Below are 67,538 nucleotides of genomic sequence, written 5' to 3' on the forward strand. Positions count from 1 at the left end.
TTTATTTTTTCTTACTTTGGCCCTTTATTTTTTATGTTTTTTCCAGTTTACTCCTATAACTAATTTTTATTCAAAATTAGACAGAAAATGCCGTAATAACTGTCACATAACACAAAAAATATATTACTATATGGGAGTTTAAATTTATGTTAGAGATGTGAGCTATATATAATAAAATATTTTTATACTACGTGATTGTTAATGTATTATTTTTTGTCTAATTTAGAACATAAATTAACTTTAGGAATAAATTAGAAAAAACTTGAAATGTGAAGGACCAAAGTGGAAAAGTGACCAAACATAAAACGGGAAAGTGTAATTTACTCAAAGTATTTTTTTATGGGTAAATTACAAATACACCCCCTGAGGTTTGCTTAAAATATAAATTGTTTCCTGTGGTTTGAAAAATTACAAATACTTCCCTGTCAGAATTTTTTATTTAACAGAATTAATTGAAAAAGTAAAATTTCCAATCGTTCACCTACACAATAATAAAATTATCTAAATTATTAATTAAAATAAAATTTTAATATTTTTAAAAACTGTTAATTAACTTGATTTATTAATAAAATGATCTATTTGTTATAAAATTAGAAACCTTAGGGGTATAATGTAATTTCTACAACTAAAGGAATAATTTATAATTTAAATAAATCTTGGGGTGTTTGTAATTTGGGATTTTTATTGATAAATCCCATTTAGAAGTGTTTTAACCCAAAAAGTCCATGAATGAATTTTTTAACCCATTTAGTCCCATGTATGTATAGTTTTATTCCATAAAGTCATTTTTCTTGATTTACACTATTTTCTTGGACACTTATGCCCTTATATTTAATTTTGATACCCTTATAAATATTTTTTAAAGGGTTAGCAATATTATGATGTGAACATTCATATTTTAAAATTCACATTGGTAGGAATGTAAAATTGACCCGTGGGTGGCCCGAAACCCGCCCGCGAGCCGGGGCAGGCCCGGCCTGTTGACAATGTGAATATTCACATTGACATGTTAACATTCACATTAATAGGAGTGTAAAATTGGCCCGCGTCCCGTGGTAACGCGAAACCCGCCGGCGGCCCAGGGCGGGCCCGGTCTGGCCCGTTGACAATGTGAATATTCACATTGACATGTTAACATTCACATTGATAAAAATATAAAATTGGCCCGCGGCCCGGAGCGGGCTCGACCCGGCCTATTGACAATGTGAATGTTCACATTGACATGCTAACATTCACATTGATAGGAGTGTAAAATTAGCCCGCGCCCCGTGACTGCTCGAAACCCACCCACGGCCCGTGGGCGGCCCGGGGCGGGCCCGGCCCAGCCTGTTAACAATGTGAATATTCACATTGACATGTTAACATTCACATTGATAAAAGTATAAAATTGGCAAGCAGCCCAGGGCGAGCCCAATCCGGCCCATTGACAATGTGAATATTCACATTGACATGTTAATATTCACATTAATAAGAGTGTAAATTTGGCCCGCAACCCGTGGTCGACCCGAAGCTCGACCACAGCCCGAGGCAGGCTTGGCCCGACCTGTGACATTGTGAACATTCACATTGACATCTTAACATTAACATTGATAGGAGTGTAAAATTTACCAGCAGCCCGAAGCTTACCCACGGCCCGGGGTAGGCCTAGCCCGACCCATTGACAATGTGAATATTCACATTAACATGTTAACATGTACATTGATAGAAATGTAGAATTGGCCCGCGGCCCGTGGGCTGCCCGAAGCCTGCCCGCGACCCGGGGTAGGCTCGTTTGGGTCTGGGCCCAAGCCAGTGGGTCGAGCCTCGGGTCGGGCCGATGGGCCTGGGCCTAGCCTTAGGCTTGGGTCGGGCTTGGACGGGCCTGGCCATTTTTTTAAATTCTTTTTAATTTTTTTTACCAAAATTTTATTATTATCTACAAAAAAAGACACTAGGCCTCGGCGCGGGCCAGGCCTCGGACCGAGCCTTGAATGGGCTTTAACCGGGCCGATGGGCCGAGTCGGGCTTCAAAGTGATGGCTAGGCCCTAGCTTAGGGTCTCGAACTAGGCTCGAGCCCGGGCCCAAACGAGCATTTCCCGGGCCGCGGTCGGGCTTCGGGCAGCCTACGTTCTTTTTGACTATTCCATTAAGTCCTATTTGAGGTAAAAAGACCAAAATATCATTTTCATCTACTTATATTCTATTTAGTCCACATTATTTTCTTATGTTTCAATAAATCCTATGGGAGACATAATTACCAAAATACCCATAATGTGAATGTTCACATCGTCAATGTGAATGTTCATATCATCAATGCATAGAGGCCCAAGCCGGCCCATAATGAGCCTCGTGGGTGCACGAAAAAATCCGAGCCAGGCCGACCCGGTCCACGAGCCAAAAAATTAGGCCCAGGCCCTAGCCCTAGCACAAGGGTATTCGAGCTTTGGACGGACCGATGGATCGAGCCTCGGGTCGGTCCGATGGGCCTAGCCTCAAGCTTAGGTCAGGCTTGGGCAGGCCTAGCTATTTTTTTTAATTCTTGTTAATTTTTTCTACCAAAATTTTATTATTTTCTATAAAAAAATACATTGTGCCTCGGGCGGGCTAGGCTTCGGACTGAGCCTTGAATGGGCCTTAAGCGGGTTGATGGGCCGAGCCAGACTTCAAAGTGATGGCTTAGGCCCTAGCCTAAGGTCTCGGACATGCTCGGGCCCGGACCCAAACGAGCCTGCCCCGGGCTGTAGGCGGGCTTCGAGCAGCCCACGGGCCGCGAGCCAATTCTACATTCCTATCAATGTGCATGTTAACATGTCAATGTGAATATTCATATTGTCAACGGGCCGGACCGGGCCTATCTTGGGCTGCGGGCAAGCTTCGAGCAGCGGGCAAATTTTACACTCCTATCAATGTTAATGTTAACATGCCAATGTGAATATTCACATTGTCACGGGTCGGGCCAAGCCCGCCTCGGGCTGCAGGTCGAGCTTCGGGCCGCCCACGGGCTGCGGGCTAATTTTACACTCTTATCAATGTGAATGTTAACATGTCAATGTGAATATTCACATTGTCAACGGGCCAGGTCGGGCCTGCCCTGGGCCGCTAGCCAATTTTATACTCTTATCAATGTGAATGTTAACATGTCAATGTGAATATTCACATTGTCAATAGGTCAGGCCGGGCCCGCCCCGGGCCGTCCACGGGCCGTGGGCGGGTTTCGGACAGCCACGAGACGCGGGTTAATTTTACACTCCTATCAATGTGAATATTTACATTGTCAACGGGCCAGGCCGGGTCTGCCCCGGGCCGCGGGCCAATTTTATACTCTTATCAATGTGAATGTTAACATGTCAATATGAATATTCACATTGTCAACGGGCCGGACCTGTAATAACCCTCACCACTGTTTACTGATAAGCCATTGATTACTATTAAACTGAGGCTAAATATGTTAATTGACTGACTGACTGAAAACTGAAGCCGAATTGATTGAGTATATTAGTTAAATTACAACTCTATCTGTTTGACTGTTTAATTATCTGTTCATGTTTTATGCTTTAAACTGCAAATTGAAGGCCTTATCGGCGGCCGAATCCGAAATTGATTAATGATTTATGATCATTAGAATTTATGTGATTTTATGGTGTATTTATCCGAAATGTGATTTGGTATGCTTAAATTAGATTAAACATTGATAAATTGCACCAGTTGACTTTATTCACCAAAATGCCACACTAGTGGCCCACTATCTAAACACATTTGAGCCTTTTTCAAACAAACTTCTTCAGCCATTTTGAGTCCCATAGCCGACTAGAGTGAGGGAGTGTGAGGAATTGAGTTCAACTTGGAGAATTGGCTAGAGAACTTGAAGAAATTGTTAAAGATTTGTGCAATTGAGTTTCTATACTTGAATACAAGACTTAAGGTAGAAATTCATCTTCTCATTCTTGTGTTTAAATTGATTCTTGCATGGTTCAGAGCAAAGTTGAAGACTAGAGCCAATTTATGGCTCAAATTGTTGTGTTAAAGCTTAATTGTTGCATGCATGTATATATATATATTGAAGTTATGAGGTTGTAGTTCATAATTCCTCACATGCATGTCCATGTTTTAAGAGTAGACCATGATTTCATCTTGATTTTGTAAGAATTGGCTCATTAGGGCAAGTGTTGGAAGCTTTGAATTGGTTAAATTCATGCATGTTTGCATGTTCTTCATATTCATGAAATTTAGTTTCAATTTGGGCTCAATTGATCTTCCTTTGGGGCTTTGATTTTACATTTGAGCTTTGAATCATGTTAAACTTTGAGTTTTGGAATGTTTTCTAGAAAATTGGCCCAAATAGTATGGTTTTGATGCATCTAAAGTTGAATTTGAGCTTGAGGTTCAAATCTGGGAATTCCAGATTTTGAACACACGCTCGAGCGGGGTGACTAGCACTCGAGCGTGGAAATCGTGCTCCCAGCATTTTGTTCTGCTTTTAAGTCAGCTCGAGCGGGGTAATTTATGCTCGAGCGGGACCTTGTGTATTACGCTCGAGCGGGTGTCGAGTGCCCAATCCAGCGTGAATTTCACCTATCCAACACTTTTGACTGTTTTACAGAACGCTCGAGCGGGTAAGTCTACGCTCGAGCGGGTAAGTCTACGCTCGAGCAGAAACCTTTGTCTGCATGTCCGCTCGAGCGGAGTAACCTACGCTCGAGCGTGACCCCTGTTTTCTGAAAATGCTTTTAAAGTGCATCTTTGTATTCTCATTTCATCCTAGGCATTCTTAGGCCTAGTTTAAGGCATCTTAATGAGGATATAGATGTAGAACCACATCGAGGCAAAGTAGGGACTAAGTCTTTGTTTCCCGAATGTGAACTTAGTGTGTGTTCATCCTGTAAACTGTGTAGGGTTGGCATCTGAGGGCGTGTTCTAGCTCAACTGTAGCCCAGAACTCTGTGAGTAACAACTGTGTAAAGATATGTTCAAATATGATTACCTTCTGAACAATTGAACTGTACTGTTTCTGAAATGATACTGTTGCTGAATGAATGATGTCCTAATTGTGAACTGTATTGTGGCATCATTAGCAACTACTGTTACTGTTACTGCTACTGTTACAGAGATCTCTGCCGGTTCCCATGTTTGGAACCATTACTGATGGCCATCATTGACTGTTCGGTCTCTTAAGACCTACTGTTTACTGTACTGCTATGCTAATGGTTGTACCACATATGACTGTAATGACTGAATAAATGATATACTGATTGAAATGATTGTTTTCAATACTGTAAGGACATTCATTCTTAACCTCTTTACGCATTATGTTATTCACTAGGCTTTAGCTCATTGTTTATATATATGTAGGTGTACAGGCACTAGACCGGAGCTAGGAGCATAGGTTAGACTCCCTTTTTGTCAAGCCAACCACTGTGCCTCACTACGAGGTTCCGAGCCTGCCAAGCTATGGCTTAGGGGTGTTTTAATTTTTTCCCCGTCTGTCTCTGTATCTGTTTTGTAATAACTGTATAGACTGATAGCACTGTACTGTACTGTCTAACAGAGATTAGGTCCCTGTTCGTATCGACTGTAAATGTTGTACATACTGTTCTGTATTGCTCATGTATATACGTATGAAAAATCTTTTTGCATACAGGCTGTCACAGCTCATTGGACACTGTTTATTTACTGTTTTGGCTTCCGCCATGCCCCTATACTCTGTATTACTGTTTTACTGTTAAGCAGGCCTTCGGTAATCTCGGATTACTGGCCGGTTACGGTGCTAAACCCATAAGGGCGGGTTTGGGTCGTGACAGGACCGAGCCCGTCCCCGGCCGCCCATGGGCCGCGGGCGGGTTTCGGCGTGCCACGGGATGCGGGCCAATTTTACACTCCTATTAATGTGAATGTTAACATGTCAATGTGAATATTCACATTGTCAATGGGTCGGGCCCGCCTTGGCGCGACTCGAATTTTTCCGGGCACCCACAAGGATCGACATAGGCCGGACCCCTACACATTGACGATATGAACATTCATATTGAGATGGTGTGAACATTCACATTAGGGGTATTTTGGTAATTATGTCACCCATAGGACTTATTGAAACATAAGAAAATAATGTGAACTAAATGGAACATAAGTAGATGAAAATGGTATTTTGGTCTTCTTATCTCAAATAAGACTTAATGGAACAGTCAACAAGAATATGGGTTGGATGGAATAAAACTCTTAAAAAATGGATTTATCAAAAAAGCTCCCTTGTAATTTACCCTTTTTTATATCTACTCATTTACAAAAAATTATGTGATTATGGAAATGAAAAACGCATTCCAATTTAATTCTAGTGAAGTTGGTGATCAAGTTGAGCTTTTTTTTTCCATATCAATTAATGAGTTATTAATATTCTTAATTACTATTTTTTTCTTCTAAAATTTAAAAAATGTAATTTTTTATAAAATTTATTTTACCATTGAAGATGATTGCCACATTGACACAGCTTTATTTGTTTTAAAAAAATATTTCAATGTGACAATCTGAATGAAAACTTAAAATAAAATTTTGAGAATTAGCCTTTTTAATAATTTTTTTATTTGTTACAAAAAAAATGTGTAAAAAATTAAAGTGAAAAGTTAGTTTTTTTGAAGTAAATTTTTTGCTAAAATATCAACTTCCTAAAATAGGCCTTAGTCTTTGTTTGGCATCCAACTAAAAAAATCAATTTTTTTTTTTGAACTATTTTTTGTCTTTGGTAATTGTTTTTAAATTTTATTTTTCTCCTCTAATCCAAAAGGTAAAAAATATATATATAAAAAAACGTTTACTAAAAAAAAAGTTTAAAAAGCCAATTGTTTTTTACTTTTTTTTTTTATTTTATTTTTTGTCTACAATAGATTTTTGTGAGAAAATTATTGAAATTTTTAACATCAAACACCCAACAAAATTTTACTTTCTGAAATTGTCTTTGTCATTTCCATAATTATTATTTCTATTATGATAGTAAGTGATTGTGATTGTGATTGTAATTGCATTAATATAGTTATATTAATGGAATTCATTAGACGAATTTAAATATTATTTTAATTTAACTAAATTAGATTTTAGATCAATTATAAGATGACAAGTATATTTTCAAAATTATAAAATTCAAAAAAATTAAGAGAAATTGATTGGCACTTCAAGCTCAAACAGGCCACAACGTTTTTGCTTATTTTATATAATTTTGATTTTATTTTCCATTTTATTAGTTTATTGTTCTACAAGGGTTAAGTTTATTATAAATAAAAATATAAGTCATAAGGTAAAATAGTTTTTGATGATTAATGAAATTGTGAGTTGATATACTCTTTTGTTCCAATCTTAGGTATTCTTTGAGAATCAATCATTGTTAAAACTTTATTCTTGGTATTCTTAGTGAATCAACGAATTTAGAAAATGATCTTATTTATGGTATTTATTCTTGAATCAACGGATTTTAAGATTATTACTATTTTGTGTTTCGCGCTACATCTCTAACCTACGAGAGGTGGTTATTGATGATTGAAGATGGTAGCTGATGATGGTTGTTGGTCACGAGAAATGGTGACCAAAAGGAAATTGCTACTAATAGGAGGTAGTTGGCAGTGGCTTGAGGTAGTTGTTAGATACAAGAGGTAGTGGTCGAAAGTTGTTGCCAACAGTTGGCGATGGTGGTTGATTAGCTTCATAATGTGGTGGTCAAAGGTGATTTTTAGCAAGAGGTAATTACTGTTGATAGGAGGTGGTTGGTGGCAATTGGAGGTGGTTGTTGGAGGAAGTCATCGGCAAGGGTGGCTAGTGGTGCTTAGGGATGTGCATCGTACAGTTTAGGCGGTTTGAGAGTAAAATTATAAATCGAATGACGGATTAGCGGATTGGCGGATTGGCAAATTGCGGTTTGAGCGATTTTAGGCTGATTGATGGATTGAAGAATATTGTAACCAATTAAGTTTTTGCATAATATATAACACTAACTTGCATAATATTTTTCATATATATAATACAAACTAATTTTACATAAATTTTTTTCATATATATAACTACTAATTTGTAATAAATTTCACATATAAAATTTGTCTCACACTCATTTTTATTTTGATATTTCATTATAAATTAAAAAATATATATGTATTAACTATAGCAGAGCGGAGTGGTTTGGTTTCGAAGGCGGATTATAAATTTTAAAGTTTAAATCGCGATTAGCGTATAGAGCGATACGGATTGATACGGATCGGTGCGATTTTAACGGATTGAGCGGCATTTTGTATTGCTCTAGTGGTGGTGATGGTGGAAGAATATAGCGATCCCGGTTTTTCCTTCCTTTGTATATTGTATTCCGGACTTGGTTACGTGGTTGTGTTGTTGTCTCATTCTCATTTCTTTCCCTTACTCTTTGCATTTGAGTCTTGGGTTGTGTTGGACAGGTTTGAAATAGGTTGGTTGTACTTTGAACCAAAAGTTGATTCCCAGAATTTGGCCTTCACGCTCGAGCGGGGCTTTTGACGCTCGAGCGGGCCCTTCGATTTTGCTTCTCCACTCGAGCGGGCGTTTTGACACTCGAGCGTGAATTTCCATCTCCCAGTATTTTTCTCTGCAGGTTTTCGGATGCTTGAGCGGGAGTTTTGACGCTCGATCGGGAGTTTTGACGCTAGAGCGTAACCCTTTGATTTTGTTCCTCCGCTCCAACGGGGAGTTTGACGCTCGAGCGGGGACCATGTCTGCAAAACTTCTGCAGGTATGCAATCGACGCTCGAGCGGCGCTTTTGACGCTCGAGCGTGAGTCTGTGTCTGACGCTCAAGCGGGGGTTTCCACGCTCAAGCGGGGCGACTGGTATATCACTTCAGGATTTCACCTTTTTGGATCACTTTTTGATTTCCTTTCTCTCTCTTACTTTCCTAAACCCAAATTTGAGAGCCTCTCTCTCTGAAACCTCACATTCTCTCTAAGGATTGATCTAGTAGGAGTGATTTCCTCACCTTGGGCCTTTGTAAAAATTGTGGGGATCGTTGAGGGCTACATTTTGATCCGAAATTATTGAGATTTGGAGCACTTTGAATTTCTTCATCTTCTTCCTTTGAGCTCCGACTTTGAGGTAGGGATACCCTACTCCATCTTATGAGCTTTGTCTTCAATTTTGGTCATTTTGATTAGTTGGTGATGTTGGGTAATTTTTGGAAAAGTTGGGGTTATTGTGTAATTTATAAAAAGGGGGTTTTGTGACTTATAATCTCCATGTGTATGTTAGACCATGGAAAATGGCATTATTGTTGTTAGATTGGTGAAATCAAACCTTAGGGTTGATATTAAGAAAAGGGAAAAAAACCCTAATTGTTGTAACAAATTAATTTGTATAATTAATTTTGAGAAAATGTGAAATTGAGTTGAAACTCATGAAATTGGGGAATTTTGAGATTTAATGGTGTAGTTGGATACTTCAATCACTCACTTATGAAATTGTTGGGATTATATCTGTTGATGCATTTATTATCTGTTTAGAAATAACTGCCTTGGACTATCGGTGGAGGATGGTCTTGATTGTTGTAGACAATGTATGATGATTAGGCGAACTAAAACTAATCAATTGAAATGTCATCGAATATGACGGTTGTAGTAACACATCAAATTTGTGTATTAATTGAACATGTATATGATAACGTTTATATACTTTGTGTTGTGTGAGAGGAGATATGCGATGTACTCCATGGTTTAAGGGAAGATAGGGGATGGACTCTTAAACCAGATATTGCTTGGGAGGAGATAGGGGATGTACTCCATTGATACAGCAAATAAGTGTATCTATTGAAGTATTGATATAGCAAATCTGTATATCATATATGAAGTATGGAAGTGTTTTGTTTGAGATTGATACAACAATTATGTGTATCTATTGTGAAGTACGAAATGTTTAATATAAGTCGTTATCCCAATTGAAGTGGATGTACTATTGATGTGAGATTTAATCTCATTTAAATTATTTGGCCAGGTTCCGAGCCACGTTTATGAAACGAGTTTATAAGTAAGGAAAAGCAAAATGTAACATGGGCATGTTTGTCATGGGACTGTAATGTGATATAAATTTTGTTATAAGTGTTGACCATCTATCAAATGCTAATATTTTAGTCATTGCTTATAGTTGATATAGTATATTTCTACTGGGCTGTGGCTCACCCTATATGGGACATCATTTTCAGGTACAGGTATTATGCCACATCCAAGGACGTAGCTTGGGAGGCTAGAGGCGGACAAGACTTTTTTGTTGTTTTGTTATCTTTTGATGTATTACATGTAAATTCAAGCCGAGGGCTTAATATGTATTTGGGTTAGTACCCTCTTCTTATGACCAAGTGTTGGCTTGAAAAGTTGTAAGCCTATAGGGTATTTACTTTTGTTGTCAACATGTAATACTTTTGTACTTAATTACTCTGATGAATAGAAAGATGTCTAATTTTCCTAGATCAATGCATGTCTAAATTGTTGGGTTTCATGTATTATTTTGAGGGCGTTACAAAGAAAGTGGAAGAAATGATTTTTTTTTTTTTTTTTTTTGTGGATAAATTACACTGACCTACCCTAAGATTTTTTTTTAAAAAAAATACAATGCTATATAAATTTGGTATAATTACATCAGGCTCCCTTAAAATTTTGATTCATATAACACTTAGTCTTATTTTTATTAATAATTCGTTAGTTATATGAGTAAAAAAATTAAGATTATCATCTCTTTCACACTAAAAAATATTTTTTCTAATCTTTGAATATTTACACCAGCTACATTAGTTTTATTCTCTTTAACCACACTAAACAATTCTAGATTTGATGTATTTTTTCCAAACTTCTAAGGTGCTCAATGTAATTTATCCCCCTTTTTTTTTTATAAACAAATGAAACAAATTGTTTTGTGGTTACAAGAATTTTATAGATTTTGTAAATTATTTATAATTTTTTGAACATAAAAATAAGGTAACAAGTTTTTATTTACAATCTTAAATTATTTTTGTAAATATAAATAAAAAAAATTATAAATATAAATGTTACAACACAGGTCTTAGACATTAAACTCTAAACGGCAAATTTCACTCTGTTCGTTTTGTTTTACCTGCATATATATATTTTTAACGTTTGGTACAACTGACATTCTATGTAATTAATGAAAACTAAAAAAAATATTTTTCAAAAACTTTCCTCCCGACCACCCCCACATGGCCACCATCAACCCCACCACCACTAGTATATTATAAGGACAGCATTTTTTTAAATGGATTTATATTTTAAAAAACAAAACAAAAGGTAAATTACACTGACATTTTCTAAGTTTTGAAAAAGGTATAGCTTAAATTTGGATAATTATACTGACTTCTCTTTTTATAAACTTAAATAAATTGAAATTAATCTTGATGAAGCGAAAATTAAAAAATACAACATAAGGTATAATTTTTCATGTATAATAAATGATAACATTATTTTTTCATTCATATAATTAACAAATAATTGATAAAAATTGACTGAGTGTTATAAATTAAAATTTTAAAAGAACTTAATATAATTGTGTTAAAACTATACGACTTATTATATTTTTTGTGCTAAAACTGTAAGACTTATTTATCTATAAACTAGAGGCCAATGTAAATTATTTAGGGAAAATTGCAAATCATTGATAAGACCCAAAAAAAATTGTAAAACCATCGAAAAATTTATCACTTCAATTATTCAAATTGATAAATTTTATCACTAATTTGAAATTTATTTTGTAAACTTAGAGTTATAATTTTGCCATTTATTTATCTAAAAAAAGTGTAATTTATCTCTCTCTCTCTCTCTCTCTCTCTCTCGCGCGCGCACACAAAAGCTACGAAAAATGGAGGAATTCATTTATAGAGCCGAGGAATGCAATATGAACCGTCATGTCATAGAACTTTCTTCCAACTCAACTACAAAACTGGGTGATTACGTAGCTCAAATATCTATATATAGAAACTTTTTTTTATTAAAAAAAAATTGATTCGAATATAAAATCTAGGACAACATTATCGGATTGTGGTTAATATATAATTGAAATCTAATTTTATGTACATATTTTTTTTCCTCAAATTTATGAGATTTTGTCATAATTAATTACTCATACATGTAATTATGTGGTCTCACATCTATTATGAGTTTGTTTGAGAATTGATTTTCTAAATAAATTTAATTTTTTAATGAAAAGAAGTATAAAGAAATAGAGAGAATGATTTCAATTTTTATATTGATTTTTTTATTATTTTAACCTATTACCAAATATTCCCAAATAAACTCACAAATGACTCAAAAAAAAAAAAAAAAAAAAAAAGTGAAATAGAATTTTAAATCATTAGTATATGTTTGAGTGCATAACATTTTATGGGAGTCTTTATAAGAATTTAAATGTATTTATTTTGTACCAATAAATATGAGTTTGGAGTAGGGGTAAAAGAATAACCGGAAGGACCGACCGAACCGACCGAATCGAACGGTTTTCGGTCGGTGTTTTAAGTTTTCAATCGTTCAGTTCGGTTTATGTTTTTCTGTACATTCGGTTCGGTTTACGGTTTTTGATTTTTTGAACCGAACCATATAATATTAATAGGCCCAAAATGTGAGGCCCCAAACCTATGTAAGAATTACATGGCCTGAGCCCAAATTTTATGCAAAATTGATAGAAATATAGGCCCAAAATGTGAGGCCCAACTAGGGGAAAAAAAAGGCTAAAAAATCGAAAAATCGAAAAAATCGCACCGCACTGTAATAAACCGAACCGCGCCGGTTTATGTCATTTTTCTGGGCGGTTCGGTTCACAAATATGAAAAACCGAAATGATCGGTTCGATGCAAAATTAGTGAAAAAATCGACCGAACCGAACCGAACCGATTTCACCCCTAGTTTGGAGGAGTTGTTGGGCCTTGTGGAACCTAATACATGACTCATTTTATTGACATTGTTTAACTATGCAGGCAAATCATTAAAAAAATCAAATTAGTTTGATAATTATAATCATGATTTTCTTAGATTTGTTTGTAAAAAAAAAAAAAAAAAAAGAGTCTATTTTTAAAATTATCTTTATCATCTTTTTTGTAATTAAATATCATCAAAACATGTGCATATGATAATTGTTGAATTTATTTATTTTTTTCATAAATAATCTACACACATAATTGAACAAAATGAACAACTTAAATGATCAAAACTCATGTCCTCCCAAATCCTAACAACACTTCCGATTCATAAAAAAAACTCAGTTGTTATTTGGTTAGGACTTTTTTAGTTGATTTTTTTAGTTTAGAACTAAAAAGTTTGTTTGGCTTAGCTTTTTTGGTTTTTTGACATTTGTGAGAATAAAAGTAAAATAATTATGATTTAGATATAATATTTTATTTTATTAATTTATTTAACCGATTTTATGTTTTATGATTTATGTTTTTTTAGTCCCAATCATGACTACCAAACGAAGCCTCAAAAGTCTCTCTGTTATTTGTTGTTGTTGTTTTTTTTTTTAATTAAATGCTTTTCTTTAATTACAAATGTTTGGCAAAATCAAATCGCGGAGAGTTTTGCTAGACAACCCAACAAGGTAATATTTAAAAATTTAAGACGCATTGGGCTTGTTGGATTTGCCTAGTGAAAATATTACATATCCTATCATTTTTTTAAGGAAAATGCTGTGTACCTTAAATAATTTATCAATTTCTTTACTAAATGATTGTTTGGGATAAAGTTAAAAAGTCAAAAAATTTAAAGTTATTAAAAAATTATAAAATTTATACTATTTAAGAATAGCTTGTAGGGGAAGCCATTAGAGTAAAATTATTTATTATTTTGTCTTTTGAATTCAACTATCTAAAAAGTTAAAAGCCAAAAAGTTAAAAGGATAAAATAGTCATTTTGATTTTATCATAATATTTTATTACATATCTTTTTGTAAAAAGTCAAAAAGTCATTCTAAATATATATCTTTTTTTCTCTACCTTTTTAATCAAAAAGTCAAAAAGTACACTTATAGACCCCGTTTGTTTTCAGAAATAAAATGAAAATTGATAGTGAGAGGATTGTTAGTAAGGAATTAAGTAAAATTGTGTTTGTTAGTAAGGGGATTGATAGTGAGAGGATTCATAGTAAGGAGATAAATAGTAAGAGAATTGTTAGTAAGGAGATTAATAGGAGAGGATTAAGTATACTTGTGTTTATTTTGATGATAGTTATTAGTATAGGAATTATTCAATTATTTTTATATAAAATAAGGAAACAAATAAAAAAAATACAAAAAAATAAACATTAATGTTCAAAAAAAATGCTCAACGTGTAAAAAATAAAAAATAAATAAAAAATTTCTAATCCAGCGGACTATTTTTCTAATACCACCGCCACCTCCTCCATCCCAATCCTTCTTCCAACCTACATCCTAATCTTCTCCTTCATCTCAATCACTTCTCTAACTTTACAAATAAACACAACACTAAATGAGTCTTACCTCTATCCTAATCTTATTCCACTCTTTACACCCCAAAACAAACGGGACCATATAACACATTCCAAATAACTACTACTAATCTTTTACATGTGACAAATTTGATAAATTATTTAAGATTTCCCGCAACTCATTTTTCTAACCCTACTCATTTTTAACATATTTTATTTACAATTAAATCACAAGATTAGATTCTCCATCATCAATTGGCGTTTCACTTTCAAAATTGACATCCTCATCTTGCGATCGCGCTATAGAATAATTATTTTTTGACTTTAAAAATATTACATTGTGGTCAAGTTTGGTAACTTTCAAAAAAATTAAAAAGTCAAAAAATTATTCAAAAAGTTAAAAATTTATCACTATTCACCAAAAGTCAAAAATTACGGTTGTATAATTTTCAATTCTAATTTTTCTCTACACACTAATTTATATAATTTTTTAATACACATTTTTCTATAAAAAGTCAAAAGTTAACCTAAATAGCTATATTTTTTTCCTCAATTTTTTAATTTAAAAAGTAAAAAAATGCACATATTTAGGACATCTAAAACAAACCCTGTAGGAGACTAGAAGAAGATTGAAATAATAGAATAGGTAATTCTGTCTGGACCTTTTGTATGTATTATAGGGAATGTTATCCTTAAAAAAAAGATGTATATGGTATGTTTTTTATAATTTTTTCATAAAATTTTATAATTTAAATCTAAAATGTCATAATTTTTTTACTACAAAATTCATTACTTTTTTTTATTAAAAAATGTTATAACAAAATCTCAAAATGTCATAACTAAAATCACAAAATGTCATAATATTTTCATTCCTAACTTTAGGATGTAAATCATAAATTCTTTATTTATAACTTTATCACAAAAATGTCATAATACACATAACAAATAATCATAACATTTATCATAAAAATCATAATATTTTTACAATGTGCACCATTAGAAAGAGTACACATTGTAAATTTCTTCATGTATTATATGTTTTTATTTCATTATATTATTGACAAGTGACAATTACTAATAACATGCTTAAATAAATTAAAGGGAAATTTAGTCATAAACCACTCCTAGCTATCCTTTATTATTAAAAGGATTTTTTTTTTAAAAAAAAAAATAATACTTTTAAAATCTTTTCATAATTATAAAGTCCTGTATAAAGGACAAAATTTATTATTTGAATATTTTATTTGACTGTGGAGAAGTGGTTTGGAAATATTCTTCTGATCTTGGGAGACGCCAATGGTCCTCAACTAGTCACCAGCAAGGACACAAATACTCCGGTCGGGGTGCCGGAATTAGCACTCCGACGGACAAGTCAGTCCTTCTGCTCAAGATAGCTTGTCCTCTAAGTTTAAGCAAAGTGATTGTTACATACCTTTCCAAGTCCGTTATTCCTGTATTTATACCTATTTCTTCTGGGCCTCGGGGCCAGGGCCTACTTTTTAATCATTGTCCATTCTCTTATTCGACTTCAAGGGTTTATACTTATTCGGCCCTTATATTATATTCGGCCCCCTATTCTTGTAGGATACAGCCGATTAATATCAGGCTTTTAAAGTGCGCACTTTCTGTCTTTTCTATATATTCGGCTCCCACAATTGCCCCCCGAACTCCCCATTGACGGTAGTTAATCGGCGTGTTTGGTTTCGAATTTGAAAAGTTAAAATAGGTCAGGCGGCTTCGCATACCCCAATATAGATGTCAGAATGCGCACACCTTTTCGGTCATCATTACACTTTCCCGCCTCGTTCATGCATCTCTCGCATTTATTGCGATTTGAAACTTCAGTCTTTTCGAGTGCATAATTCGTCAAGTATTTGAGACTTTTGGACCGCCAGCGGATATCCCTTCTTTGACTCGCATTTTCTGCAACTCTTCTCCGTCTACTCTTGCCCCATTTACTCCTCGTAAGTTTTCTTCTCTTTTCTTTGCAATCCTATTTTCTGTTTGTTATTTTAATTTCGGCGGATCCTTGAATCTCCGCAAAAAATGGCTAAACACTTGAAAGACCTCCTTTCTGAGGGTCGTATTTCCGGATTCCGGCGACATTTTTCCATCCCCGACGATGTCCACTTGTCTCTTGTAACGGACAGTACTCTTGATATGGAGAGGGAGGATCAAAATACGATCGTCTTCCTTCTCTTATCCATAGCGGAGGGCGGAGTCCGTTTTCCCTTGCATCCATTGCTTAGGGTCGTCCTTCGCTATTAGAGTCTGATTCCTTCTCAACCCAATGTAAATTTCTTCCGAATCATCATGGGGGTGATAGAGTTGAACCGACACCGTAGGATCAGTCTTGGCATTCCGACGATTCGACACTGCTATGCTCTAGCCAAATCTTCCGGTCGGCTGGGGCGATACTTTCTCAGGGCCAAGGACACTGACCATCACTTGATAACCATGCTTGCCAGTTCTAGTAAAAGAGTTGACGACGTAATGGTCAATGTCCGAGGTAATTAGGAGTTCGGTGAAGACGAAGACCGCCTAGACCCCATTCCCAGACGGAAGGGCGATCCAGGTTGCCATGCAACGCCTTGTGCTTGTTGATCTGTCTTTTATTTGACTTTTTTCCCTTAATCACCCCTTGTCTTTTGTAGGTAATAGATTGAAGAGGATTCTTACCTCAACCGACGGCGCGGTCCGTGAGGAGATTAAGACTGCACTCAGATACTTCGGCCGCCCTAACGTACAAAAGCAAGGAAGAGCTGCTCACATACTCCTTCGATACGAGCCTACTTATACTACATTCTCGGCAGCGGACGGTATTCCAATTCCATCCGGCGATCAACACCTTTCGGCTCTTATCTTTCCCAACTTCAAGAACCTTAGGAAAATTGGTCTCGAAGGTTTCGATTCGGGGCAAGACGTGGAGCCGGTGGTAGAGGTAGTTGCCGAATCAGCCAGAGAGGTCGCTGAAGAGGCCGAAGAGGTCGACGAAGCCCTGCGCTCGGCGTTTGAGGCTACCGGGCTTAACCAGCCTCGCCGTCTACTTTAAGTCAGGCAGAGTTTTCTGGAGATATTTTTGCAAATTTGGAAGACCTACCCGGTGATTTTTTCGAAGCTATGGCTGGGGAAAACCTTACGCAGATGGCGCGAAAGAAAAATACCTAGCGAATGGCTGCTCGAAAGAAAGCCGAGGCTGCCAGTTCTGAGCCCACCTTGATTAAAACTTCCGTACCCGTTATTGAAGAGATGGTTCAGGTTGCCGAGGCCGAAACGGGGAAAGGGGTTGAGTAACAGGTTATTGAAGAACGTCTGATTCCAGAGGAGCGGGGCAAAAAACGCAGTGTCGAGGGAGAGGCTGGTTCAGAAATTAGCTTTGCTGACAAACGGCCTCGCTTAGAAAGGTCGAATATGGTTGCTCCTTTTGTTGTTCAGCCACGGATCAAAGATACGCCGATTTCTTCCAACGCTTCAGCCATTGAGGATCCAGTCGTGGTGTTGAGCCTGGCGGCCTTAATTTCCTTGCCGACTGATAACGCAGCCTTTCACACCGTGCCGGATGTTATGGCCGTAACCCTATCTGTGCAGTCGGCGCTCCTGGTAGGTGACCATCCCAAATTCTCTTGAATTTGTTTTTATCAAGGAATCTGACGATCCCAACTTGTTTTGCAGACGGTCGGCAGGATCGCTGACTTGGGTCGTTACCTGCATGATGCTCTTGAGAGGATTGACCGTTTGCAAACAGAAGTGAATGGTCAAAAGAGTAGGGCGGAGTTTGAAGTGATCAGAGCCGCGATGGAGAGTGTGCGAGCCGAAGCAGAGAAGGAGAGGGCTCGTACTGCTGAACAGCTCCGCTTGGATGTTGAGGATAGGGCGAATGCGAGTGAAGAATCGCTCAAGTTAGCCAAAGAGGCGCTTGCCAAGGTGGGGGTTCAGTTAGAGGAGCTCAAGGCGGCCAAGGAAAAAGCTGACTCTGAGGCTTCTGTGGCATTTGAGGCAAGAAAGAGCGCTGCTTTCACGGAATATGTAGATGAAGTCCCTAAATTCGAGAATCGGGGGTTCAAACATGGGTGGCTCAAAGCCCTTGCTGCCGCTGGAGTTACATAGGCCTTGCCGATTCCCTACGAGCAAGTGGACGTTGAGCCACTTGAATCTAACCCCAAGGATTGATCTGGGAGACATTTTAATGTTACAAAGTATTTTTAATTCCGATGTAAGCTTTTGTTCGGTAGACTTTTGTTGGTTCAGGGTAGTTTTCATGTATAAATTGGTTGCTATCCGCGCTTAATTTATTAATGAAAATTTCCTTATTATTTCCCTACTATTTGTACAAAGTTTGTGAAGTTATGTTAAATGAAGAATTTTTTGCCTTTCACTACTTTGGATGAAATCATCGTTGCGTTTGAGCTTTCAGAGATTAAATATCCTATGGCAATATTAGTCACTCTTATGCCGAATATTTAGTGGGCATTAAAGCCGAAAAGGTTGGGGAAATTGCCCTGGCCCCATGGGGTTCATGATCATTCGGACGCTGGATGATACGAACTTAAGAATCGTAAGAATCGATTCATGAGCCGGCTGGGGCACTTGAGCCGAATACATTGAACGTGGGATATATTGGTGAATCTGCCCTTGCCCCGACGATTCATGATCATTCGAACGCTGGATGACAAGAACTTAAGAATCGTGAAGAATCGATTCATGAGCCGGCTGGGGCACTTGAGCCAAATACATTAAACGTGGGATATATTGGTGAATCTGCCCTTGCCCCGACGGTTTATGATCATTCGAACGCCGGATGACAGGAACTTAAGAATCGTGAAGAATCGATTCATGAGCCGACTGGGGCACTTGAGCTGAATATATTTATGCCTTATTTTGGCTCGCGAATAGTATACGCTGAATGGGCACATGAATTCTGCCCTTGCCCCACGAGGGTTGACCCAATCGGCGCCGGGCGATTGAGGTTAGGAATGGCAACGGGGCGGGGCGGGGTCGGGGACCACACCCACCGTCCTCGATCCCCGAAAGTGAAAAATTCCCCGTCCCTGTCCCCGTCCCCGATCCCCGACGGAGAGCTCATCGCCCCTCCCGTCCCCGCCCCCAATTGGGGATCGGGTTTCCCCGACCCCGAAATATCCCCGATCTTTTTTTTTTAACACAAAATTAATCTGTTTTTTCACAACAAAAAAAAAAATTGAATCTATCATCAAAATTTAATCTGTTTTTTCAGTATTCATCATCATCATCAACACTCATCATCAACAACTTTAAAAAAAAAAATCTGAAATTGTATCTATTATCATCATCAACATAAAAAAAAGAAGAAGAGAGATCTGAGATTGTTCTGTTCATCACCCACACACACGTATATATATATATATATCAGCATCATCAACAATCATCATCACACACACATATATATATATATACATACATACATACATAGAGGTAGAGAGAGAGAGAGCTTCACGATCTATAATCTGTTCAGATCAGTGATCGGTGGTGGCAACGGTCACGATCTGTTCACAAGCGGCGGTGAGGGAGAAGCGACAGCGATCGGCATCGTGTGTGAGAGAGTGAGAGAGGGAGGCGAAAGCAGCACTGCCGTCGTTGTGAAAGAGAGAGAGAGTGAGGCGAAAGCAGCACTGCCGTCGTTGTAAAAGAGAGAGAGAGGGAGTCCAAACCCTAAGCCGTGAGTGTGAGAGAGAGAGAGAGAGTCCAAACCCTAAGCCATGATTGTTAGAGAGAGAGAGAGAAGGAGTCCAACCCTAAGTCGTGACTGAGAGAGAGAGAGAGGCCCAACACTTCTGTGTGAGTGTGAATGAAATGTATGAGAACTAAACCTAAGCGCGCACACACACACACACATATATATATATATATATACTGGGCATAATTGTAATTTTACATCAGGGATATTCGGAGCAGGGGTCGGGGGCGGGGATCGGGGGCGGGGCCGGGCCAGGTTCGGGGATGGGATATGTATCCTCGAACCCGGCCCGAACATCATTGGGGATTTTTTTTTTTGAATACCATCCTCGGCCCGTGGGGGATATTTTTCGAGGAATAACCGCTCGATTCGGGGTCGGGGGGTCGGGTCACCGTCGGGGCGGGTTTAAATTGCCATCCCTAATTGAGGTTTTCACAGTTAATGAGATTTCCTCGAGGGTGCTGCCCCTGTAGGGAATAAATGAACGAAGGTACGACTTTTATGATCTTAGAAAACAACTGACTCCAGCTCTTTAAGGAAGATTTAACGTGTGAATGTCGAACAGACTCTTTTATAACAGCAGAGGGGAAACGAGGACGCTGGCTGAGCTGGGCGGAGACATAAACCGAGGTGGTGAACCATTGCGCACAGGAAGTAAGAGTTCTAGGGATCAAGAGAGGCGTCAGTCTCCTCGACGTCGAAGCAAGTCGCCCAAGCGGGACAGGCAGCCGCAGGGCAGATCCTCACAACCCCGGGTCAAGAGGGGATCCAACGCGAATCCGTGCCCATTGAGCTTTGCTGTCTTTGTGGGAAACAGACCCATGACAGAAGCGGACTCGATCGTTCGAGACCCAAATGTAGCGGTAGAGTTTGCTCGACAAATTTTTCCTCCTGAGGTTCAGCAGTCAATGGTAAGTCGATAGGACTACGAAGTATTTCGTGAAGGCATTCACGGGGCGGTGAGAGGGCTTTATACTGCCTACGAAATCGACATGCAACTGCGCGCTGTCTGCCGAGAAATAGAGAAGAAGGAGGAACGTATTCGAAGTTTGGAGGCTCGCGCAGAGGCGGCTGAGCGTGAGTTAAGGAAGGTCAAGGCAAATCAGGAACAACCCGCTGGGCAGGAAAACCCGATCATGGAAGAAAGGGTCACCCAACGGCTCATCAGTACCGCGCTCACCGATCGTGATACGACGAGTATGTTCGCAATGGAGTCTGCGAAGGGGAGGGCCTATGAAAAAGGTTTTCATGATGGCCGAAAAGTTGGAATTGAAAAGACCAAGGAGAAGCTTGCTGAAGAGGTTTGCCGATGTGAAAATCGTGGATTTAGGCATGGTTGGATCAAGGCATCTCAAGCCGCGGAAGCCCTTCGAGCGTCAGGCATTGATTCGGCATCACCGCTCTATCGCGCTAAACATTTCCTGTTTTCCGTTTTTGAAGTTGAGAAAAGTGAGGATGAAGGTGACACCGTATAAGAATACTCCTTGTAAGGTTGAAACGCGGATCGCGTTCAGAACTATGTAACTATTATTTGATCGAATAAAAACATTTTATTATAAATTCTTCGTTGCAGTTTGTATTCGGCATATACGTGTTTCATTTTATTGGATAAATGATTAAATGAATTTATGAACATTGGTCGGCCCAAGAATCCATTAAATGACCAGTGATATGACAGCTTATCATCAGGGTCGGCCAAATTATGATAGCCTGTTTATTCCTGAATGAGGCCATTCTAACTAGGCCATGTCACGCCTCACTTTTTATTACTCGAAGTATTACCAATTTCATTTAGTTAATTCCATTTCAGAGATAACATGCGGAAATAAACTCGTATATTCAACTCGTAGAAGTGAATAACATTGCTCACATTCGTATGCAAGTAAATACAACATGAGTATAATAAATAAATTGCCCTTGGGCTTACATCATTAATGAATCAAGAAGAATGGTGCAACCCTTTACACATATGACATGTCGCCAGTACAAGAAAGGCCCCGTGGCCAACAAATAAGAAGGTCCAAATCTTGCAGCACTTACAGCTTAACACCTGAAAAAGATTCAACAACGTGGGATGAACATATAGTCCAGTAGGGATCTCAACATGGCCCTCAACAATAACAACATACAGATAGTTATGATCATGAATACCCAATCTCATACTAGAATAGTAATGTGACAGTTTATACAAAATATACATAAGTATGAACTTTTCTTGAAAACAACCATTTCAATCAACGCCATAAGCGATTCAATTTTCTTTCCTTTTCATTAATCCCCGTTCCCAATCTTTCATAACATTAACAATACCTTAGGAAATAAATTCACTAAGCCCACTACTCTCTTCCATTTTCCAAACATACACAGATATACCTTTTCAAAACATACATCTCTTTAAAATATCCGTTCTCCTTCATACTTTCCAAAAGACAAAAAATGACATTTTGGCTTCTTCCGATACAATCAAATCTATACATGCACCATTATAAAAGGGAGATAACAACTCACCAACATGCATAAGATAAACCAATGAGGCAATTCGGCCCTCCAAAACCGTAATCAACACAATCCATGATATTTCCAGACACACTGAAACATCAACAACAAAACTTTGCTCTACTAGCTATGTGCGTAGTAAGCCAAAGATACACTTCTCACAACAACATGCCAGTTTACCAGGCGCTAGCTGGAAGGGTATGGTGCCTTCGATTCTCAGCGCAGTCAGTTCTTCAGGCGCTAGCTAGAAGGTCACGGTACCTCTTATTTTTAGCGCAAGGTATAACACCACCAACCCAACACAACAGGACATAATCAACATGTATAATACATATACACAAACCATCAAGATACAAGCAATGTGTTAAAGTATATGAACACATAACTACCTCCTCCTGAGCAAGCATACATATATAATGTATCTCAACACTTCATCGCATATGATGTTCCATCAATAATGGTATAATGCATACACGACAATTCAACACAACCGTGCCATCCTCCACCGATGACCAAGGACAAAACCTCTAGATGCAAATATTTAGTACATCTATTAAAGACTCAATTATTATGAGACCACAAACCCAACAATAACATTAACATGCTAGTTAAAGCTACAATCCTTTACATGTGTGTGTTCAACACTCAAGAAACAACAATCCAATTTTTATTCGTATTTCAAAAAAAATACTTTTCCCATTTTGCAAAACAAGTTCCGTTTCCTTTTGTTTTCACAAAACCAACTCCGTCCCTTTGTTGTCGCAAAACCAAATCCGTGAATAATAAAGCCATAACTCATATTAGTCCATTATCTTCATTTCAAACCCATTCCACAACCATGGTTAATCCCTTAGGCATTAACACCTTCACCCAACTCATAATAATAATAGAGATTTCCAACATAGGTTAATTACCATCCATTTTAACTTATCAATCAAAATATAATTTAGGGCTTTTTCTTCTATCAACTACAACATGCTAATTTACACTCCAATTAGCCCAAAACAACCATCAATAGTAAAATAACTATTTTTCAAACACCCAACCCTAGGTTCCTTCTCATGATTTCAAACAAATCCAACATGGATATGATTTTCATGAAATACAAAATTACCACATGTCTATCTATAGACGAAGTATTGAAAAAGAACAAGGAAATCCCTACCTCAAATGTAGAACCCAAGGAGAAGATGAGCTAAACTCGGAAGTGCTCCAAACACCAAATTTCTCGGATCAAAATGTAGCCCTCAATGATCAACACACTTCTTACAAAGGCTCAAGGTGGGGAAAATACTCCTACTAGATCAAACCCTAGAGAGAAGTTAGGTTTTAGAGTGAGGAGCTCTCAAAAATCGGTTTTGGGAAAGTAAGAGAGAGAAAGAAAATGTGAAAAGTGATTTAAAATAACCTAGCTGCCAACTGATATACGACTCTCCCGCTCGAGCGGAGAACACAACCCTCGAGCGTCAAGGACAAAAAGCTAGGTACGCTCGAGTGCAGTAAGGCCTGCTCGAGCGCCAAGACACAGAATAAAGTACATCCGCTCGAGCGTGAAAACCAGTCCGCTCGAGCGTAGATTTCTCCTTCCCAAAACTTACACCAAAAAGTACCACCTGCTCGAGCGCTAACAATCCCACTCGAGCGCGACCCGCTCGAGCACAAGAAACCAGCTCGAGCGTAGAAAACACATCTGCAGAAGTTTTGCAGAGGCACGAAATACTGAAACTGTGAAAACCCCGCTCGAGCGGACCATTCAAAAACTGGGCAACAACAATGGGAGCTAAAGCTCTACCAACCTGAAACAACCAAGCCCAACACATTCTAAAACTCAGACAAAAGAGTTTAAAGGTTGACAACACGATAGGTACAACTACCAACTCCATGGAACCGCGTCCGGAAAACAACAGAACAGCAAAGGGATAACCGGGATCACTATAGGCCATTTGTAGTGAGGACTTGGCTCTGGTCCTAGATGTTTGGCCGGTTGGGTTGGTGACTACCCTTGCCCCAGGTAGTTCTTAAGAATCATGAAGATTCGATTCATGAGCCGAATATATGAAGAATCGATTCATGAGCTGGCTGGGGCACTTGAGTCGAATATATTGATGAATCTGCCCTTGCCCCAGGTGGTTCATGACCATTTGCCTTGGGATTGGGGCCTCGAGATCGCTGCCATTGTTGAAAATAAAAGGAGCGAGCGCTTCGTGTCGATAAACACACTTCATTTATCTTTTCTTCTTGTGTCAAGCTCGAACTTCGGCCGATCTTGGTGTTGCAATGAATCGCAGCAAAAAACCCACCAGTGCGGGGGTTAGGTCGTCCAAGAAATGGGAGATTCGTGAGTCCCCAAGTCGTCGAAGCGGATCACCCCGAAAGGAGAGTCAACAACCATTGAATCTATCTTTCCTTGTCCTGGATCTTTGCCTTAACATTGTCAATGATATCAGGGGAAGGTTGGCAATGTGCACGAGCTGGGCTTGGGCACAGTTGGCTCAAGACATTGCTAGCCATGAAGGATTTCCGGGCAACGGGCGTTGATTCAGAGCTGCCGCTTTACGAACGCGTCTTGTTCCCCCTTTTTCACTTTCGTGGTTGAAAAATGGATATTGTAATGTTCGAACATGGATTGTGTTTATGTAACAACTGTTTGATCAAATAAAAAGTTTTATTTCAAACATTTGCGTTTTACTCTGAATTTTTATATGCTTAGTTAAGCACCTTATTTCGAATGTTGGCATGTCGTTTAATTTTATATGCTTAGTTAAGCACTTTATGCGGCGTTTAGACGCGGACTTGTTGCTTTGGTAACCTTCGCATGTAAAAGAGATGTAATGCACCAAATATAGCTCGATTGGCTTAGTTCAGGCACTTGGCAGATCGGCGCAATAAATTTGTAGCGGCCTGGTTTAAAAATGTGGCCAATCAGATTAATCAACGCAATAATTCTGTTAGAACGCTCTGAATCCGGAGACTAAATCGGCCCTAAGGTGTCATGCACCAAAGGGCGCTCCGAATCCGGAGACTTGATTTGGCCAATCGTGATATCCACGAAGGGCGTTTCGAATCCGGAGACTTAATCGGCCCTAAGGTGTCATGCACCGAAGGGGGCTCCGAATCCAGAGACTTAATTTGGCCAATCGTGATATCCACGAAAGGCGCTCCGAATTCGGAGACTTAATCGGCCTTAAGGTGTTATGCACCGAAGGGGGCTCTGAATCCGGAGACTTAATCGGCCCTAAGGTGTCATGCACTAAAGGGGGCTCCGAATTTGGAGACTTAATTTGGCCAATCGTGATATCCACGAAGGGCGCTCCGAATCCGGAGACTTAATCGGCCCTAAGGTGTCATGCACCGAAGGGGACTCCGAATCGAGAGACTTAATCGGCCTTAAGGTGTTATGCACCAAAGGGAGCTCCGAATCCGGAGACTTAATTTGGCCAATCGTGATATCCACGAAGGGCGCTCTGAATCCGGAGACTTAATCGGCCCTAAGGTGTCATGCACCAAAGGACGCTCCGAATCTGGAGGCTTAATCGGCCCTAGGGTGTCATGCACCCAAGGGCTCTCCAAATCTGGAGACTTGATTCGGCCAATCGTGATATCCACGAAGGACGCTCCAAATCCGGAGGCTTAATCGGCCTTATGGTGTCATACACCAAAGGGCGCTCCGAATCCAGAGGCTTAATCGGCCCTAAGGTGTCATAAACCAAAGGGGGCTCCGAGTCCGGAGACTTAATTTGGCCAATCGTGATAGCCACGAAGGGCCCTCCGAATCCAGAGGCTTAATCGGCCCTATGGTGTCATGCACTAAAGGGCGCTCCGTATCTGGAGGCTTAATCGGCCCTAAGGTGTCATGCACCAAAGGGGGCTCCGAATCCAGAGACTTAATTTTGCCAATCGTGATATCCACGAAGGGCGCTCCGAATCCGGAGACTTAATTCGGCCAATCGTGATATCCACGAAGGGTGCTCCGAATCCGGAGGCTTAATCGGCCCTATGGTGTCATGCACCAAAGGGGGCTTTAAATCGGCGACATGACGAGCGCTACAATGGATTTGTGCGACCAAGAAAAATGATTTGCATTGCAAAAATGAAATATATATAAGTATCAAAGCCCACAGGTCAGGTCAGTGATAAGGTTTTCATAAAATCGCTGCTTGTGCCGATTGCGGGGAGCTGCGGATTTCTTCAATGTCGTGGACTGTCGGGAAGCGTACAAGCTGATGATAAGTGCTTGGAACGGCCTTCATAATATGTAACCAGGTTCACTCTATGATGACGTTATACGGCAAAGGGAGCTTTACGACCAGGAATTTTACTTCGACTGTTCTGGAGCCTGCTAGAACAGGTAGTGTGATCTTCCCTAACGGGTACTCAGGATTCGTATTAAAGCTGAACAATGGGTGAGGAGCCGAAGACAGATCTGACTTGTTGAGGCCGAGTTTGATGAAAGTCTCGTAATACATAACCTCTGAAGTACTCCCTGGGTCTATGAGAATGCGCTCAATGGTGAACCGGTTTACGTGTAATTTGATGACCAACGGATCGATGTGGGAGGCTGTTGCGCCACTAAGATCGGAGTCATTGAAAGTAATCGTCGGAGCTTCTCTGGGCCACTCGGTTGGAATATGTTACTTTTAGGAGATTGGATGCGAATGAATTGTGTGCACAGTTGGGGATGCTGGCAGGCTGTAGATCATATGGGTTATGCCAAGTGGGGGTGAGTCCTGGCTCAAGGCTAGTGCCTTGATCAGTTGGCCCTTTCTCACAAACTGCTGCAGTCAGCCGTCCTGCACCAGTTCTTTCAGGTGATCCTTTAATGTGTAACAATTCTCAGTTTCGTGGTCATGATCTTTGTGGTACTCGCACCGTCTGTCCCTTCTTCGCGTATCGGGAGGCCCCACCATCTTCGACGGCCATTTTAAGAATGGAAGGTGTTAGACTTTGGTCATTATCATAGTGACTGGTTCTGACAATTCTGTGTACTTCTTGTCGGCACGCCTCGAGCGCCTATTGTCGACCTGCAGTTGTTCATTCGTCCAGTGGGAGCATTGGTCGCTTGATCAGCGAGAGTCCCGCCTTTTGTCTCGTTTAGCACGTTGCCGTGGCTCAGGGCTCGGGGGTGGCACGGAACTTATTGGTTGAGCAATTTTAAGGGGGCTGTTTTGTTGGACATTTGTCCGGCCTTAATTCTCAGGGTGTCATCTTCCACCTTGCAATACTCTTCAACTTTCTTCATTAACGCCCAGACTGTTTTGGAGGGTCTTCTGGTCAGGGAACTGCGAAGAGCGCTGTTAGGATGTAGTCTCATTTTGAAAGCGGTAATGGCCATGGAGTCGTTGCAAGCGTCGCCAACGAGATTGAAGCACTCCCAATAGCGTGCCGAATATGCTCTGAGCGTTTCTCCTGACTGGATCTGCATAGCCCAGAAAGGGTCGGCCTGTTTCGGTTGTACCTCATTGGTGATGAACTTAGCCCTGAAGGATTTCTGTAATTAATTGAAGCTTTTGATCGAAGCCGGCTCCAGCTTGTAATACCACCTGACAGCTAATGGTCCCAGGCTGCTGGGGAATATTCGGCACATGAGGGCCTCGTTGTCTGCATGCAACGTCATGGCCTGCTTGTAGTGACGGATATGATCAGTGGGGTCTGATTTTCCGTCGTAGAGGGTGAATGACGGAGCTTTGAACTTCTTGGGCAGGGCCACCCTTGTAGTCTGTCGGACAAAAGGATCATGCTGGTCATCTTCGTCTGAACTGCTTTTTCTGCGCTTGTTCCTTGTACGTAGACTCTTTTCGGAAGAGCTGGAAGTTTCGGATCGTCTCTTCTTGTTGAGCTCCGTAGGCAGTGAGTTGGAGTCGCTATCGGTATCCCTTGGTCGGGCTCGAGGTCGTTGTCCGCCTGCCTTCAGAGGACGTTCGGGATCTTGGCGCACGGCTTCTCTGGATTTTGCTACCTCCAAGGCCAAATCTTGACGGAGACGTTCGTTTTCAGCGATCATGTTCTCCAGCCTTTGTTCGTTCTGCTTTGCTTGTTCCATGATCGTTTGCATTGTCTCTTGCGCTAAAGTCGTTGGTGAATCGAAGTTCAAAGCGCGTCTTGCAGCGATGGTTTCCTTTTTGAGCATATTTGCTGGAGTGAGGTCATCTCTCTGTGTGGTCTCGTCGGTGGCTATTGGAGGATCTTCAGTCACGCCTACCATGGATGTATTTGAGTATTTCCCATAGACGGCGCCAATTGTGGAGAAGTGGTTTGGAAATACTCTTCTGATCTTGGGAGACGCCAATGGTCCTCAGCTGGTCACCTGAAAGGACACAAATACTCCGGTCGGGGGTACGAGAATTAGCACTCCGATGGACAAGTCAGTCCTTCTGCTCAAGATAGCTTGTCCTCTAAGTTTAAGCAAAGTGATTGTTACATACCTTTCCAAGTTCGCTATTCCTGTATTTATACCTGTTTCTTCTGGGCCTCGGGGCCAGGGCCTACTTTTTAATCATTGTCCCTTCTCTTATTCGGCTCCAAGGGTCTATACTTATTCAGCCCTTATATTATATTTGGCACCCTATTCTCGTAGGATACAGCCGATTAATATCAGGCTTCTAAAGTGCGCACCTTCTGTCTTTTCCATATATTCGGCTCCCACATTAACTATTATACCATCTCCTTATTTTACAGCACTCTCTTTCTCTCTCTTTACTAACTCTATGGTTATTCATTGTTTCCACCATCTTCATCATCTATCGGCGTCGCACATTCTCACCATCGGTCGGCAACCACTATTTTTATTGTCAAACCACCACCATCTCAGATTTGATACCTACGAACTCATATTTGAAATCAATAACTTTAGATCTGAGATTAAAAAAAAAAAAAACCTAGATTTGACAGAAAAATGAAAAATCGAGATATTGCAATGAAAAGTCATGAGTTTTTTTGCTTGTTAGTTCATAGATCTAAAAGTAAAATTTGACTCTAGTTCATTTATTTAGTATGCACTCTATTTTTGTAACAGTAAAATTTTACTCTAGTTAACAATATGATGATCTGCTTAACGACAGTAAAATTTTACTTTGAATCATAGTAAATTTTACTCTGATCAAAGTAAAATTTTACTCATTTTTTTTTTATTACAAAGTAAAATTTTACTTTGAATCAAAGTAAAGTTTACTATAGTTCAAAGTAAAATTTTACTTTGAAACAAGTTGCGATGATGGCTTTACATGAGAGTGTTGTGTCATGGATCAGAGTAAAATTTTACTGTTGGAAGAACAAAGCATCACAAGGAGAAGAAAGAGAGATAGAGAGATAGAGTTCAAAAATAAAAGAAGAATAAGAAGAAGAAGAGCATAAATGGTGAGTGACACACACACACACATAGAGGGAGAGAGAGAGAGAACACAAACCATCAAAATCAAAGAGAGAGAGAGAAAGTGAAGGATCTCAGATTTGATGTTTGTAAACCGTCGCAAATCTTTATTTTTCAGCAACAACGGCTGTGAATGATCTCTGAAGTTGTAGATGCGACAAGTGATGGTGGCGATGAAGATGGTAGAGAAAGAGTTCTATAGTGAGCAGTGGTGGTATTGATGGAGAGTAGGAAATGAGTAGATAAAGAGCAACAATGACATGAGCGAGACAGAGAGATGAGAGAGAGATTGCAAATCTGATATGCGCGCGCACACACACACACACATATATATATATATATATATATGAGGGTATTATAATAAAATAAATAAGTTTTAAAATACTATGAAATTTTGAAAAAATTTATATAATTCTTGTCATTTTGAAGGATAAGTTAGATACTGAGGAGTCTATCATCAAATTCTCCAAAATTAAAATCAACTCATAGCCAAATATATAATTAGAGACTATAAATAAAACATATAAAATTGCAAATGAACTTAGGGAAAGAATAATTACAACAAGATTAATAAGTGAATTTGTTTTCTTCGTTGTAACCAAATTTATTGCTCTTTTTTTCCTTATTCTATGGCATGACACCTTTCGCCCATCTATCCTCATTTAGGTCTCATATATTCTCTCTCTTTCATTCCTCACCTATCTATTTTGATGCCACAAACATAATGAACCCTGTTATCGAAAAAATAAGAAAATGAGTGACAATTTAAGTACTAAAATATCCGAAAGTTTATCACGGAGGGTCATTCTAATTGGTAAGAGAGTATGCTAGTTGGTAAGAGAGTATGCTCCTCTCCTTCCTGACCAGAGTTTGAATCTCTTACTACTCAAGTGAAAGTCCAACAATTTAAGTGAATCGACTTGCTTCCTCCAATTTGACTTATAAAAGTGAATTCTAAAAATTCTACACGAAGAGTGTTCTAAATATCAAAATATATATATATATATATATATAAAAGTCAAAACACGCTCTGTTTTTTAAAAATAAAATTTTGTATTGTTAAGAAAAACAAAATTGTAAACTGACAGACATGTGAAACCCTAACAAAAAATTTAGTCAAACAAACTGTTTACACAAAAATAAAATAAATTTGGGGTTACACATCAATTTTTATATGTCTATTATATATATATATATATATATATATATTTATTATTATGTCTATTATATATATATATATATATAATAATAAAAGGGTAAAATAGGAAGAAAAAAAAAAATACTCTGTTTTCATTTAAGAGAGAGTCTCAGCTGGTAACCCTCTTCTTCTCATATTCACCAGAAGCCTCTCTCTCTCTCTCTCTCTCTCTCTCTTCACTTCTTCACCTCCTCCAGCCATCTCTCTCTCTCTCTCTCTCTCTCTGGTTGTTTTAGGGTTTTCATTGTCTCCGTTCAAGCTTCACACCATTAAGAATCACATATACATACATATATATTAATCAATCTACTATAGAGAGAGAGAGAGAGAGAAGCACTTCATCGAAGCTTCGTGTTTTTCAGGGTTAGATTGTGACGAATGAAGCTTCGTGGACGATCGAAGATCAGAGAAGAAATATCTCTACAATCGACGTGAGACAAAACTTGCACAAATTCCACTGTTTCGAGCGTTTGATCTGAGTGAATTCTCAAAATTTCAGTGTTATATATATATATATGTTGTTTCGTTTGGACTCTGAATCGGAGACTTTGAAGAGAAGAAACTCCATGGCCTCCTCACCTGTTGTTCCAGCCAAGTCCCAACCTCTCCACAACTTCTCATTACCTCTCTTAAAATGGCCGAAGAACCACACAAACAATCTCCATCGCGGCCGCCGCCTCTCCGAATCATCTCCTCCTCCGCCGCCGCCGGATTCCGCTTTCCGCCATTCTCCGCCGTTTGATACAGCCCCGCCTCGACAATCTCCGCTTCGGCGGCCGTCTCCAATGCGTGACTCTGCCTCCGAGTCGGAATCGGGGTACGTTTCTGAGAATCGGAGAAAATCGGCTCCTGAAATTGTCAAGAACGGCTTCGTGGTCTCCTCTTCTGATCACATAATCGAGAAATCGGAGAAAAAATCGGCGGTATCGGAGGTTGATGGAGTCAGATCGAAGATCTATATTCGGCTCAGAACGAAAAACAAGGTCGATGATTTTCAAGAAGAAGGGAAAACAGGTACAGAAGGAGGAGAAGTGGAAGAATCGGTGGCAAAGACGTGGAATTTGAGGCCTAGAAAGCCTATTGCGAAGCTGCCGAATGCGAATGGAGGGTCATCGAAAGTTCCATTGCCGGAGAACAAAGCTCAATTGCAACCGGTGACATCGAATCGACCCGAATCGATTTGGTTGCGAAGCGGTCCTGAAGCAGAGGTATCAGAGAAAGAGGAGAAGAAGAAGAAGCAGAAGTTCTCGATTTCGCTTTCTCGGCAAGAAATTGAAGAGGATATCTTTTCGATGAGTGGATCAAAACCCGCAAGGAGGCCGAAGAAGAGAGCGAAGATTATTCAAAAGCAAATCGATGTAAGAATTCATCATTCTATGTGGTTATTGATTATTGAGTGGATTATTATGAATTTTGAATGGCAACTAATGCATTGAATTCATCTTTTTTGTTCTTTTTTTTGTGTGCAGAATCTGTTTCCAGGTCTGTGGTTGGCCTCGATCACCCCTGACTGTTACAAAGTTTCTGAAGCTCCTTTAAAGGTATAATTTCTTTCATCTGAATTTGAGTTTTGAACATTGATAATTGGATGTTTAATTTGTGGGTTTAGCAATAAGATTATGCTTTGATTGCAGGGTTAGTTGATAGATGTAAAAGTTTGAAGGCTTGTGATGTGACTTCCAAATTTTGTGACCTCATTCAAAGGTATAATCAACCAAAATCAGATGGAAGGAGAAATAAGTGAATCTTGTTTATGGTTTTTTTTTTTGTTTAATCTTTTTTTTTGTGATGAGCCTAACAAATTTGACTGAAAAGGCTTATCATTTTAGTTTCTATAAGCAGTTTCAGATGTACATATGAATTATCTATTTACTTAATAGAGGTTTTTTTTTTAATTTTTAAATCCTTTATCTTGTTACTTCATGATGATTTGCTGCTTGATTGTTTAACATGCTGAGAAGTCAGTTCAAGAGTTATGTTATTGGTATGCAAATTGTTGTGGTGCAAAGTTGAGAATGCCCATTTTGATTAGTTACTTGAAAAAGCTATTTCTGTGACAAAATTGTTGTCTGGTTTTCAATTGAAGAAATAATGTGAGGCATTTACGTGTAAGATCTTCAATCTGATTTAGTTATCTACCATTATCTACTGAGCTTGAATTGTCATCATTAATGAAGTACTTTTTCCTGTTTTTGTTATTGATGTCTATAAACAGAAATGATGAATTATTCTTTCTGGATACATTATCTTGGCAGCTGACAATGTCGATGATTTTGTACTTTGTTTTTATTTGAAGGGTGCATGTAAACGCAGCAGCATTTACATTTCGGGGAGCCTGGAAGAGGTTCTTACTCGAATGGTGCATGTACACGTGCCAGTATTTAAAGTTTGTGTAATCTAGGAGAGGTTTTTACTTCAAAGGTGTACACGGGTATGTTTTGGGAATCTAGGAGAGTAGTTTGGTAACAATTGAAGTCATGTGCATATTTAGACTTAAGAATAGTGGAGTTTTTGAGATTCACGACAGTCCAAGGTTTTTAAAACAATCGTTACGAAATGTAATGGCAGTTACATAACTGACTTAGAGGTCCCGATACACTGTAGTGTTTGTCGGTAAAAATAAAATAACAAAAATCAGTAACGGCTGTTACACTACTGTTCTGTCCCATTTTTTCACTGTTACAGCATCTATGAGGATAAAAAGAACTAGACACGATTTTGGCTCACTATTCTTTACATTCTTATTGTTGCTACTGCTCTTTAGCTTGCCAAAACACTCTATCTAGCCCAGATCTATTGATGTGGGGGCTAAATACAGCATATCATGATTTAAATTGGATTTTATAATGTTGCTATATTTTGGCCTGTAGTAGTAATCAGTATTGTTGCATTTGTATTACCATTGTACTAACAAATCTCGACTTGCATATGCTTTATTGTCATGAATTATTTACTGTTTTAGCATTTGTACACGATATCTTCCACTTCTTTTGGCCTTCAAATGAACATGAAAGTTCAATATCGTTTTTAAAACATGTTTTTGGGTGCCATCATGGTAGGACTTGATTGTGGAGATCTACCATGGATAGAGCTGACCTAGAATGGTTGAATGAATGTTAAGAGCTCGAACTTTGCATGTCTTTGGGAAGGGATCGGCTAGGGTTGGGATGACTCTGCTCAATTCCTACGATTATCTTGTTGGGCATTTGAGGAACTAAGTTCCTTGTGACGCGGCATTCTTTGCTTCTGCAATGGCATTGGGGAGGTTCTTCATGACTGACAATTTGGTTTGTAGGGAAAAGGGGAGCTCTAGAATAGGTGGTGCCTGGAGTTTTCTTCCACTATTATATGATTGCCATAGGGATATGATATCCATTTTTTTCTCCTTTTGGTTGTGCTTAAATTGGCAAGAGAATTGTTTGAGAGACAAAAATATGAGAAGTAGTTCTTGCTTGCCTCGTTTGGTGCATTTTGGGATGAAAAGAAGCACTAACTTTTTGATGAGTTTGACTGTTGAGTCTCGAGATAAAAGTGCAGGCTCTCTCTTTCTTGTTTAGCTTATGTATTGGTTGGTAAATCTGTCTTTGGATTCTTTTCTTTTTTTTTTGATAAGTAACTCATATTATAATCAAAAAAGATAGATATACAATGAAGTTCAATACACATTCTTTGTAGGGAGAACAAACATAAACAAAGAAATAAACTACTCCCTCAAAAAAAAACAAACTAAGCCTAAAGACGGCAAACACACCAAACACAACAAAGTATTCAAAATTTCCCTCTAGCACTCTTCAAGTAATGAAGTTTCACATTGAGTTTTCTTCTGTTATCCTCCTTTGTAGTCTTCTCATTAATGGGATCACTTGGAGATGAATTCCCTCTACTTGGTAGGCTCTTTGTTTGACACAAGAACTCTTGATTTAATTCTCCATTTCCCAACTCTCCCATATCACTTGATTCAAGGACATCAAAAGCATTAGATGTTGATGGGGTGAAAAGCTGCATCTCTCCCTCTTTGTTTATCACTGTCGTTGAACCTTGCCCACCATCTCTCCCTTTTTTCTTCACCACTTTTCATTTGGTTGGAACTTGTGTGTTAGTCTCCTTGACTCTCCACTCTTGTTTGGAAGATGGAGGGTTCAAGGTCTTTGCTTTCGGAGGACACAAATTAGTGGTATGACCAAAAGTCTTACAACCATCACACCTTTGAGGCTTCTATGGAACCTCAACTTGAATCTCATATGAGTCACCATAACTAAGATTTATTTTGAAAGACTTAGGGATCTCTTTATTTGTTGGCACTTTAATACATATTCTCGCAAACGTAAGTCTGCTTCTCTTGAACGTAGGCTCATCCAAATAAAGAGGAGTTCCCATAATGCTAGCAATGTAATCCAAACCTTCTTCAGTCCAAAGCTCCAAAGGAACATTATACAACTTCACCCACAACGGAACACTCGAAAATTCACCCTTTATTAGTTTTAGTGCAAGTTGCTATTTTTTAACAACAATCAATTTAGATTGTGTTGGGATTTGTTGAGAGTGGCAACAAAATGCCAGTACTTTATTCTTCTTTTTTTTTGGGGGGGGGGGCAAATTGCACTTGTAGTTGATCTCTTGTGTCGATTTGATCTTTATAATTCTAAGTTTAGCAATTTTATCCTTAAATTTTTTACATTATATCGATTTAATCCAATTGATACTACTATTACTTTAGACAGTGGATTGAAATTAAGGACAAAATGGTTATTTCACTCCTCAAGGTGATTGAGAGTTGGTTCCAGTTTAAAATTGTTCATTCTATTTTGAATGGATCATTTTACTTTTTATTTTTGTTTAATTTTTTAATGGAGGTTATCAATTCAATTAAATTGATACAAAAAGAAAAAAAAATTAATGGTAAAATTGATACAATTGCAACTACTAAAATTAAATTGACATAAAAGACAATGGGTTGGGCTTCTCTTATATATATATATATATATATATATCAACATGAGAAAACTTGAGAGGTTTTAGGGTTCATTACGAATTTTATTTTGATAATTCGAATCATTTATTTTTTAAAGCTTTCAAAGTATATCATTCATGAAAAAAGTTAGACAAATTCGATAATCGTAACATTTTTATTTTACATGATTGTCTCTAAAAAAATAGATGGTTTATGTTCAAAAATATATTTGTAGTTCATTTCTTGGAAACAAATAAGATAAAATATAAATGTTACGATTATCAGATTTAATTATTTTTTTAAATGGATAATATAAATTGAGAGTCTTACAAAATTAATGATTAAAATTATCGAAATAGAACTGATGATAATTTTATATACTTCTTAAATTTTCTTATATTGAGATATAAACCTGAGATTAACTTATCCCGAAAAGAAAAATTACAAGACCTAACTTGTGGGCTGGCTTACTCATTTAGGTGGAAGACAGCAAGGGAAAATGGGGTGCAACTACAAGGTCTGCCCATCTTCTTTGAAATTGTTTTCAACCTTTTTTTTGGATTTCTCAAAAGAGAAAATAAAATGAAATGGAATATCTACTCGTCTTATATAGCTAACTAAACAAAATAATCGATTTCTTTGACAAATGTATAGTCATTTTTACCCTCATTTTTCTAAATCAATAAAGAGAAAATTAATTACCATTCCATTTTCTTTTTCATTTTTCTTTGCTTTTATCTTCACAAATTTAAAATCTATACAAAATCTTAGTTGCTCCTCTTGTTCACAAATATACATGGATGATGATATATTCATGGGATCTTTTCTTTTTTGAATGAATTACAAATACACTTCTTAAAATTTATTTAAAATTCAAATTATTTCTTGTGATCCTAAAAATTACAAATATCTCTTTATTAAAAAAAATTTAACAAAATTAACAAAAAAAAATAAAATTCATAACTACTATCCTATACAACAATAAAATTATTTAAATTATTAATTAAAATATAATTCTAATATCATTAAAAACTGTTAATTACTTGATAATTTTTTAATAAAAGAGGTCATGTGTACGATTAGAAAATTTGAAGGTGCGAGATGTAATTTTTAAAAATTACAAGAATAAATCTATATTTTAAACAAATTTTAAGAGATGTATTTATAATTTATTGCTTCTTTTTTGAAAGATATCTGTAATGGTTTAACTCTTTTAGGTCTTATCTGACAACTTGATTCTTTGTTTAAAAAATCAAAAACCTAAATTAAAATTAAAAAAAAAAAAGAAGTCAAAGTCACTAAAAATTCAAGTCATACACAGTGGGTGTTTGAGAAGTGAGTTTTTTTGTAGATTTTTTTTAGTTGTTGGATATTATTAGAGCAAAAAAATTTTGTGTATGAAAAAATAGTTGGATTTTTTTGTGGTTAGATGTAATATTTGTAAGAGAAAAAAGAAAATGATTATGGGATTTGATGTGATATTTTGTTTAGATTTATTTTTTTTGATTTTGTAAAATATTTGTCTTGTAGTGAAAAAAACAAAAAAACAAAAAATCCAAAAACCAAGTTTACAAACATGGCCACAGTCAATTACAATTTTCTATGCAACTAAAAAATTTATATTTAAACACATTTTTTTTAATTAAAAAATTCAAAAAATCATTACAAAAGTTAAAATAAACCTCACCTTGTTTGGGAACATATTATTTTAATAATTTTTTAATTTTTTGTAAACAAATATACAAAAAAATAAAAAATATATTGTGACAACGTATAGTGACTTTTTAACTTTTTAATTAAAAGTAAAGTTTGCCAAATGAATCCTTAGTAACTAATAATTTGGAAAAAGAAAAGCATTCAGATAAAAGAAAAGATAGTTGCATCTCTCCTTATTTGGATAAGTTGATAGATAAATGAAGAGAAAAATGGTGATTATAGAGTCCGGATCCTCTGCAGGGTTTTCCTGCAGCCCATCCTGCGGTGCAAGGCAACGACGTCGTTTTTTTTTTTTTTTTTTTTTTTTTTTTTTTTTTCAGCTTCTTCTCTGCTTCTCTTTTCAGAGACAAAATCCCCAAAAGTTCCAAATCGAAAACCAGAGGAAGACGAATGTTTGAAGACGAACAAAGGACCGACGAACGGCGGTGGACCGACGATCGGGAAGATGAACCCGGAGTCCTACCAAAGGCCCAAAATGTCTCAGATTCTATGTATATATATGTATATGTATATATGTTATATATGTATCAAGTTATATATATATGTTATAGGTTCTATATATGTCTCTTCTTCTTCTATATATACACACATATAATGATATAATATGTACTGCCATGGTTTTTCAATTGCAATTTTGTAAAAAATAGGACTTCTCTTTCATTTCAGGTTCTCTCTCTCTCTCTCTCTCTCTCTCTATATATATATATATATATTATAGAATTCAATGAATGAGTATATCAAGCCCCAAAAAAATTGTTAAGCCACTAATACGGATCAGAGCCACCATGCCAAACAAGGCTTTTGAAGCTACACAGTGACTCATCTACCCTCTCCTCCTCTCTCTGATCATCATCTTGTTCAGTGTCTGAGGTACCATTTGTTTCTTTTCTTTACTTCTGTAGAGATCTGAAACAACTCAAAAGGACAAAGCAATTAACAAGCCAAAGCCGAAACAAAAGCAAACCCAGAACATGAAAAGTTATAAGATTGTTATGGTTTAATAGGTCTCTTTTCTTGGGTGAGTTTTGTAGGTCTCTTTTCCTGAGTTCTGAAGCAACATATAAGAAACGAGAGAGGAAAAAAAAAAAAGGTAAAAAACGACGTCGTTTTTGACCACGGCAGGGACCACGGCAGGAATGTATGGCAGAAGATCCGGACTCGTGATGATAAGGGGGAAAAACAGAAAAAGAAATGGATATTTATTTAGGGCATGACTTCTATTCAGTCTTTAATCGGACTAGATCGTGCTGTTGGGTCTATGGGGGTCTACCATGGATCCTGTTTTGATAATCTGAACCGTAAATATGTAGAACTCGTCGAGTACTATATGTTTATAAAAAATCACGTTAATCGGATATCGATAGCTATGTGATCAAATCATTTTTGTATAAAAAAAATAGACGGTGAATAAATTAACGGTTGACAAAAATCTGTTTTGATCATATAGCTATCGATATCCGATCAACGTGATTTTTTACAAGCTTATAGTACTCGACGAGTTCTACACATTGAACGGTTCAGATTATCAAAACGGGACCCATAATGAGTATCCACAGATCCAACAGCACGATCCAATCCAATTAAAGACTGGACAGAAGCTATTCCTATTTATTTATATTTTATCTCCAAAACACTCCATCCAAAAGTAGTGTTATATTCTGCCTTAGCTTCAATCTCAATAGTAGAAAGTAGAAACTCCAATACCACACTCCCATTTACATTGCATGAGATAGTAGATTAAAATGATAAAAGTCTTGACAATAATAATTGCAACATGGTTGTATTATGATTTATACACATATTCACAATAAACTGGAATGAAAATTGAGGTGGTTAATGACAAAATTCTGCAATAAATTCATTTCGGTAATGCTACTTACTGAGAAAAAAAAAATCATAGAAATGAAATATATTCAGTTTGTTTAATTTCAGTTTTCTGAATTCAATTTTCTGAAAATTGAATTTTTATTTTTCGTATTTTTTTATTTTTAGTGAATATTTTTAAAATTTTAAGTATTTTTTTACTTTTTTAGATGCACCTTACTTAAATGTATTTAAAAGGTAAAATATTTATGAAAAATATTTTAAAAAATTAATAAATACAAAAAAATACGAAAAATATATTGAATTTTCGTAATTTTTTATATATTTTTGGTATTTAGTGAATTTTTTAAAGATTTTTTCACGATAATTATACTTTTTAAGTGTATTTATATTAGGTGTGTCTAAAAATTAAAAAAAATTGTTAAAATATTAAAAAAATTTCAGTAAAAACAAAAAAATACAAAAAACAAGTAAGTAAAATTTTTTAGAAAATGTTTTAAAAAACTAGAAACAAACATGGTGATTATGATTCTCACTGCAACTCCCATCATACCTAAAATAAATCCGAACCACAAATTGACTCTTTTTTGTGTGTGTTTTGCATTTTCATTAATGAATTCATGTATTTAACATCTGAAAAGTATGAAACTACATTTGATCTTCCATGTGAAACGAACACAATCACTCAACTCAATCCATAAGAACAATCCAAAATTTAGGTCAGACTCTTGTCTGCCCGTCCTGCTTGTCCAAATCAAGCGATTTGGAGGTGGCTCTTGATCCTCGGGTTTTTGTTTCTACGATAGGCCCAAAGGACATGGTTCCTGGTTAACTTAAAAAAAAGGGCAACCATCACTGCCAAGTAAAACCAAAATAACAGAAACAAATTCAAAACATGTTTTTGCTTTTTGCAGCAACACGTAAGGCAATCAAAACTTCGACTCAAAAATCATTCAAGCTCCTCTGGAAGGAGCGAGATTTTAGAAAAATAATAATCGACAAGGTTGTAAGCATTATATACATACATGTAACCGATGATCAATCTTGTAAATGATTCAGGCTGGGACATAAGACTCTAGTATTAACTGTGCCGGGGAAGGCGATTTGATCTCAACGATCAAATATGTGAACTTCCACTGCTTGTCCACCATGTCTCTGAACATCTCCGTGTAAACTTTGCCAGCTCCACGGGGACCCCGAATATAGAAGTTAACCTGTTTTATTCAATTGGTCAGATCAACGTAGATGATCATTGTTTTCTATTCAAGTATCAAGTAGGTATTTCTGCAAATCTGATTCGACATAATAAAAGCTGACTTCACAAAGTTGATGAATAATTGGAGGTTCACTGAGATTATTTTCTTACAAACTCAGGGTTGGCTCGGAGGCTGGAAGAAGGGGCAGGTGTTCAAAGGTGGAATGTGTTTTCATTCAACCAAAAATTCAAAAATTTTGTAAGCAATTTGGGTATTTTCTGCATTATCCAATAATTAAAAGAGAAAGAATGACCAATAAGTACTACTTTTCCCTCAAGATTATTAGCAAGTTGTATCAAATTTCAAATATGGACAAAGTCTTATTTTTGACTAATTTTTTTTTTTTAAAAGGTTCAAATATCCATAATGGTATGGCCTTCTCGTAAAAAAATTAATTACACTTTTATGACCGATTTTAATTTATTTAAAAATTATTTTTTTTAATTATAAAAATTAAGCAAATTCTAATACCAAAAGAATAAAGAATAAAGAATCACATATAAAGATTCGTGGCATAACATCCATAACATTTTTATTGTCTCACAATATGAGAAATATATTTGGTACATCACCCAAAAAGGCTTAATTTTATTAATATTAGATCAGTCACAACAATGTAATTCATATTTTAATGAAAATGGGTAAAAAATTAATAAAACATACCATCATGAAGACTTATAAAAAATAAGACTAGTTATCCAAATTGAAATTTGATAGGCTTTAATGGTAATCTTGTGAGAAAAGTAGTACTTATTGGTAATTTTCACTATTTAAAATTTACACAATAAAATTTGTGATGCCAGTAAGAAGGTACCTCGACATGTTCAACGCCATCTTCGTCATTCCATATCCTATTTGGAATCCGTTGGCGAGCAGCACGATTCCTACTTTCCTGGCCATAGCCTGTAACAGGGGATCCGATCCTCACACTAACCTGAAGGCAGAGCAAATTCAAACCACTTGAACCAAAAAAATGTGTTCAGAGCATCCGCAGAAATATGAAATGCCAAAAAATATGTTGTTCATTAATTTAAACAGCCTGTAAATCGCATAGCAGTACAAAAGGAGGGCACAAGACAAAAACTAATAACTGATGACATCATGGAGTCTGGTTGTTTTTACATTTTCTAGAAAACATCAGAGCTTGTTTAGAAAACGTTTCTGAAAACAATCTAATTTTTAGGAAATACCAAAAAGTGGTTTTTAATCAAAAACTACTGTTTTCACACAAAAATGAAAACAATGAACGTTTTTTGAACTTTTCATGTTTTGTTTACAAAAACACGAAAAATGAAAATGAAAAACAAAAACAAAGAAAACAAAAACAAAACCAAACAGAATGTATAGATTCTCCTTAGTCGATGAAAACCTAGTTATTTGAAACACACAAGCCACTTCTTATCCCGGACCAGGTGTGGCTTGTAGGTAATGCCATGAGAATAAAAAATAAGCTCCTAAGTACGCACACATCCTCTCTTTTTTTTGAAAACCCAGGGTATCTCCCGCTCAGCCTAGGCCATCCATGAATGGTTAGTGATTATTTAGTTTTGAATGCAATTATGTAACAGTAGCTTGAGAAGAAATTTTGGTTTAACCAAACCTGATTGTCATTTTGAACCCTTTCTAGAGCCTTGCCAAAAATCTTGTACCTACAAAACCATGCATATATATGTGAGAATATGTTGTGAAATATATTGTGAGTCTTACAAATTAAACTTAGAGTCCTATTAGAGGCATGATTGTATTAGAGTCATGATAGTATTGTATTTGTATTTCCTTTTTGATTTAAGAGTTAGGGCTATATATATTCTAAGGTCTGATTGTAATTGATACACATTGAATATATGAGATACAGAAAGCTATTCAGAAATCTTACATGGTATCAGAGCTGTGTTCGAAAACCTAAGGTCGCAATCAGTCTTCGCGAACCCTAGCACCGTCGCCCCTCTCAGCCGCTGCCATCGTCGCTTCAACCATCGCCTCTCTCAGTCATCGTTGCTTCTCAGTCATCGTCGCCTCTCTCAGCCGTCGCCTTTCACTCCGTCGCTTCTCTCAGTCTGCTTCAACATCGCGATTGATTCGCGATCTATCTCCTCCTCTGGTTCTCTCTGGTTCTGCTAATGGACCACACCTCATGGTTCGTTGGGCTGCTTCGATCGACTGGTTTGTCTTGCTGCTTTGTTTGTCTGTGTGTGTGTGAGATCGTGTCTTTAAGCCCTGTTATTTGGCGTTAAAAAAAAAATTTTTGAAAAATTGAATATATTTTGACCCCTGGCATTTTGATTATTACACTTGAACCCCTGGTTTGGTTACTTTGTTTGATTGCATTGGAAACCCCTCAATTTGCTAGTTATTACAATGTCTCTGGCTTTTGATGAGTGTGCCTTTTGCCATCATAAGGGCCATTGGAAGTACCACTATCCCAAGAAGGATGTTTGTCTGCTTTGCCTGTGTCTACCTTGTCTTCTCAGCTATTTTCGATCAAGTTCTGCGCTCCTCCTCTGAGTACTGTTCGGCCTCCCGCCGGTTCTACTACATCTGCTCCAACTCCTGATCCTGACTTGCCTTCCTTGACTGCTCAGAATAATCAACTTCAGCATATATTGTCTCCCTCCTAGCCATCTCCATCTGCCTCCGTTGTTTCCTCTTTTCATTCAGGTTTGGTTGGGTCTTCTTCAGGTATTTATTCATCTGCCTGGCTTTTTAACTCTGGTGCCTCTCATCATATGACTCCCCATCTCTCCTTACTTCAAAATTGCACTCCTCCACCTTTTCTTATTACTGTCAATGCTACTAATGGGTCTGGTATGTCTGTTATATCTATTGGGTCTGTCCTACCGTCTGCTATGTCTGTTGTCTCTATTCCATCTGTTCTTTATGTTCCTTAATTATCTGTCAGTTTATTATCTATCAGTCAGCTTGATGCCTCTGGTTTTGATGTTATCTTTTCCTCTTCTATTTGTTTTGTGCAGGATCAGATGTCTAAACAGCAGATTGGGACTGGTCGTAGAGTTAGGGACCTCTATGTAGTAGAGAGCTTGCATCTGCCTTTGACAACCTCTCCGACTGCCTTTTCCTCTTTTCAGTTAGATTCTCTGTCCAGTCCTTTCTACTTGTGGCATTCTAGATTAGGGCATTTGTCTGCTGACCGCTTACGGTCTTTGGCTCAATCAGGTATCTTGGGAAAAGTTTCTCCTAGTGAACTTACTGAATGTCAGGGGTGTAAACTCGCCAAGATGACAGCCTTACCTTTTCGTAAAAGCATTTCTATATCTGATACACCATTTTCTTTAGTTCATACTGATGTTTGGGACTCTTCTCCTGTTCTCACCAAAGGGGGTTCTGCATACTATGTGTCATTTGTTGATGACTGCACCCGTTACACTTGGGTTTATGTTATGACTCATAAGTCCGATTTCCATCAGATATACCGTACCTTTCAATCTATGATTACTACACAGTTTGGGTCTACCATTAAAGTGTTACGGTCTGACTTGGGTAGGGAATATTTTAAAACTGAGTTTTGTGAGTATTTGGCCAATTTGGGTACCATTTACCAAACTTCCTGTACAAATACACCTGCCCAAAATGGTCGCGCTGAGCGTAAACACTGTCATCTCCTTGAGACAGCTAGGTCTCTTCTTCTCTCTGCCTCAGTTCCGGCTCCATTCTGGGGGGAGACAGTTCTTACTGCTGCTTTTTTTCTCAATCGCATGCCTACTCCCATTCTTTCTAGTCGGTTTCCTTATGAGGCTTTGTTCTCCCAACTTCCTAACTACTCCCTCCCTCGTGTGTTTGGGTCTGCCTGTTTTGTCCTTCTTCCCCGCAAAGATAGGACCAAGCTTAGTGCGCGGTCTGTCCTCTATGTCTTTTTGGGTTATAGTCCTACTCAGAAAGGCTATCAGTGTTACGACCCTATTTCCCGTCGTCTTTATGTCTCCCGTCATGTTTCTTTTCTCAAACGTCTGCCTTACTTTTAGCTTCCTCCTGTCACTGCTCCAGTTTCCAAAGAAGATTTGGTTCACATTGATCCATTTCCTTCTGAAGTACCGTTTGATGAGTACATCTCCACAGTTCCTTCTGAGCTTGTTTCATCTTCTCCTCCTGCTTCACCTATGGCTGCTTCTCCTCCTTCAATTTGTTCTCCTCCTCCGTTGTTAGTTTATTCTCGTCGCAAGGCTCCTCCACCGGTTGTCTCTACCCCTACTGTTGATCCTCCTGCTGCTGCCGACTCTGATCCTATTGCACACCGATATCCTACTCGAGCGTGTCATCCTCCAAACAGGTTAGGTTGGTCTAATACATATTTTTCTGCTTCCTATCGTACTTTTTTGTCTGCTATTCACTCTTTTTCAAAACCTCAGTCTTACAAAGAGGCATGTCAGGACCCTCATTGGGTTCACGCTATGGAAGATGAGTTGTCTGCTCTACAGAAAACTAGTACTTGGGAGCTGGTTCCTTTGCCTGCTAGTAAGAACTTGGTTGGTTGCAAATAGGTCTACAAAGTCAAGACTCATTCTGATGGGTCTCTTGAGCGCTACAAAGCTTGTTTGGTTGCCAAAGGTTTCTCTCAGGAGTATGGTATTGATTATGAGGAAACATTTGCTCCTGTTGCCAAGATGACTACTGTCCGTACTTTGATCTCTGTCGCTGCTATTCGTTCTTGGCCTCTTTATCAGATGGATATTAAGAAGGCTCTTCTTAATGGCTATCTCACTGAGGAGGTTTGCATGCGTCCTCCTCCTGGTCTTCCCCATTCCTCTGGCCAAGTTTGTCGTCTTCGGCGTACTCTGTATGGCCTAAAACAGTCTCCTCGTGCTTGGTATGATCGCTTTCAGACTGCTATTACCGAGCTTGGGTTACATTGTTCTGCTTCCGAGTCTGCTTTATTTCTGAGACATACATCGGCTGGTTTTGTTGCTCTCTTACTCTATGTGGATGATATGATCATCACTGGCTCTGACTCTTCTGTTATCTCTGAGGTCAAGCAGCATCTCTTCCGCACCTTCAAAATGAAAGATCTGGGTCCATTACGGTATTTTCTTGGTATTGAGGTTGCTTCTTCTCCAAAAGGCTATTTTCTGTCTCAGGCTAAGTATGCTAATGAAGTCATTCACCGTGTTGGTCTTACCGATACTAAGATTTCTAATACACCTATTGAGCTTAATGTGAAGCTTAATTCTACTGATGATGTCCCTCTGGATGATCCTACTTTATATCGCGAGCTTGTGGGTTGTTTAGTTTATCTTATGGTCACTCGCCTTGATCTTGCTTATGATGTTAATGTGGTTAGTCAGTTCGTTTCTACTCCTCGCTCTACCCATTGGGCTGCTTTGGTTCGCATTCTTCGCTATCTCAGGGGTACCATATTTCAAGGCTTACAATTGTCCTCAACTTTCTCTTTGGACTTGGTGGCCTATGCTGACTCTGATTGGGCTGGTGATGTTACTGATCGCAAGTCTACATCTGGTTTTTGTATGTTTCTTGGTGATTCATTGATCTCTTGGAAAAGTAAGAAACAATCAGTCGTTGCCCACTCTACTGCCGAAGCTGAGTATCGTGCTATGGCTCATGCCACTGCTGAGATTGTTTGGCTTCGTTGTTTTTTGTCTGATTTGGGTGTCTCTCAGTCTTCTCCGACCTCTCTCTATTGTAACAACCGCAGTGCTGTTCAGATTGCCCACAATACTGTCTTCCATGAGCGGACAAAACATATTGAGATTGATTGTCACTTTGTTCGCCAACATCTGCAGTCTGCCTCTATCTCGCTTCCTTTCATCCCTTCAGCTTTGCAACTTGCGGACTTCTTCACCAAGACTCACACTACTCCTCGGTTTCAGTTTCTTCTTAGCAAACTCTCCGTGTTTTCTGCTAAAACACCTTGAGTTTGAGCGGGGGTGTGAGAATATATTGTGAAATATATTGTGAGTATTACAAATTAAACTTAGAGTCCTATTAGAGGCATGATTGTATTAGAGTCATGATAGTATTGTATTTGTATTTCCTTTTTGGTTTAGGAGTTAGGGCTATATATATTCTAAGGTCTTATTGTAATTGATACACATTGAATATATGAGATACAGAAAGCTACTCAGAAATTTTACAATATACACACACATTAGTCTAATGAAATAGAAAAGAAACACACATCCTCAATCCCAAGGTTCTAACCGTAAAACATAGTCTCAACTTAAATGCTAAGTCTTACTCTTTTGGTTGGAATATAAGCTCTTTGAAAACACCATATCCTGCTGCTGCAGCAATTCCAAGCCCTGCCAGAATGATAATGCTATAGGAAGCTCCCTCTGTAAATGTCACGGGCTTCTCTGGGATGTTGTATGTGGGAGCATCAAAGGGATCCTCAACTGTTGAAATGTCTTTTCTAGTCTGTTAAAGGCAGGAGAGAAAGGAGGCGCTTGACTAAAGCATAAATTGTGAAGCAATGATGACAAAATTCAAGCATATAAAATATACTTAAATGTAGATAAGAGCTTCACCAATAATTAGCAGTGCAGTGACCTTAGAACCATTGAATTTGAACCTGAAAAAGGTCTGATCCTGTTTTACATGGACTCAGGTACAGGTGCCGGATGTGTGTCAGATTCATCTAATTCTCTTGCCCAAGAACACCGGGAAATGGTTACATTTCATATTACATGAATATTTCTTTCAATTATTTAGGGTAAAATAGTGTTTACAAACTAACATAGAGCTTTTTATGGACAGAATGACAATACATAGTTCGTACATAGTTCCATAGTAAACTCTACTATTAAAAACATTCATTGGATGCACGTGTCCCGTGCACAAATCCAAGTCAAGTGTCCCACACAAGTCCTTCACAAATAAGAAGAGTCCATGCAACATATGTATAATCTTAACCAAATGATCATTACAAATTTACAATTAATAGCTATCTTCTAGCAAATTGAATAAAATGTATGGCTGGTGATATACTTGCCAATACCAGTGAAAAACTTGATTGTTCTGAAGGTCAGCAAGACATAGTGATCGTAAAGACCAAGTAAAGTGGATTATTCAATCAATCCATGATTGCTTCATTATCTACCTAGTTAACTAATTTTCTAATGGAAAGCTGAAACTGAAATAAATTGAGCTATTCATGGATGGTTCCATTCTGGGCAAAGGTGAAGCTGAACCAGAACTGACCAGTTCAAAACTTTATTAAAATCTCAATTATGAAGCATATCAAGGAGTTACATGCCCACGTAAATAAACAGAGAGAGAGAGACAGCAGAGATGGAAAGTGAAAAAACACAGGTTGTGTGCAGAGTTCCAGCTTCCCACCAACAAATACATAAAATTAAAATAGTCAATCTAAATAAACTCCAAATTCAATCTCAAACCTCTGAAGAATTCCGTCTCTCTTGTTCTGAAGCAGTTGATGCAAAGGCTCTAGCAAAGCAAGGACCTTTCATGTTGGCTCCATGACTTCCAATAAGTTGGAATGATGACTGAAATCTCACCAGACCATTTCTATTCCGCTGCCCTCTAAACAGAACAGGTGTTCCTGCCAAAATAAAAACATCACTCAAGAAATGGAAAGAAACAAAATCAACTACACAAACTGCAAAACTGTATTCCTTCCCCTTTCACATGTGGATCACTATATCTATTAATGAAAGTCAGTATCATTTTGGGAACCAAACACAACTACCTTTCCTACATGTACCAAAAACCCTTTCCTTTCCCATGTATTGATTTGAGGGTTCCATAGATGTTCACTCCAGTTTTTTATGCTATCAGAAGTTGCTATGGTACAATTCATTCTAACAGCGACTAGACTGCCTTACCAGCCTTTATAGTATCATTCCATATTTCTGGCCTTCAAACATGGTCCTCCAGACTCACCAATTGCAAAGTGATTCTTACATTATTTCAACTGGGGGGAAAAAAACATTAAATTTAATAGTGCATAGGGTTAGCTACATGAATCTTCTTCATTCACACTTTTTAGGTCTATACAAGGTGATATCATCCATCTAGTCGAAGGGCATCATGTCTTCGTTTTTTTTTTTTTTTCAACCCTCTTCTCATCCTTGCAAAGTATCCAATTTCAATAAAACCAATCTTTAGTAGTGCACTATTGGTCTTTGCACATGGCCCAATGAAATATGTTAGAATTCACCACACCTACTACACCTACCACCAATTCACCCTCACCTACTACACTCCACCTACCACCTCCACTACCATCTTCACCTACTCCCAAATCCTCTCCTATATAAATCCTTGTAATATACACAACATTAATGTATCATATCAATCAATCAATATCAATCAATAATACAGTATTTTTTAACATGGTATCAGAGCAAGGTTAAGAATTTAGTATTTTTTTTGCTTCACCGGCGGGCGGCAATCTCGCCTTGGCCGCCCGCCGGACCTCAACCTTTTCCGTTTATACCTTCCCATCATTTTCTCTCTGTCTCTCTCTCTAATTCTCCAAATGGGTACGCCGGAGACATCTCGGGAGCCTTGCCCAGACCGCATCCTCGACGACGTCGGCGGCGCCTTCGGGATGGGAGCAGTCGGCGGCTCAGCCTTTCACTTTCTCAAGGGCATCTACAACTCTCCCAAAGGAGAGCGGCTCATCGGCGGCTCGCAAGCCGTGCGAATGAACGCTCCTCGCATCGGCGGCAGCTTCGCCGTGTGGGGCAGACTGTTCTCAGCCTGCGACTGCACCCTAGTGTACGTCCGCCAGAAAGAGGATCCATGGAACTCAATCATTTCCGGCGCCGCCACCGGAGGCCTCCTCCAGATGCGGCAGGGCCTCCGCACCGCCTCCCGCTCCGCCCTCGTCGGCGGCGTCCTCCTCGCCCTCATCGAAGGCGCCGGAATCATGCTCAACAAGGTCATGAGTGCTCAGCAGAACATGCCGATCATGATCGAAGATCCCTTGCCGAACATAATCCGCCACCAGCAGCTCGACCCCACTGTTGCACCTACACCCGCAACTAAAATACATGCGCCTGCTACTGAGAGGAGTCCTAAGGCAAAGCCTCCGGGTTGCCAGTTTGGGCATGGAAGGAGTTTTCCTAGGAAGGTGAAGAAGCAGCATCATGTGGTTTCTCCTGTTGAACCACCAATTCTTTCGACATATATCTCACCCTCACCGAGGCAGCAAGTAAACCCACCAGCACCTAGTTCTTATCATATTCCTACATTAAGTCCAATGCCAAAAGCAGTATTTGCTGATGTTCAGCCCTCCGAGATTTGCTTTTTCCTGCGAGCGTGAGAATTCAGAAACGAATATTCCTTACCTCATTATTTTGTCCTCCACTTTCCATCCCACAAGCACTTTATTTTGCACCTCTCACCCGTGCCTATGCTTTCTGCTTTATTATTATTATTATTATTATTTTTTTTTTTTTTTATTATTATTAAAATAAAAAAAAATAAAAAAAAACAAATTTCCAAACACCATTGCTGTTTTTCACAAATCCGTGTGATAAAGTTTGCACACCAAATCTTCCCTTATTTTATTCATCTCAGGGATCCACCTCGATCACAATTACAAAAAAAAAAAAAAAAAAAAAAAAAAAAAAAAAAAAAAAACCAAAACAAAACATCCACACCCACAGTGGGATTTTTCTTCTCTATTCTGCTGCAGGCCTCTTCTTCTTGCCTCCGTCCTGGACGGCCCTTGCCGGTGTTGCCTCCGTGTTTCCTTGTCCACCGAGCACGTTCACTCCCCCATACTCCTCCACTGCAGCATATGGCGGCCCTCCAAATCGGAACATAACGGTGGCCTTCCGCTTCAGCTCCTTGTTTTCTGCCTTTAGCACGCTTATCTCTGCTCGCGCATCCTTATACATGCGTTGGAGCAGAGCCAGCTGGGAGTTTAAATGCTGCACCTCATTTGTCCTACTCTGCAGCCAGTTCGACAAATTTGTGACCGCCGTCATGCTTTCCACACATGCCTTCAAAGTATACTGATTGGCCTCCACATCCGACTGCACTGCCATTCTTTGCTCCACAGACCGCATCGGAAAGTTCAACGGGGCAAACTCCGGGGCGCTTGGTTGAGGTTCCAGTGCCACCGCACCAGTTCTCTCTCTTGTTGACTCGTTGAGGTCAGGAAAGAGGGTGAGCAGTCCACGGGAAGACGAGGACGAGGCCATTTTCTGGGCAACAGAGTGTTACAGAATATCTCTCGCAACAGAGTGTTACAGACTCTCTCTCTCAGCACAACGAAGAGTTTTTCAGACTCTCTCTCTCAGCACAACGAAGTTTTTTTCAAAGGTTTTTCACAGCTTTTCTCTGCCTCAGCCTCAGCATCAACCTTGGTTAAATAGCCAAGGCAGCCACGCGCATCGCGCGCCTCTTGCCACCAGCCGACAAACGGGCACGCAAGCCAAGGCGCCCACGTGCCTCGCCATCATGTCCGGCACACCTTTTGATGAATTGGGCACGCCTTTTGATGGCACGCCTTTTATGGATTGGGCACGCCTTTTTATGGATTGGGCACGCCTTTTGATGGCACGCCTTTTGAAAAATTGGGCGCACCTTTTGAGGATGCGATTTTTTAAGGGGTCCGACAAGACTCTGTAAACTGTCCCGACATTGATTCCGGTTAGCTCCTTTATGGGTCCGACAAGACTCTGTAAACTGTCCCGACATTGATTCAGGTTAGCTCCTTTATGGGTCCGACAAGACTCTGTAAACTGTCCCGACATAGATTCCGGTTAGTTTCTACAAGGGTCCGACAAGACTCTGTAAACTGTCCCGACATTGATTCCGGTTAGTTTCTATAAGGGTCCAGCAAGACTCCGTAAACTGTCACAACAACTGTCACAACATTGTCTGCTACAACGGTCCGACATGACCCCATAAACTGTCTTCTACATCGGTCTGACACCGCCATCCAGTGTCCTCTACACCGTTATGACACCACCATACAGTGTCCTCTACCTGGTTATGACACCACCATACAGTGTCCTCTACAACGTTATGACACCACCATCCAGTGTCCTCTACCACGTTATGGCACCACCTTTCAGTGTCTTCACCAACGGTCTGACACGACCATACAGTGTCTCCTATCTTTATTTTATTTTTTATGTATTTTCTTGTTTTGTTCCTCTCTCCAAACTCAAGTTGGTTAGTTTCTATCCTCCTTGAGTTTGCGGGGGGCTGTTAGAATTCACCACACCTACTACACCTACCACCAATTCACCCTCACCTACTACACTCCACCTACCACCTCCACTACCATCTTCACCTACTCCCAAATCCTCTCCTATATAAATCCTTGTAATATACACAACATTAATGTATCATATCAATCAATCAATATCAATCAATAATACAGTATCATATCAATCAATCAATATCAATCAATAATACAGTATTTTTAACAAAATATTTCCATTATTCCTCATTTTTATTCCTATATTGTTCGTTTCGTGGTCATATTCCTATACTAAATTTACATATCAAATATTCTTACTCCTATGTATCTCCAATCTTTAGATTCCATAGCGAATCAAGGTTCATCAATAATAATGTACTGTCACCAAAAACATACCCTGACCTCTTGAAGTGGAAGAGGCCTTCTTTCCTGTATAACATGCAAATCAGCAACCATGTGTGTCATAAGGAGAACATTCTACAACACTAACCCTCCCAAGAAGAAAAAAAACATCCAAGACCACAACATATAAGCAAGCTAATTTAGGGGATCATTTGGATGCGTTTAGTGTTTTCCATTTTTGTTCCTAGAAAACAAGAAACATTTTCAACCACAAGGTGTCTACATACAATTATGAAAGAATCCAATTAAGTCTACATACAATTATGAAAGAATCAAATTAATAAACTAACAAATTTCAACCACACAACCTTAATAACGTTGGGAATAACGGTGGGAATAGGGACCACTATGTTCATACAATTATTGAAATCGGGAGAGATCTATGTTTAGTGTATAGTAAATGTAATATATCTATGGAGTTTCTATCAAAGTGGGGGGTGACAAGGCACCCCTTTCCACACAAGTAGTTCTGCCCTTGCCTGGTGGAATAATCCTCCCTGAGTAGCTAAACATGCCTTAGTAAGGGAATATTTAAGGATAAAACAAGTAATTGAATTGATAATGTAACATTTTTTTTCCATAAGAATTGGCAATATAATATTAGCTCAACAAAGATGATAAACAAGCTTTTTACTTCCTAGGCCATAAATTTATCACCAAGAATCACATTTGTAACAGTTAATCCCAATAAATATCAAGAAATCATTATCTAGAGGACAATAAAACCATCTGATACTGTGTTTTTAATTTATTTCACTTGAGTAATGAAAAGATAACATATACGAATTGTTGGGAGGTGTTTACTCAGGTGCAACAATAAACCAATACAGGGTACTTCTCAACACACAATATGGACTACAAGTCCCAAAGCATAGGAACAATTTGCAAACTGGAACTTATAGAATAATAGTCTTAATCAGTGTGTTTGGTTTGAGTTTTCTGAATTAAGTTTTTTGAAAATTGAGGGTATGTTTGGTTTGTGTTTGAGAGATGTGTTTTAGAGATAAAAAGTACGAAAAGTTGTTTGGTTTGGTTTTTTTCAAAAGATGGTTTGGAAAATTATTTTGAGAGAGAGTTTTGGAAAAAGTTATTGATTTGATGTGTGTGAGAGAGAGATTTGTTTGGAAAACTTGTTTGGTTTACAAGTTTTGAGAAATTTTTTTGGGAAAATTTGTTTGGTTTGATTACTTTTAAAAATTTATTTGTAGAGAAAATTTCCCAAAAATTTTTCAGAAATACAAACCAAACGAACCCTGAGTTTTTTGGTTTTCATATTCTTTTGTTTTTAGTGAATATTTTATAAATTTTAAACATTTTTTAAACTTTTTTAGATGCACCTTAGTTAGATGTATCTAAAAAGTAAAAAATTTGTGAAAAAATATTTTAAAAAATTAATAAATACATAGAAATACAAAAAATGTACTAAATTCTTGTATTTTTTTTGTATTTTTGGTATTTAGTGAATTTTTAAAAGATTTTTTTTACATTTTTTTTTACTTTTTAGGTGTATTTATGTTAGGTGTGTCTAAAAAGTAAAAAAAAATTGCTTAAAATATTTAAAAATTTCAGTGAAAACAAAAAAACACAAAAAATAAAAAAGAAAAATTTTCTGAAAAGTGTTTTCTGAAAAGAGTAAACAAACAAGCTGAATAAGTTTACAAGACATAAATCTCAGGCGAAATAATATTTTATGTTACCAACGAAGATGGTTATAATTCTTATAGACTAAGGCTTCGTTTGAGAACAAGCTATTTTAGTAACTTTTTAGCTTTTTGGCTAAAATATGAGGTAAAAAAAAAACTTGTATATTTAGAATGACTTTTTGGTTTTTTACGAAAAAATGTGCAAAAAGTAGAGAGAAAATGGAAACTTTGGTTGCGTTTGGTAGAGCTTTCTAACTATGATTTGAGAGTAGGAGTTGTATTTTGAGTTTGTGAGTTTTGGAATTATGATTTCAGTGTGAAAAATTTGCTTGGTGAAAGAGTTTTGAATTGAGTGGAAAATTTTTGATGTGACATATGATATTTGATATAAAAACTTACAAGTCATAACCAAACATACAACTCAAAATTCTATTAAAACACATAAAAAAAATTTTAAAAATTCAGAAAATATATTTTTCGAATATATAAAAATTAACATATGTCAATTGCAAAAAAAAAAAAAAATTGCACTGTTCCTATCAACCGGCCGGACGAACGTCCGGTGGGACGACCGATTAGCCCAAATTTTCCCGCCTTCGACAGAGTTTTCAAAACTGAGTGTGGAATTATATTTTGAAAACTCTAAACAAACGTCATGTGCAAAACATAGGGTGGAAATATATTTAGAGAGGCTAACCAAACATAGCCTTTGACTTTTTGGTATAAATTATAGGATTTTTAATTTTTTTAGTAACTTTTTGACTTTTAGGCTAAATCTATTACTTCCCAAACAGGGCCTAACATAAAAAAATAGTAATTAATAACAATTCTGCTTCATACACCCAGTGGGGGTGGCGCCCCCAGTGACGTGGCGCGCCCCCACTGGTCGAAAATCAAAAAAAAAAAAAAAAACTGTTTTTTTCCTTCCAACCCCCAGCTGACACCTCACTGGGTGTCACCCCCAGCTGGGGGTAGGAAGCATTTTTCAATTAATAATATGAACTTAAGTAATATGTATACTAACCAGCAGCTGCAAGCACCTCCTGCATAATATAAAGAAAAAAGTTATCAATGCCCAGTGAGGTATGAGCTTTAGAACATGGAAGTAAACAAGAATGGATCTGTCCACCTTAGTAATACAGTCATTAGCATTATATGATCTTCTACAACCAGGCTTCAGCACCACCTGCAGCCACGTCGTTATCAAAAAATTATTTTAAGTTTCAATTTTTATTTTTTTAAACCAAAAAAAAAAGTACCTTAAGGCCCCGTTTGGGGACTTACTTTTTTAGCCAATTAGCCAAAAAGTTACTAAATTAGCCAAAAAGCCAACAACTCATACCAAAAAGTCAAAGATTCTCTTTTCTCTCTACTTTTTGCACATCTTTTCGTAATTAGCCAAAAAGTCATCCCAAACATACAAGTTTTTTTTACCTACCTTTTTAACCAAATAGCCCAAAAGTTACTAAATTAGCATGTTCCCAAACGAGGCCTAAGTTTAATTTCTGTGAAGATCATATTGAAAATCACACTTGCGAAAAAAATTATGAACTTAAAATTGGCAGTAAGGCATCTACAAAAAGAAACTATGTTATTTGAAATAACTTTGGATGATGTGAGACTAACAGCATAAAAGAAAACTGTCTTTCCAGCTATCCCGATCATCGTTTCAGAAAATAAAAAGTAAGATTTGATAGTTGGTTAATGTTACATTCTCAGGACGTTTGAATTGCATGGGTAAAATTAGTGGTTATAGAAATGCAGCATAGTGCTTACAACTACAATAGCCAATAATTGACCACAAATTTGGTAAATTTCCAAGTATGTTCTAAAAAAAACTTCTTATCTGACTGCATTTCCTGGAAAATGACTGGTTTCTTATCTTACTAATTTACTTCCACTTTCATCAATCCCTGATTGCACATGTTGTCACTTATATTTCCACCAAATAAACCAACCACCATGAGCAACAATTTCAAGAACTGCATATTATTTCAAGAAATAACACAAGGAGGTGGTGTAAGAGCGTCTCCAATTGAGAGCTCCTCAAATCCTTCATCAAATTTGAATTTTATTAAAATTTAAAAAAATGAAACATTGGAAATGATTTTTTTTTTTTTTTTCCCCATCAAATTTGATGAAAAGCGAAATTTGGGATAAGAGGATAAATTTTTTAAAAAAATAAAAAAGTTGATGAATAGTTTATAAAAGGAGTGGACTAGTTCATATCAAATCAAGCCTTTACTCAAATTTGGAATAAAAGTAGACGAAAAAAATAGTGAAGGATTGAAGATGCTCTAAGGGAGTCTAATATGAGCCTAATTTAAAGACTAAACGTTTTCAAGAAATCCAATAAAACGGGCAAACCAATGCACGAAAAAAAGCATGGTTTAGAAAGGTCGAGATGTACACAGTTTTACCCCATTTTATAGAGAGACTATTCACGTGACTCAAACCTGCAGACACTAATGACAAGTCTTACCATTGAGCCAAGCACTGCACCAAAAATAAAAAAACAAGAACGGACAAATGAAAAGAAATAAATAAATAAAATTTTAAAAAAATCCAAAGGGGATTGGCTACAAGCATGCCATCCAAAAAACAGTAATGCACAAATGTTAATGAATAACAAGAATTGTTTCTGGATAATTTATTCGAAAATGGTATCCATACATAATTTTCATACAAAATTTAAGATAAGAATGATGTGCCAATAACATTCCTGCAATTATGAACCGAAGTGATGGTCATTTTGAATGGTTATAAATGATACACTTCATCTGTATGAATTTTTTTGTATACAAATTACGTTTGAATAGCATTATCCTAATTTATTTGTTTGTAATAACAGCTTAGAATGTCTATCAATAATAACATCAAATAACAAGAATTGTCAACCGAAGGAACAAAACAAAACAAAAAAACAAGAAAAACAAAAAAGAGAAATGAGATGTTTTCACATACCCTTTTTGCAAAATCGTGAACCCAAGTCCTCCCTGTGGCCATCGATGAAAAACCAAGACGCACATCAGATACCCACTTTGTAGCCATGAGAGAGCACAACCCATTGTGTGATTTGAGAGAACTTGACCATCTATTCTTGATTGAAAATCCAGTTCGCTTAATAATATGCATCTTTACTGTATCTGAGCTAAAATTGTGCGATTAACGAAACCCAAGTTGATGAAATAGCAAGAAAATTCAAAACCCAGTAGTCATTTGCACTGAAAAACCAAACCCAGAATTCCAAAGTCCACAGACAGAGAGAGAGATGTGGACTTGCCGGCTGGGGTTTCTGGTGCAGGCACGTGCTACCAGGAGATGCACGTGACATGCCTCTTGGTCAGCTGTTGTTCGGACGATTTGAGCATAAAGTTAACGTTCTAAATAAGGGTTTTTTTTTATTTTTTATGAAATATAGATTGAGTATGGATTGAGTTTAAAGTAATGTGGTAGAAAAGTGATATAAGTTAAATAAAATGATATAATTTAAATAGAATAGTGATATTTTGACTTTTTAATTTTTTAGTTTTTTTAGAAGATAACAAATAAGACCTAAATGACTGATTAGTAAATTGACAAATAACAATTTAAGCGATTTTGGATAGATTTGTGGATTAAAAATATTCTAATTAATTATTAAGTAATTGTATAATATTTTTTATATATATAATATAAATTAATTTTATATAATATTTTTTATATATATAACTATTAATTTGTAATAAATTTCACATTTTAAATTTCTCTCACTGATTTTTATTTTAATATTTCATTAGAGATTAAAAAAATACATATGTATTAATTATAGTGGAGCGGAGCGGTTTTGAAAACAAATTATCAAATTTAAAGTTTAGTCTTGAGCAGATAGAACGATACGAATTTATGAGGATCGATATGATTTTAGCAGATTAAGCGATATTTTTCACAATCCTAAATATCATGTCATCGGGTATTAACCGAATCCGACTCCAAATCAAATCGATTATTATTTATAATCTTATTTTTTAAATGAATTACAATGATGTAATTTTATAGTTGAAAATAGGGCATTCGAGTCAAAAGTCTAAAATTATTTTTTTTAATCTAAAAGTCGAGGGAATAATTCTATTTCTACACATCTATTTATCTTTATGTACACACTTAATAAAATATTATTTTAATGACAATTTTACCCTAAAGTAAAATGACTATAATGGACATCAAAATAAATCAAAGTTTTTTTTTTTGTACTCATCATTTAAAAAAAAAAAAAAAAAAAATCTCGATGCACTTATTTTAAGTATAAAAATAAAAAAAAATAAAAAAAAAACACTACACCCTAGTTTCTTCATTGTTTCTCACTTCTTCCATTGTTGTTCACTTATTCTATTGACCGTTGTTTGCTATGCACTCTATAGTCATCTATTGCTTACAAAGCAATACTCTCATATTGTTTTACTCTCTAAGTTTATACTCCATTTTGTCATTAGAATTCACCATAATTGTTGATTTTTGTGATGGAAGAGTTGCAAATCAATGGAAATTCAAATTCAAATAACAATATGCTTGGTTACAATAAAAGCAATTATGAAAATGTAAGTTTTTTTGTACAATTTTTTTTTTCACAATTTTAATTTGGGAAACCAGTGCCGAAACATGTTACTTTTTTCGGATATCAACTACCGAAATTTTTAATTCTATTCGAAAATCAAGTTCTGAATTTGAAAATAAACCAAATCCGAAACTCAATTTTTGAATTTTCGAATTTATTTCAAAAATCAAGTTCAGAATTTTTTTACATGTTTCGGAAGTTAAAAATCGAATAAACCTTTTTCATTCGGATAATTAGTACCGAATAAACAAAATCAAATTGCTTAAAAAAAAAAAGAGAGTTTATGAAAAATAAGAGATAGATGGAGCTGTATATTTTCAATGGAGTTTGAATGATGCTATTTCAAGATCTATATTGATATAAGTCGATGCCAATTAATGACTTTTTCGATGTTGACTAGATTGTTGATTGAAGGAATCAGTTTGATGATGTAACTGGAAATCAAATGAGGTATTTTGTTGTATAATTTGAAGATTCATGGAGCGATTTGTTGAGGGATTTTTTGTGATAGATGTTGCTGTGTTTTCAAGGTGAGTGGAATAAAAAATGGGTCTACACCATTGATTCTCTGTGGAACAAATGGTTTAAGTGGTGTGTGTACAAGGATGTTAGTTTAGGGTATAATTGGAACATGTGAGGTGTGGATTGAGAACAAAAACATAAAACCACTTTTATAAGGGTGTGCATTGAGAAATTATGTACACAGAGATAAAAGAGTGTGTGGAAATATAATTTCCCAAGTCGAGGGACTAATTTTTTTTGTTCATAAGGATAAATCCAATAAAATGACCAAACTACCCCTATATATATATATATATTGTTTAACTCACATTCTAGAACGAAACCCTAATCCACACACACATACACATCACATGCACTATTTCTCTCTCTCCCCACACTCTCTTTGAAGCACCACCCCTTCTCCACCTTACCCCCGACGCGATCACCGCCTCTGTCGCCGCTACGCCTCCGTCGCCTCATTTTTCCTCTCTAGAAGTCAATGACAGTACCAGAGACCACTGATGTGGCAGCGGTGTCACCTGAAGATATCTAGTTAGATGAGTCGTGTAGTAGTAAGGCAGCGACGAGAATTGTTAGTGGTGGTGGGAATGGAAGTAGGGGTGGAAGCTCTCTCCCTCCACCCACTTCAAGACGTCTAAGGTTTCATTCTCACCAACAACTATGAAAGCGCCGTAACCATCTACCACGTTCTATCACCGCCTTTCCTCGGTGCTGCCTCTCTTCTGCTGTTAACCCTACCCAGCACAAATGAACAACAACTGCCCTCCCCCTTTGGCGTCGCTGTTAGATTCTGCCAAAATTCTCTCTCTCCAGCATCAAATCTAAAGCTCTCTTTCTTCTAGAATCGCTCTCTATCAACATATATAGATCAATTATCATTTTCTCACATCTTAAAGCTACAAAAATGTCAAAACCTTGTAAGAACAATTGATATCATCGTCAAATCGAGATCACAAAAACAAACCAGATCTAATCTCTTCTCTCTTTGTCTTCTCTATTTTTGGCTTGATTTTAGTTACCTTTTTGGAGCTTGATTTTTGGATTTGATTTGTTTGTTTTGATGGATTGTTTTGGTTTGAATGGTGATGGTGCATGTTTGTGTGGTAGATCTGGATCTGTATTTTTTTAGTTGTTGTTGATGATGATGATGAAACATATATAGAATAAAATTTGAACAGATAAAGTGAGATCTGATTCAAATTTTTATCTGTTCAAATTTTGAACAGATATAAGACAAATTTTGAATAGATAATAATAATTTGTGAATTTTTGTGTAATATTTGATTGTTAGTGGTGGATAATTCCAACAGATAAAAAAATTAATTTGTGAATTTCAAACAAATAGAAAAAATGGGTTTTCCAAATTTGAGTAACAGATAAGAAATTGTTATTTTAACAGATAAGAAAATTTGAACAAGAAGATAGAATTTAGGAAAAAAATTAAACAGCTAGATAGAATTTAGGGAAAAAATGAACAGATAGATATAAATTTAAATAGATAGATAATGAAAAGTCAAACAAATAAAAAAAAAAAAAAGACAATGGGGGTGAAATTGAAAACAAAATATCCTTCAAGATTTTTCACCAAATTATTTAACAAACTGTGGACCTTTCACCAACAAAAAATATTTACTAGACTTCTTGTCTTATACTCTCCTTAGATTGGATTTATCACTAAGTTTTTCTTGAAAATATCGGGGGTGCTTAGTGTGGATTATAGGGGGTGATTATAACTTATTTTAATTTGGGAATCTGTGTCAGACTGTTTGGTGCAACTTCTGCTTATAATTTTTTAGGCAAAAATAGTTTAAATAAGCTGAGAAAAATTGATTATTTAAAAGCTGAGAAATTAGTGTTTTTGGTTTTTGCTTTCTGATTATCAGTTTTTAGCTTACAATAAGTTGCACCAAACAACACCAATCATAAAGGATAATTTTAAAGTTAAAAGATAGCTATCGTCGCAACATGACTTGATTTTAAGTCCATTGAAACTTCGAGACCATGCTCATACTTATTCATATTTTTCGACAGTAGATTATTGAGGTTGAGAATTAAGTGGATGATGTTGGCTTGGGACTGTTTTTTGCTCTTTGCTAGGGTTTGTGGTCTGTTCATAATTAGCTGATTTTTGACAAGGTACACCAATCTATCGTGAACATTGTTCAGTGAGTATGTGATCTTATTTATAATTTCAGCCAAATGCATAGCCAAGTGGGCGATAGTCCATCCATTGCGCCACTTGTTCATTGGGTTGCTCCAGTTGATGGAGTGTACAAAATAAATTTTGATGGTGTAATGTTTGGGCAACAACAAATATAGCGATTTCGGTTTTGACCTGACCTTTGTTATATTCCGGACTCGAGTTCCGTGCTTGAATATTGTGTCCATATCTTGTTTTCCTCCTTTAACCCTTTGAATTTGAGCTTTGGAATATGTTGGGCGTGTTTGAAACAGGTTGGTTGTTAGTTGGTTTAGATTGTTGTTGCCCAGATTTTGGCTTATTCACTAAAGTGAGTCTTGTGAAATTTGCTCCTTCGCTCGAGCGAGGTTTATTGCGCTCGAGTGAGATTTGAGAGTTCTCAGGTTTCTTTTTCAGATGCAGAATTTCTGGGAATGTGAAGTTCTTCGCTCGAGCGAGGCTTCTTGCGCTCGAGCGAGCGTGTGCGTCTGTAAAACTTTTGAAGCTATGCATTCTACGCTCAAGCGACGCTTCTTGCGCTCGAGCGAGGTCACTTGTTGTGTCTGGTCGCTCGAGCGACAACTCCTTTGCTTGAGTGAAGGTCACGCATATCAGTTCGCAGCAGCTCATTTTTAGACATAAATTTTATATCTTTTCATCCCAAAATCCTAAATCGGCTCCTTCTCTTTCTAAAACTTGACTTCTCTCTACAAATACTGCAAGATCCAAGCATTTCTACCCTACTTTCTTTAAGAAAAAGATGGAGCATCTTATGGGCTTTCGTTCCATCCGAACCAAGCTTGTTTTTGTGCACTTTTGAAGATCTCCTTCTTCTCCTTTGGGATTTTACACTTGAGGTAGGGATATTCTACACCTTGATATGGGTTTTAACTTAGGTATTTGTTATTATGTATAAATGGTGGGATTTGGGAGTGATTTAAGTAGGTTAGGGTTTGTATCAAAAAAAAAAATTGAAAGAGGGGTTTTCCATGTTGGTTTACAAAATGAATATGGGGTGTTGGATATGAAGCTCTTTTGAGATTAAACGAGGAAATTTAGCCTTTGGGTTGATGTTTTGGAAAAAGGAAAAAATTTGCCCTAATATGGGTTAAATAATTATTTTGTATAAATAATGAAATTGATATGAGAAATGTGAAATTGGAAGGATATATAAATGAATGGTGTGGTTGGATTTGTCAAATCACCCACCTATGGAAATTTGATAAATTATTTGTTATAGAGATTGTATATCTGTTTAGAAATATCTGTTTTGGACTATCAGTGGAGGATAGCTATGATTGTTGTAGAAATTGCATGAGGATTAGGTGAACTGGAACTAATCATTTAATTATGTCATTGAATATGACGATATGTTAAATACATTAAATATGTGAAATTGAATGTCATTGAATATGACGGTGTTTTTAAATATATTGTATATCTATATTGTTTGAGAGAAGAGAGGAGATGTACTCTATGTTTTGGGAGGAGATAGAGGATGGATTCCATTAAAATTAAGTTGGCCGGAATGTCCAGGGTGAAAGTTTTGAAATCATTTGTATGCATAGGTGCTAATCCCGCTGACAAAATTTTCGTAAAATGGCAATATTGAAGTGTCTATGTGATTGTTGTACTGATTGAAAACCCCTGAGTTGTAATCTCAGTTGGGTCACTTGGAAAACTATAATCTTGGTCTATGAATTTTAAATGAAATGAATTAAATTGAAAGGAATAGAAGGAAATGAATTGAGATATGGAATTCAATATCGTTTACCTATGTGGAGAATGTGTGTTGTCATAAATATTAAAGATAAATATACTTGACATTTATATTTTAGTTAAATCTCATATATTATATTAGTTTATCTCTACTGGGCTTTGGCTCACTGTAGACGCGCCCGTGGGCCTCGCTACAGTTCGGACTCGATTCGTGTCACGGTTCTTAATCTGAACCAAAGAGTCCAATCTGGCAAATCGTTTTTGAGAAAACAGATTTTTTTGAATGAAGTGCCAAACATGGACTGCTTTGCCAGATACAGAGTCGCCACCTAAATATTTTATTTTGGGGGAATTTAGGAAACCCTGACTCGGTGCCAAAGGCCATGTGTCCGTCATCACCAAAGTTGCCTCGGCTTGGGAACTTGGGTACGATTGGGGAAGGTCAGCTATGAGCATCCCCTCTCGCCCGATCTGAAGATCGGCCTCTACTAACCGTGATATCTTGTTTTGAAAGCATTATGTGTTCTTATTCCAGTTATTAGCCTAGAATTACTATGTTATGCGCACAGCAAACAAGTATAGACCAAATCGCCTAAATTGGAACAAAACATTGCATGTTTGTTTTGAAAATAGTTTGCTACTCGCAAGTAGGCTAAAATGCAGGTTTTGCCACCCTCAAGTGGGCTTTAGAAAAGATGGTTTTGCCACTATTTAGTGGGCTTTAAAACTCACAGTTTTAATGCATCATTCCAATTTAGGTAATCCAATCTCCACCCACAGGCACTCAAGCAGTTATATCACATAAGCACGTAGCCTCATGGTAAGGATGCTGTCATGTTAATATTCACATACATGCAAGATGCTAAAGCATAAACACTCACAGTGTACTCCGAGCCAAAACAAGAAACTAGTTAGTAATCATGCATGATCCTAGTTCATGTTAAAATGGCTAATGCATCACATACAGAATGTCACTAGAATAGGCTCAGCTAATCTATGGATGGCATGTGAGATGCACAGATAACATGTATTCAAGTTAGATTTGAGATACTATGCAATTAGTATGATGTGCCGAGCCCGGTGCATGCAATACAAATGAATGGATGCACGCATGCATAGCATAAGGATGCTAATTGAAGTATGACCTAATACTAACCATCAAAAGCAGGTAAGTAAAAGGGAGAAAGAAATGGAGAGGGGGGAGACATGCACACACGCACCCACACTTATTACAAATTCGCCCTCGCTCGGAGGAACCAAAAGAATATACAATTTAATTAACCTACAAGCTAATTAAATATTACAAGCCCTTAATTAATTAATAAATTAACTAAGCCATGGAAAGCAGTAAAAGGCCTCGGGAAGAAGAATGAATGCATGCATGCTCGGCTTTGCTCGGAAATCCAACGCCATGCACAAGTTTGCCTCTGTTTTCCCTGCTCTGCTCCTCTGAAAATTGCACAACTTCCAAGGTTGGTTCTCTGAGTGTTGTGGGATGCTACCGGCTGAGTGAGATCATCACCGGCCATTTAGAATGGTCATCGGCTAAACATTATACTCTCGGCCAGACCTGTTTTGCCGGTCGGCACCCAACACTGCCGGTCGGCCAATTCTTCCTGCTGAAACCTGTTTGACAGCAGCAGAGGGCAAAACATGGCATGGCAATGCATTTCAAGCAATGTTTGCACCAACCACACTCCTTATCATGTTTATGACTCAAAGGAGGATGGTGCTTGACCCTCGGACCACCAATCGCGCATTTCAATGCGTGATGGCCCAAGAAACCAAGTTATGCATTTTGATTTCAAATGACATACAAACCAATTAAACACATAAAGCCCAACCTCTATCATACTCAATTCAAGAGGCAAAGCATGCATGCTCTATGCAATGCAACCTAGGCATGGAGGCTAAGTATGCAACATGAACATGGGAATATGTATAGCATGCAACAATCATGCAAAATGGAGCAAGGATGTGACAATATGCAAGACAAGCATGCAACATCATGCAAAGATGGACTTAAACTAATATAGGTAGCTCTCAAGCATGCCAAAATCAGTGGCCACAATGATGCAGGTGAGGCAACGAAATACATGGAATGCATGCACAATGCATTAACCAAGCTTAAGGCACAAAAATGCAACTCTACCAAAGCATGGCAAGGAGGAAATATGGCATACAATGGTGCATGTTCCAGATCTGAAATGGCATACCAAATGACTCCAAAATGACCCCAAAACATGAAAACACTACCATTTAAGCATGCAAGAAGCTTCAAAACTCAAAGCTAGGCATGGGCATTGCACTACAAGCATGCATAACAAGCGTTATTCGACCATGAGGCATGAAAACAGTGCTAAGGCAGTCCAAAACATGCATGAAATCAGTTCAAGGCATGGCCAAAAAATGTTAGCAAGATGGGCTAAAGTAGCATGCAACTTTGACTAGCAAACATGGGTTGTATGGAAAGTATATGATGCTCATGGAATCTCACCAAACCATCAAGAATCAGTGAATAAAACATGTGAAAATAAGCCCAAATAACCACTGATATGCAACCATGGCATACAAAAATGATGAGTTACTTTAGAGGGCCATGCAAGGAGTTATTAAGCACATGCAAGATAGACATTTAGCAAGACCAAATCAACTCTGAAAATGAGTTTTGAGGGTCCTAAGACCCACTGAAAAATGCTTGAAACAAGGCTTGGAAGCATGCAAATAGGAGCCCCTTTGGAAGGCCAAAAAGGGAAACAAACAAGGCAACAAGGGAGAGGGTTACCCCTCTCCTTCTTAGGACCTTAAACCACCATCCTCACCACTGAAATTCCTCAAGATTTCAGTGGTGAGGAGGCCCAAACAAGGTGGTCCCGAAGCTCACCAAAAATAGCACAAAATGGGGCCAAACAAGGCCTAAGAGGGGGTAAACGACGCCAAACACAAAAGTGTCCTAAATGAAGTATCTTAAACACAAAAAAACAGAACTTTTTTATGTTATACACAAAGCTCAAATCAGCAAGAAAGACAGGCTAAAAGGGTGTGCAAAAACGGGGAATAAAGAGGGAAAATGGGTTACCTTTGTAGCCAAGAGGGGACAACAGCCTCTAGACCCAAAAATGCAACCCTCAACCTCTGAAAACAAGACCCAAGAACCTCCAAGTGATGATGGAAGTGTTGTGCTAGGAGGTGTAGTTCAAATGGCCAAGAACTAGACCTTTTTGGACCTTCTAATCCACACAAATGTAGAGAGAGAGGGAGATATAGAGAGGGAGTGATATATATGTGATATATATCAGATTTTTCTAACCCCTAAAATGGAAGGAGAGGCTCTCCTTATATAGAGAAACCAAGGGGGCAAAGCTTCTCTTAGAAGCTTTGACCAAAAAGGCCAAGCTTCTCTTAGAAGCTTGGATCAAAAAGGCCAAGCTTCTTAGAGAAGCTAGGCAAAGGGGTCAAGAGGTTCAAGCTTCTTCAAGAAACTTTAAAAAAAAAGGGTCAAGCTTCTTGGAGAAGCTAAAAAGGTCAAAAGGTTCAAGCTTCTTGGAGAAGCTAAAAAAAGGGTCAAGCTTCTTGGAGAAGCTAAAAAAAGGTTCAAAAGGGTCAAGCTCCCTCAAGAAAAGGTCTCGGTCAGGACAAGTGGCCGATTGATCAAAAACAGTGGCCAGCCGACCAAATATAATGCCGACCGACCATCAAGAGTGCCGACCGGCCATCACCAATGGCCGGTGGCAAGGAAACAAGGCCGGTGGCCTCAAGCCATGGCCGGTGAGGTGTGGGGATGGCCTACAAGCTACTTTCCACCCTCAGAAGCAAAACAACAAGTGTTTGGTGTAAAACCAGACACAAAACAGTCGAGTCGAGAGATCCTGAGGTAGGGCGCGTAGCCGAGACCTCCGGGAACTCAAGACGAAGACGAACAAGAATGATCACCGAGTGTTCAAACGATGACGTCCAAGTCTTAAGGACGGTCAAAAATGGGGTGTCTACACTCACCCTACTTGAGAAATCATTTTCAGGTACATGTGATATGCTTATTCCAAGGACATAGCTTGGGAGGACTTAGGAGCTGAAGGCTTTGTTTTGTATTATTTTTGTATTTAAATGTTTATTCAAGCCAAGGGGCTTAAGATGTATAGAGCTTATGACTCTCTTTTGTTTTAACCAAGTACTATCTTGGAAAGATGTAAGCCTGTAAGGCATTTATGTTGTAGTCGTTAACTTGTATTACATGCTGTAGATTCAGGATGGATGTTTATGAATGTATAATGCATGTAATCCCTTTGTAATACAAACTCTGATGAATGAAAGTGTATCATTTCTATTATATTCATAAATCTCATGAAATGGATTATTTACATTATTTTGGGGGTGTCACAACAAATGATTGGGATTG

At 37.6% G+C, this 67,538-nt stretch overlaps 2 protein-coding genes and 1 pseudogene across 9 annotated transcripts; 2 read left to right on the top strand and 1 right to left on the bottom strand.

The window, feature by feature from the left end:
• Nucleotides 1–31,246: 31,246 nt before the first annotated feature.
• LOC114284479 (uncharacterized) lies at nucleotides 31,247–34,771 on the top strand. Of its 3 annotated transcripts, none has more exons than XR_003636918.2 (4): nucleotides 31,280–32,539; nucleotides 32,651–32,722; nucleotides 32,816–32,885; nucleotides 34,241–34,771. XR_003636918.2 is itself a non-coding variant. In XM_028227404.2 (3 exons), exons 1-3 carry the CDS (start codon nucleotides 31,697–31,699, stop codon nucleotides 32,819–32,821), a joined length of 921 nt encoding a protein of 306 aa, XP_028083205.2. In that variant the 5' UTR covers nucleotides 31,247–31,696; the 3' UTR covers nucleotides 32,822–33,084. The 3 variants fall into 3 exon arrangements, 1 of the variants encoding a protein (XP_028083205.2); XR_003636919.2 differs by lacking the exon at nucleotides 34,241–34,771 and adding an exon at nucleotides 33,478–33,908; XM_028227404.2 differs by lacking the exon at nucleotides 34,241–34,771 and having other exon boundaries at nucleotides 31,247–32,539; nucleotides 32,816–33,084.
• Nucleotides 34,772–40,166: 5,395 nt separating this feature from the next.
• LOC114284478 (putative mitochondrial import inner membrane translocase subunit TIM21) lies at nucleotides 40,167–58,655 on the bottom strand. Of its 5 annotated transcripts, none has more exons than XM_082916470.1 (9): nucleotides 57,093–58,655; nucleotides 55,258–55,314; nucleotides 55,153–55,171; nucleotides 48,296–48,459; nucleotides 47,137–47,315; nucleotides 42,529–42,577; nucleotides 41,743–41,862; nucleotides 40,698–40,886; nucleotides 40,167–40,496 (listed from the first exon to the last, which is right to left on the bottom strand). In XM_082916470.1, exons 1-8 carry the CDS (start codon nucleotides 57,261–57,263, stop codon nucleotides 40,728–40,730), a joined length of 918 nt encoding a protein of 305 aa, XP_082772596.1. In that variant the 5' UTR covers nucleotides 57,264–58,655; the 3' UTR covers nucleotides 40,167–40,496; nucleotides 40,698–40,727. The 5 variants fall into 5 exon arrangements, with proteins under 5 accessions (XP_082772596.1, XP_082772594.1, XP_082772595.1 ...); XM_082916468.1 differs by having other exon boundaries at nucleotides 40,167–40,504; XM_082916469.1 differs by having other exon boundaries at nucleotides 40,167–40,527.
• LOC145820515 (mitochondrial import inner membrane translocase subunit TIM17-1 pseudogene) lies at nucleotides 49,080–50,312 on the top strand (annotated as a pseudogene). The gene has a single exon (XR_014362213.1). The product of XR_014362213.1 is annotated as a mitochondrial import inner membrane translocase subunit TIM17-1 pseudogene (transcript).
• Nucleotides 58,656–67,538: the final 8,883 nt, after the last annotated feature.

The sequence above is a fragment of the Camellia sinensis genome, chromosome 2 (genome assembly GCF_055761805.1).
Source record: "Camellia sinensis isolate YWXY chromosome 2, ASM5576180v1, whole genome shotgun sequence".
Classification (NCBI taxonomy): domain Eukaryota; kingdom Viridiplantae; phylum Streptophyta; class Magnoliopsida; order Ericales; family Theaceae; genus Camellia; species Camellia sinensis.

What these genes read in the sequence shown, in the direction of transcription:
- LOC114284478 (XM_082916470.1), bottom strand. Translation starts at nt 57,263, where the DNA reads ATGCATATTATTAAGCGAACTGGATTTTCAATCAAGAATAGATGGTCA. An exon ending in GGGTTCAAAATGACAATCAG is followed by an intron (nt 41,863 to 42,528) that starts GTTTGGTTAAAC and finishes CTCTGCCTTCAG; the next exon opens with GTTAGTGTGAGGATCGGATC. An exon ending in ATGGCGTTGAACATGTCGAG is followed by an intron (nt 40,887 to 41,742) that starts GTACCTTCTTAC and finishes TGAATAAAACAG; the next exon opens with GTTAACTTCTATATTCGGGG.
- LOC114284479 (XM_028227404.2), top strand. Translation starts at nt 31,697, where the DNA reads ATGTTGTTTCGTTTGGACTCTGAATCGGAGACTTTGAAGAGAAGAAAC. An exon ending in TTATTCAAAAGCAAATCGAT is followed by an intron (nt 32,540 to 32,650) that starts GTAAGAATTCAT and finishes TTTTGTGTGCAG; the next exon opens with AATCTGTTTCCAGGTCTGTG.